General features: G+C 41.0%; 3 protein-coding genes across 11 annotated transcripts in view; 2 read left to right on the top strand and 1 right to left on the bottom strand.

Annotated features, from left to right (window-relative positions):
* Positions 1-6,894, top strand: part of LOC311002219 (heterogeneous nuclear ribonucleoprotein C) — a 9,042-nt gene extending 2,148 nt beyond the window's left edge. For 2 of the 9 annotated variants that reach the window (XM_083993499.1, XM_083993497.1), the window contains 8 exons: positions 1-458; positions 2,551-2,833; positions 3,489-3,757; positions 4,501-4,708; positions 4,932-5,095; positions 5,207-5,320; positions 5,698-5,849; positions 5,958-6,894. The exon at positions 1-458 is cut by the window's left edge. In XM_083993499.1, the coding sequence (XP_083849625.1) occupies positions 2,718-2,833; positions 3,489-3,757; positions 4,501-4,708; positions 4,932-5,095; positions 5,207-5,320; positions 5,698-5,849; positions 5,958-6,053 (1,119 nt within the window). In that variant the 5' untranslated portion in view covers positions 1-458; positions 2,551-2,717 and the 3' untranslated portion in view covers positions 6,054-6,894. Of the gene's footprint in view, positions 1,737-2,550; positions 2,834-3,488; positions 3,758-4,500; positions 4,709-4,931; positions 5,096-5,206; positions 5,321-5,697; positions 5,850-5,957 lie in introns of those variants that run through there. The other 7 variants (XM_083993502.1, XM_083993503.1, XM_083993498.1 and 4 more) reach the window with 5 other exon arrangements.
* Positions 6,895-23,318: 16,424 nt separating this feature from the next.
* ndrg2 (NDRG family member 2) lies at positions 23,319-56,364 on the top strand. The gene is made up of 16 exons (XM_083993506.1): positions 23,319-23,840; positions 45,372-45,457; positions 47,544-47,585; positions 48,052-48,157; positions 48,256-48,376; positions 48,877-48,939; positions 49,483-49,543; positions 49,797-49,883; positions 50,636-50,692; positions 50,833-50,936; positions 51,035-51,073; positions 51,180-51,231; positions 51,321-51,368; positions 51,446-51,481; positions 53,375-53,426; positions 54,004-56,364. Exons 2-16 carry the CDS (start codon positions 45,383-45,385, stop codon positions 54,165-54,167), a joined length of 1,107 nt encoding a protein of 368 aa, XP_083849632.1. The 5' UTR covers positions 23,319-23,840; positions 45,372-45,382; the 3' UTR covers positions 54,168-56,364.
* A 1,090-nt stretch (positions 56,365-57,454) lies between these two features.
* LOC311001898 (protein translocase subunit SecA-like) lies at positions 57,455-63,238 on the bottom strand (the record flags this gene model as incomplete). Its single annotated transcript, XM_083993077.1, has 3 exons — positions 57,455-57,466; positions 60,398-62,355; positions 63,211-63,238. The coding sequence occupies 3 exons, from the start codon at positions 63,236-63,238 to the stop codon at positions 57,455-57,457; spliced, it is 1,998 nt and encodes a 665-aa protein (XP_083849203.1).
* Positions 63,239-72,089: the final 8,851 nt, after the last annotated feature.

Genomic DNA, 72,089 nt, shown 5'->3' with positions numbered 1-72,089 from the left:
CCCCTTTGTGATTTTAGCCCATTTCTCCCCCTTTGGATTTCATAGAGCAAGTAGCATGTAGTGTTTTTTTTTTTTTGTGTTGTTTTTCACATTTTTATTCATTTATTGATTGTGCTATGAAACTAGAAAATCAACTTCATTTCATAGTATTTGACACTAGTGGCCTCTTATATGAATTTCCAAATTGTTCCCAGTTTCTAATTGATAACAGTATTGATTATTAGAGGCCTGATTTGAAGCTAATTGTTGAATAAGACTCTATTATGCACCGGCAAAGGCAGAATGAGCTTGGATTTTTATTTTTTTTCCTGCCTTTGCAATGTTTTTTTTTTTTTTTTGTGAGTGTGCATGTCTTTTGATGGAGTCAGATCTGGTCCATTACTTACATGAAAACAAAGTTACCTCCTCTTGAAGAGGCATTGCTCTCAACTGTGATGTCACCATTATTAAAACCTATAGTAAGTTTGTGCCCATTAAATCAGCATGTCTACCATTCATTACTAACTTGTTTAGTGATCACTAATATAAAATCTATGATTTTGACCAATGATTTGTTTACCCTTTTATCACATGCCGATATTGTCAATAGTAAGAAGTGTTTTTTTTTTTTGCTTTTGCTTTTCATCCATCTTTAGTTACACTGGGCTCATTTATTTTATGAACCACATCAAACCTCTGAGGTTAAGATCATATTCCTATTTGCACCTGTCTCTTAATATTTACTCATAAAATCCCTCTCTCTATGTATGTATAGAAGTGAAAAATCGCAATCTGCAAACAGCTGCATACATGTGCCACATCTGTTCCCACTGCAAAACCACTCTTACAGTCATTTTATCTTGTCTGTCTTCAAGCATGAAGCTGCAGTGGCAGTGTCTTTCTCACAGTTCAATCACAGACATTAAACCAACAACATTAAAAGGATGATAAGGCCCAGATGAGGCAAAAATATAGGTTATCACTGGTTTAAAATGTAAATATCAATTTCTCACCACAGTGGAAATGGATATTTTTAATATGAATACCTGGACTTACAGTTCAAATTTATCCAAAGCAATACTACCACAATAAACACCACCTCTGTGAAGCATAGCAAACTCTTACTGAAGGTAATGTATAGTAGTCAAAGTGCTACTTAAACTTAATTGTGTCTATCTGTGCAAAATCATGTTAAATTGAATAGACAAGTGGATGGTACATGTCAAACACAGAAACGTGACATTAGCTACGTGTTTACAAGTTGATGATAAGCACTTGTTAAGGGCTAACATAGTGTTAACTGAACAACACTAACATGATCACTGAGTTCAGTTACCACCACTATACAAAATACAAACATCATAAGCTTGCCCACAACTACACATTACAGTAGCCTACATGTGTATAAACTTTGTACTGTATGTTCCCCCACTTTCCATAAAGAGTTAGAAACATTTTGCTAAGCTGCCTGTGAGCCTCCCCCGCCACCACCCCACCACCCTCCTGAGCACACTCAGCGTTGTAGACACCCTGTCAGCCTGCCAAGCAACAGAAACATCCCGGCCAAAATCATGTAGAGGAGAGCCGAGTATTAAGCTTTTGGCCAGGCATTCTGCTACAAGCCATGTAATCCCCTGCTAGTTGTTACTGGCCAGAGAGGGACAGGCTGCTGCCGGGCTACAGTTTATGTTGCGATTTTTTGGCAGCCGAGACGTGGCTTCGTAATGACTGAGAGGGAATTAGTGACAACACACGAGGTAGACACACAAAAGGTCAACGAGAAAAGCCAGTGTTTACCTGTGGCGGGGTTTACTTTATGTTTCCTTACACTTCCAATCCACACAGAGACTTCCAACAAGAGGACCCTAAAGGAAACTGTCACAATCATAGTTTCAAATTGATAGTACAGTAGCCTAATTTATTTTTATTGCCATAGTTATTGGCTGAATTAAGTTTGATTAGTTTATGACCCGGGCAAAGGTCCCCTGTGTTTGGCACATGCCATTTTAATGTTGTGAGACTGCAACGTTACATAACTTTGCAGCATTGAGACTTGACACAACAGCAATTCAGCGACAGTCTGGCCCCCATGTGCTCTCTAAAAACTGACACATTTTATAATGCTAACTGTGTGCCAAACTAATATGCTGCCTTTGTGATTGTGTTTTACAACATTCGAGTGTTGCCTGGTTTTGCTGTTGTGTCACTCAGAGCTGATGAAGAGCGACGGGGAAGAAATAAAACATGATAATTTGACAAAACTAAAACTTGCATTAGCACAAGATCCAACAGAAACAATCTAGAAAGACTTGAGCTCAAGTTCCAGACAGATCTCCAGGTGTGTAATGATATCAGCACCTTTTGATTTTACAAAGTAAATCTTGATATTTACAACAAAACAAAACCCAACATTATAGGCTTCATCCAAGTGGTGCTCCAACTAGGACGTTGTTGGTTTTTACTGTTTTAATTATCACATTTACAAATGCTCATGAGTGAATCATTTAAAAGTAAAACAAAGTCTAAATGCATTATTTGTTTTGTCATAACAATCCACAATTTATTCCACAGGTTTTTCTTTCTTTTTTTTAATGGCCACCTCCAGTTTTTTAAACATTTTATCCACCACCTCCTGACCAGCCGCCACTCCCCCCCAGCTTTTAAGCATCTCTTGGGTTCTCCAGAAACCCCAAAAGGGTGGGGGGAAAAGAAAGAACACACTTTTGGAGGTGTAGTAGATGTCTTCCCCACAGTCACTGACTCCATCTCTCATAGTTCCTCGACGACCCTCTTCTCTCCAACAGAGTCAGACAGGCAGGCAGACCTCCACCGACCTGAGCACAGACACAATGGAGTGAGTGCTGGCAGCTTCACGACCCGATCACACTGTCTATTCTGCTGTCTCATATCTACTCTTAGAGGTTCCTGTCACCCTTTAGACATAGAAACCCACACGTAGTGTGTGTAGCACCCCAGAATCAATGAGTTACTCTACCTTTGTGCACATCAATAGTATTTATTTAGTTGATTAATCAGTAATTGATCAATTAATAATGCAAGTAAAAGGACCCAGAATTTACTGGTTCCAGTTATTTCAATGGGAGATTTACTGCCCTTTTCTTGACATCCATATTTTGGGCTGCGAATTGACATTATTTGCAGCCATCTTCTCTTGGATACACCATCAAATCGTAGGGCTATTACACTCATACTCATAGTATTTGGCGAGGAAAAGGATTTATTTATCTTGGTGCTTAACTGACTTATTAGACAAATGCACAAGAGGTGCAAAAAGTGCACAAGAAGCCCTTACATGCAATGCAAGAAGCAATAATTTAGATATCCCTATATGTTTGTAATCTCCTTGTTTTATTTCTGCCACTTCTTGTCTCCTAAACATGAATATCCTCCATCCTTTTGTGCCCAATGTCATGTCTATCTTCTCCTCTTTCTTCTTCCATTGTCTCCTACCCGCCTCTCTACACCTTCCCCTTCTCCCACCTGTTTAGTTGGTCGTCGTCCTCCTCCTCCAGCCTGATGGCCAGCAACGTGACCAACAAGACCGACCCCCGTTCCCTCAATTCCCGAGTTTTCATCGGCAACCTCAACACCCTGCTGGTCACCAAGGCTGATGTGGAGGCCATCTTCTCCAAGTACGGCAAGATCGTGGGCTGCTCTGTGCACAAGGGCTACGCCTTTGTCCAGTACGCCAATGAAAGGAACGCCCGGGCTGCCGTGGCCAGTGAGGATGGACGCATAATTGTGGGACAAGTCCTAGGTGAGCTGACTTACACACTGCTTTTCTACCATACATGCATATTTTTGCATGGGGGACAATTTTGGTGTATCTTGCCGGGAATCAAACCACCACCGACCATCTGATAAGTGAATGACCTGCTCTACCTCTTACATGAAACATTGTTTCTGTCCTACATGGCGATGTCATGGCAATCAAGGCTGATCCTATAGTCAAGAAATAGTCCTGTTCAGAACCACATATAAAAACTACAACAATTCATTTATTTTGTTTATTTATTAAACAAAAATGTTAATTAGTGAACATTAGAAGTGCTTGGCATCACCACAGGTTTTCTCTGCTCACCTGAACTTTCTGAAAATTGAGGGCACTCCAATGTCTGTACAGAAAAAAAACTTAAAGCAGTGAAAAAGGTTGGGGTTAGGTTTATAATGTGCTGCCCTCTAGTGCTAAAAACAAGAACTTAACAACAGCATTGATGGGAACATTCTGAATGCCTATTTTAAATAGGTGACATTTAAAAAAAAACATTTCAGAAAACAAACAGCTGTTTCTGAATCTAAATATGTTTAATGCTCTGAGCAGATTGAAAATAAACATGAGCATTTATTCGCAATGTCTGTCGTCCTCCAAAATAACATACCATCAGGCGGTGGGGGTGGAGTGACAGAATGTGTTAATTTGAGATTTCACACTTCCTATCCATAACATGTTTCAGGTTCGTTCTCCCACTCCCTGACAGCTCTGACTCCTTCCTCCCGCAGACATCAACCTGGCAGGCGAACCAAAGCCTCACAGATCGAAGACGGTGAAGCGTTCAGCAGGAGACATGTACAGGTGTGTGTGCAGACGTGTACAGGTTTGTGACAGATTGAAGTGTGTTTTGCTGAAGTTAATCTGTCCCCACTCATGCTCTCTCCACAGTTCATCTTTTGATCTGGACTATGACTTTCAAAGAGATTACTATGATAGGTAAGGCATCTTCAGAATGGCTGCTCATGTTTTAATCAGTGTCTCTATTACCTATCAACTTACTGTTATAAAGTCTACTTCACAATTTGGTTCCCACAAATGTAACGCAAAAAGAATATGCAAGTTGAAACCAGATAAAGAGGTTAATACAATAAAGTTTGAGGTCTCAAGGTTTAAATTAACATGTTATCAATCCAAAAATGACTTTGTGGTTCTACCTTAGGATGTACTCCTACCAGTCCCGGGTGCCTCCTCCCCCTCCACCCCTGTCCCGCGCTGTCATCCCCTCAAAGCGTCCCAGGGTCAGTCTGAGTGGAGGAGGGAGCCGACGAACCAAGACCAGCTTCTCCTCCTCCTCAAAGACCAGCCAGAGGACCTCACGTACAAGTAAGTCCCTTATTGTCCTGTATGTAATGTAAAGAATATCTATCTCCAACTGCCCATATTGAGTTATCTTCTAGCGTTATCATTGCTTTTCCTCTGTTCCTGTGTCCACAGTGAAGGTTGATGATCTGCAGACCATTAAGAGAGAGCTCACACAGATCAAACACAAGGTGGACTACCTGCTGGAGAGCTTAGAGCGCATGGAGAAGGACCACAGCAAGAAGTCTGGTGAGCATGAGATCATAGTGACACAAAGTTTATACCAGAAAATAATATAAAAACAACAATTTTTGGAATTTATATCAAGTGCAGAGAGGAGATAAATCAGGAAAACCATCTGTGAAGAAACTTCGTGGTCACCTTTTTATCTAAAGAAGCAAAATCCATCACGACAAATGCCAAATGTAAAACAGAAGTTTCATTTTTGGTTCTTTTTCTCACCCTCTTCGCAAGATCTTCTCTGTGACTCACATTGCACTGGGATGAGTCATGAGGTGGCATATGCAAATTCCAAATATATGAATGTTATTCAATAAAATGTATACTAATTTTAGATAGGAGAAGTATTCAGTTTCTTCCTCTGTTTGTTGTCTTCATCCACTCAGAGATGAAGAGCTCCAAACCAGAGCCCGGTGAGGTGTCTCCCCTCCACTCATCGACCTCCAGCAAAAAGGAGGACAGCCTGAAACGGGACAGAGAGAGCCAGGAGCTGAACGACTCGGATGAAGAGGGAGATCTGCTGGAGGATGAAGATGAGGTGAGGATTGAGGATGAGGAGAGAGAGAGAGGGAGGGGGGGAAGCAAAGCGAGAGCTAAGAAGTCAGTGACCTGTGTTTGATGCTTTTCCACCTTTTCCCGTGTGCAGATGAAAAGCAGAGGGAGAGAGGATGAGGAGGAGGAGGAAGGCGAGCAGGAGGAAGGGGAGGACGACGGCGATAGCGCCAATGGAGACGAGTCCTAAACACGACACAGGCAGACACACACACATGCACAAACGTGTTGTGCATGGTTGTGTTTTCACATCAGACTTGTACACAGTGATCATGTGCTCACATCTGCTGAACTGACTGGACATTTATACTGTACACAGTGTATTGCAGACATTTCTCTCTGTCACACAGACACACAAATTCATGAATATGTCAAGTATTTGTTTCTGGATTTGAAATTTTGACCTTCTTTACTCTTTTCCTATGTTTTATTATTATTATTATTATTATTATTATTATTATTTCTTATTGAATTTTAACAGACATTTTCTGACACTGGATAAAAACAAGCTCTGATGATTAAAGCTGAGACAAAATGTCCTTTCTTTCAAGTACTAAAATAATGGTCTATATTGTTTACTGATGTTTGCAAAAACTGACATTGATATAAAAACTGGAAAAAGCTCAGGTGCGACAGTGTGATCAAAGCTCACTGAGAAAAAAAATGTAATTTATATCCCTGATCCAGCTGCTGTACAGCTGCCTCCTAGCCAGCAGAGGGCAGTGTGTCATTACAACTCCCAAAACAAAAGACCAGAATAACTTATTTCTGTGCATTGCAGAAAATCTTCACCTTGTGCTTGTCATATAACACAGGCATGTTCAAAATGTCATGTCTGATATTCTCATAATGCTCAGACAAAAACCCTCATCACTCCGACAACAGATTTGTTGCAGAGGTGTTTTGACCTTAATCGACCTTGACTTGTGTAATGCAGTGCAACTCCATGTTTGTCTGTTTCTGTTGATGTTATGTTTGTCATTCAACTGCACTGGTGAAAGTGAATAAACATATTTTCCAAGTTGAATCTTATTATGGTTGTGGCGCATCTCTCATAGATGCAGGTGTTGTTCAGATGGAGAGAGAAAGGTGGATGAACTGAGAAATTGTTGGTTGTGCAATAGGATCAGAGTGCGAATGAAGCTGTATTTTAGTCTGTGAAGCTTAATGCAGAAAAAGGTTGTGACAGCACTCACTATTAAGTTAAATACTTTTTAATTCATAAAAACTGCTCGGCAGCGAGAAACGGACGCGTTTCGGCAATCAGCCGTCCTCAGCGTGGCTTAATGCAGAGCAGACAGGATCAGGCTGGAGGAGTGTGAATATATTTATTGCCTTTTTAAAAAACTCCAAGCAGTGAACGTAGCCTAATTAATTAAAATTTCCCCAGGTTTTCAAACATCTCTAATAGCTAATATTTGTGGAATTAATAGTTCCCTTCTATAGCCTACTGTCTAAAAAGGTCAAACATCTCAATGTTATTTAGCCTATTTATTTCAATTTCTTTTGGGGTAACCTTTTTTAAAAGTTCCCATAATGCACTGGGCTCGGTCGGTTTGTTTACACCTCTATCTATATTTACACCGCCATGTTGACAGGAAAAACTCGAGCAAAAAACGAATGGCGCCAGTGCTGGTTTCCAGCCGTCAAGCCGAGTTCACTGAGGAAATTGAGCGGGATATCGCAATACTTTGCAAATAAGTCCTACAGACTGGTCCCGACGACAACTAGCTAGATAAACTTTCTCGTGTCCTACTCAGGAGAGTCTGAAAGCCTAGAGCATGGAGGGATAGCCTACAAGTGGACACAGTCTGGCTTCGGGATAAATATTCAGCATTGGAGTCTACCGTGTAAAGGCAGGGCTGTCGTCCTTGGGAGGGTAAGTGTCACTAATTTATTCATAAGTTAGCATAACGTTAGCATTAGCTACGGGCAGTACTGTAGCTATATGGTAAGTAGGCTAATTGTTGTGCTAACTTGTATGTCTAGTCCGTGCATGCTACAATTAACCACAGTATTTTCTATGGTTCACCTCAGTGGTCGTTTTTGGACCCGGCGGAGAAATTAGTTAGCTGTTATGCTTCGCCTTCTTTTGAAAAGCACACTCTTTCTACCATTAGCGTTGTTTCGATTTCTTCCTTTCTTTTTTACTTTTTACTACTACACACACCCAAAGAAACCAAAAAAGAACAACCAAAACCAAAAACCAAACAAAATAGCCTATATCCATTTGCACAATTGAATTGAAAATAAGGGTTATCTTTTGAAATAGGAGGTTTTTAGTGATTTGTAATGTCTAATGTTTTTATAGCTTTTCCGACTTTCATAGGCTACCACATAGTGTTTGAATGTAGTGGCGGATTTCTATTTTAAATTCCTGAATCCTTGGTCTTGAGTAGCCTACCATTGACATTTGTGAATAACCTATTAACTGTTTCTGGGTTTCCTGTACAAAATGTATTAATTTATTTCCTTGCTTCGATTTCGACCATCGAATGCCGGAATTGCGTGACGTCAGCCACCGGTGTTCCACAGTTTTAAACTTGACAATCATCTGGCAAGTCATTGAGGAAGACGGAGAGCCTTTTTTCTGTGATTTCTATGTGGATTTATGGACGTTTATTCACAATGGACATCAGATTTATTGATAGTCTCAGAAAGGGTGAGTCACATTTTTTAAGTGTTTATAAAGTGTTTCTGTAGTGTTTGAATCTTCAAAGTTTCAGTATGCTGCACACCTTTCCACCCTGTTCAATCTCCTCATCATTTCAAATCAATCAAAACATAGGCAAATACTACATTTATCTGCATAGCTAAACACCTGAGTAGAGTGACTTCTTAAACATAATCAGCACTGCATTCTTGAAAAGTTTGGGACTCAGGCTACAATCAATACAATGGAAAGGAAGAATGACAACACAAATCTATTGCAGGGAACTAGCTTATTAGATCACAATTTCATTACCAGTGACCAAACAACATCAATACACAGCTTCCTTATTAATATACATTATCCATGCAGAGGTCTGCTGAGGCCTGGGAGCTCAGTAATGAGTGCAAGAACAGAGAGTTGGCAGGAATAAAGAGGAATGCAAAGAGGAAAGAGGGATAACTAATCAATAACCGGTGGCCTTCATGGTGAACTGTGATTAAGGAGGGGGACGACAGACAGGCAGAAGGGGCCTGGATGATAATGAGAGCATGGATGGATGGCTGAACAGGCCGCAAAAGACTGGAGACAGATGGAAGGAAAGCTGACAGATGGAGAGAGGACAGGAAGAGCGGAAAAGATTTTGTGGAGTGCACTGGAGGGGATGAAGAATGTGTAGCAGTTAAAGTGAGTGATTGCAGCACAGTACCTTTGGTTACAACACTGTATGAGCGCCGGTGGCTCTTATGCAACGGGTCACTTGAAGAACATGTTTTATTGCCTTCCTAGAAAACACTGGAAATATTAGCATCACATTAGACATGATTTGATGGATTTCAAATGATACCGTACACTCGATAAACTGTGGATAGGATGTGGATAGGCATAGTTTTTGATTATCAATTGAAGAGATTATATCATCGAGGCACATTCCACGATGGGCCAGAAACACTGACGCTCTTATTCTTTGCAATGAATGACAGCATTTTCAAGGGAGCCTGAAAACTCCCTGCGGAAGTCGGGACAATGAGTCGCTTTTTCATCTATGACATTGATCATATAAGTGTCTTTGAATGTTAACTATTCGCTCACATAGTTGTGTAATGCATTAGTGTATATGCACCGACTTCAGATCAATTAAAAGCTTTAGTTAAAGCATGAACCCTCATGACTCGGTCAGGAGTAAGTTAGAGAGGTCATTGCACTGAACCCATCTGACATGGTCTCATGTTAGCAATCGTATATTCAACCACTTATCGGCTAACTGCTCAGAAGCAAACAAAACAACAAGTGGTCCTTGCCCCGGTTGGTCATTTGTCTTATTACAGCAGGAAAAGGTTTTTAATAACATCAACAATGGCTGCAGCCCATTTAAGTGCGCCAGCTGAGCCCACTGTGTGCCGTGCTGGCTCAGCTGGCGCAAGTAAGTGTGTCCAATTATGCCATTAATAATGTTATTAATTACACCTGAGTGGCTGATAACAATAACAAAGGTTGGCGATGGATTGCTGTTGTGAAAATTCTTAATGCGAGAGCAGTTTGTAATAATAAAGTAAAATATTTATGGCTCCACACAGCTTTTCTTTTTTACTAATGTAAAGCATGTGCCATGTTAAAAAAAAAAAAAAAAATGACTCATCGCTTTAGCATCTCTTTGTTACCCTGAAATTATTTGATAAGGCTGTATAGGACATTGTGCATGAGAAGTCTAACGTAACAGGCTCATAATGGACCAATTAGCCCTCACTATGGCCTTGCTCAAAACTTACAACAGCAGCTGGTATCAGTTTTGCTATTGTTATATCGCCAATGTTATCATTATTATGGCTTTTGGACTGTCTTATCACTTTATAATACCAAGTCACCATAGCGTTCCGTCCGCTCTGAAGAAGAAACACAGCTCAAAGGACGTTTTATTACATCTGATGGTTGAAGCTCTTTGAATGATTGTTGAGTTAAATAGCTACTTATGCTGACCCTGGCTATGTGATAATAGCAAACGTTACAATCATCTGATTTATTTATTAAGTGTTATGACTAAAACAGAGTTAAAATAAATATGTTTATTCACTTTCTAGCTGTGAGTCATTGTCTGTACAGCTGGTAGACTGTTAGAATAGCCTAACTAAAATACAGTACCAGGGATAGACTCACAGCTATAGTAAAACTAAATTTCAACATGAAACATGACCTAATCACGGTAAATAATAAAGTATAAGCATAAAACAATGCTGAGATGACAAGGGAGTTTATATACAGTTAGCCTGCTTTTCAAAGTTCAAGCTCTGTATCAAAGGTCTTAAGCGTTTTATAACAATGTTATTTTGAACTAAAACTATAGGCTACTTAACATAAATGGAAGGATGGAGAATGTTGGTTTCTGCAACAGCCCAAACATCAGATGTAAAAATAAGAAATACTTAAAACAGATGATGATGAACACATGAACCATGCAGCCTTGGAGGTGGGTGAAGCCTGAGGTGAAGGTGGTGGGGGAATAAAAGCACCGCGATAATCTGAGAGAGGAAGAAGAGAGCGAGGGATGAGAGAGAGGGGAGGAGGGAGATGAAAGCAAAGGAGTATAGCAGGGCTGCGAGGAGGTCGAGAGGAGGGGAGAGGTGACGAGGAGAGATAGAGGGATGGAGCTGTAAGCCTCGGGGGTGATCAGTGCCACTGGGAGCTCATTGTGTAAATGTGTGTGTGTGAGCAAGAGAGAGAGAGACTGTGAAACAAAGACATGATAAAAGGGACCTATGGAAGGAGCTGAGCCTATGTGTGAGTCTGTGTGTGTATAAATGTGTGTGCATGTGAAACAAAGAGAGGGAAAGAGAGAGTTGGGTAAACACAGAGTGAAATAAGAGTTAAACATAGGAAGCGGAAAGTTGGCTGCCTGCAGATGTGTTTCAAACAAAGTGTATGAGTGTGTACGTGGAGGCCTGTGTGTGTGTGTATGAGAGAGACAAGCAACAAGCAGCAAAAATAAGAAATCTTTAAATGTCAATTTACACTTAATTCCCCTGTCTGTTAACTACAGTAATGACTGGTGCACTGTCTGCTGACACCATGTCATGGAGGCTGCACTGACAAGTTTTGGATCCTATAGTAACAGGCTTGTTCTGGTTTTGAGGAGCTTCTGTTCACAGTATTTTAAACAAAGAAAAACACCCACAAACTGACCTGCTTCTCTTCTGGAGAACAACGTTGACAGTCACTAGTTTGGTTGCAGGTCTTGTGAAGTGAATTATGAATTTAAAGAACAGATAAGTAAGCATCGAATTATTAAGTTAACACAAAATACTGTTTTGGTCACACCTGTTGATTTACTGGCCAGTTTCCAAGCGTAGTTGGGGTGGTTGTGGCTAAATGTTGGCACAGACCACATGTGTGACAGTGGTGCTGGATTTGGTTTGGTGATGCACACTTGAAATTCAGCAGCGGTTCGCTGCACTTGAGCTACAGTAGCTTTGGGACAGAGCTGGTCTCTGTAGGCAGCAGAGCTCCAGCTGATTGTGGTCAGCTGTGGTTTGGCAGATTCAACAACCACACGTGTCAGCCAGGCGAGGCCGGAGGCGGTGTGTTTTCAAGTTGTCTCTCTCCGTGCAATGTCCGAGTCGTGCCTTGTGGGAACTTTCTTCAAATTTGGTACCAATGTTGACCTGGACTCAAGGATGAACTAATTAGAATTTCATGGTCATAGGTCAAAGGTCAAGATCATGGTAACCTCACAAAATGCATTTCTAGCCATGCAAAAGCCAATATCACTGTAACGCCTTGAGAAACCCTAAATTGGATTCAAGAATGAGATGATTAGATTTTTGGTGGTCAAAGGTGAGGATCACAAAACATGGTTCTGACCTTGTGAAATGTGATATATCTATATTGAGGGAATTTCTTCAAACATTGGTACAAATGTGGTACTGAAGAACAGACAGTTCATACTGTCCTCTTCGACAGACCCAGGAAAGGCTCCATGATTGTTTTTTCTTCCTTTTTATTTTTCGTGTCTGAGCAAAAGACCACTATCACTCACAGCGCTTTAATAACGATGATTGACAGTTTGTTGTGACGCCTCCCCGCACAGGGTCGTGATCGATGGTTGGTCGGGGTGATATTTGTAGTGTTGCCACTTGCTAGTCTCCTGAGTCCCGACTAAGACACGGCAAGAATGTATGCCACTGTGATTGTTTAATCTGACATGGTGACCACCGTAAAAGACAAAAAAAAATAGTGTAGTCTGAACCTGGCCTCAACTGGACTCAAGGATAAGATGATTAGGTTGATGGTGGTCAAAGGTCGAAACACTCGAAGGTTTCACAAAACTTTTACAAAAATAGTGTTTTATATGATTCTGGATAAACAGGGACGTTACCTGAGACTAGTTGAGTGGTGGTTGGAAACTTTAAGAGAGTAAAATGTGATCTAATTTACAGTAATGAAAAACAAAACTAGAAAGGTTTTCCAATATTGAAAACGAGGCAAATAATGATTAAATTAATACATTTTTCTTGTTGATCAGCCGTCTGGTCACTGAATAACTCTGGAAGCTGAACACACAACAGAACCGGCCCCTCACAGCTTTAACACAGACCTGACGGAGACAATAGAAAGTCCTTCTTCTCTGGGTTCAGCCTGTCGTGGCTGCACTTGGCTGCACTTAATTTGGCCTCACAAAGAGGAGGCCGACTGTACCAGTGTGTGTGTGTGTGTGTGTGTGTGTGTGTGTGTTTTGAATAGTATTGTGCAGCGGTTGCCCTGTGACTAGCCCCATAGCTGGTGTGAATATAAATGAGACAGACAGAGGGTTTTCCACTGCCCATAGAGGGAAAAGAAGAAGTGGAGGAATAGAGGAAATATTACTTGAGGGTTTTTCCTGCTGTTTCTCTTTCTGCCTTTGCTCCTGTTCAGCAGTAAAAGTTGGATAATCTCCCTCCCTCTCTCTCCTTTCTCTTTCACTTCATCCCTCTCTCTGTTTTCTTTTATCTTCTTAATCTGTGCTACCTTTGAACGTCTCCTCTCTATTTACTACTATCCCTCTCCTTTTCATGCTCCTGCCTGCCCTCCATCCCTCCATCCTTCTCTACCCTCCCTCCTTGTGTCCCACCATCATTGCATTTCCCCCCACTTTTAATTGCATCGCTCTTATCTTTTTCCATCTCTGTCCTCTCCTGTCTCCCGTCTTAATCATTAAACACTATTCCTCTCTTTTCCCTCCATCCCTTCATCTTTTTTTCTCGCTGCAGTGGGATTGTTGTCTGATGCGGTTAAAGCGACCCTGCGGTGATCAGTCCTCGGCGTCACTGTTTCTCCACATAATAATCTGCTTGTGTTCAGGAAAGTGTAAATGTTTTTCACCGAAACACATGTACGTGACACTGCTGCTGCTGTCTGAGAACACACACACACACACACAAATACAAACATAGCATATTTTGGGGAAAGACTTCATTCTTAGAGAGAGATGAGATGGTACTCATTATGCAGATATGATGCTTTTATATCATATTTACTTACTGTAACAGTATCAGAAGAGCTCAGCCACCTTTGAACGTCAGTCAATGTGTTGATTTACAGGTCAATAACTCGTTCTCCAGGTTAAAGCTTCAGAGTCAGGATTACAGATGTTAAAGCCTCATTATTTAACGTTTTTAATGACTTGTAATTGTTTTAATTAGCTCAATTTCCCCGATCGTTTGCTGTCTGTCTGTCTGCTGATTTGCAAGACTAACTTGACTGTACAGTCATTGTTTATGTCTTCTGACTCTCTCTCAGACACGTTGATTACCTAAAGAAGATAAAAATGTAGTTTCTAAATATAAATATTGTTTGAAAAGCATTTATAAGACCAACATGTTGTTTGTTTACAGCAAGGGCATTTGTGTTTTGTTGATCAGCTGGTGAGGTTTAGAGTTACCTATCTGTTAGCAAAGTTTTAACATTGACTTTTGTCCTGCTAGTCATATTTTCAGGCCTGAAGAAAAGATCTAAAATCCTCTTTTATACAATCAACAGCGGAAGTACAACTATGCATCATGAATTTATTATGTAAACTCATTAGACACAACACTAGAATATACTACAGTCACTTTGTGCTAGTTGTGTTTGATTATGTCTTAAATGTACAGTCTGTCACCTATACCCGCTATTTAATCATATAGATGCTGCACATGTATCGTCAGTTCATCAGATAGACTCACAATCACTAATGTGCATCTGCAAATATAAATTGTGCTAAAAATAACAGAAAATAACAATAACATCAGATCAGCACTAAATCCTCCAGTTCCCTGGTCCCACAGAGCTTTTGTGTCCATATGGTGGAAGGCTGTTGTCGCATTTTGTCATGTCATCAGGGCCAGAGCTGCTTTCCAACACATTAATATTCATCAATATTGCTTTAATCTCTAGAAATTGGGTTATTGGCGATGGTAGATTCTGCCTCCTAACTTTCTCTCATTCTCTCTCTCACTCGCCTGTTTGACTCTATTCCTATGTGTTGGCCGAGGGGGGAAAATGAGATGATGAATGTTAAAAAAAAAAAAAACGGGGGTGGGGAGATTGGAAAGAAGGGAGTAAAAAAACCAAGATGGAAAGAGACGGGGAGAAAGGAGTTGTATAAGAAGAGGGGGCAGAGAGACAAGGGAGACGGAGCCAAAGAGACAGCTGTGACGTCACGGCCACTTTAAGTAGGTCAGGCACGAAGTTGTGATGTCACTTACACTGGAATCGGCCCACCAGGCCAATCGCATGCAGGGACACGCCCCCTTTTTTCCACCGCTACAGGAAAACAAACTGCACCCCCTCCTCCACCAACCCCTCCCTCTCTGTAGCTGTCTCACCCCCCCCCCCCCCCCCCCCCCAACACACGTATACAGTACATGCACCCACCCAGCCATCATCATCACACACACTGCTGTAATCACTGGGATTGACAGTCAACAGTGGTGTACTATAATCCCAGAGGAGATGCAGTAACTTTTACTGGTTTCCCTCCTTCTCTCCTCTCCGTGCCCCCTCCTCCTCTCCTCCTCTCAATCAACTCTCACCAAAGCCTCTTTACTCGCTCACACGCCGCTAAAGAGGAAAGTCTGTGCTGTATGTGCTACGCTGGAGATATTTCTGATCTTCTTTTGATTTTGGAGCATCAAACAAATCCACTTGTCCTTCATCAAGACTTCATAGCGGTGCATTCAAGTCTGGGTTTGTGTGTAAGATAGTGTGTGTGCGTGTGTGTGTGTGTGTGTGTGTGTGTGTGTGTGTTTCAGCCAGTGGAAGGCAGATTTATACACACCCTGAGGCTGAGGCGAGGGGGTTGTAACATGAGAATGATGTGCCAGAATAGAAACCTTGTCAGTGCAGACACTTTATGTGACAATAACTCTATGAAACATAAAAATTACACGAACCAGACGACAGTTAGTTCCACCTGAGGTCCGATCAGCACGAACACATCCTCTCAGATGACAGAGGAAATGATGAGACGGCAGAGACATAACTGTGAACTTGGTTATCGCTCCAAATGCAGTGTTCTTGGTAAACAACTGAAAACTAGGCATCCTCACATTTTCACCTCAAGCACTCACAATGATAATTAATGAGAATAATGAACCAAAACATAAAGGTGGGACAATCAGAGAGCCACTGTGAAATTAATTGCACGGTCTTGGAACAAGAAATGTAAATAAATGTGACAGTGTTTATGAAAATGAACTGTGTGAAAATGAAAACCACATTCTTAACAAACCTCCTTGTTTCCAGTCTCAAAGAGCATGCTCTTAGTTCTTGTTACAGTATGGGATATTTAACTTGGCAAACTGATTTGCAAAACTTGGACTAATTTAGTTTTTCCAGAAAAAAGAGAGTGATAGAAAACACACGGAGGAGAGCGGAGAGGTAATGTTTCTGGTTTCCGGTGATGTCGACAAGTTGAAGAGCTGGGGGGAAAAAGCTGATGAAGACCAGATGCAGATTATCAAATACACTTTACAGCAAGTTGTAAAAGAATCATTGAGGTTGTAAAACTATTTTAATAGTTTGCTGACATGACAAATTAGATGAGGCACCTGTCAGTGAAATCAAATGAGGGTGTAAACTAAACTACATGCTATGATGTAAGAGGACTGTGCTGTCTAAAATGTGTGTACATATTTTTGTAGGTGAAAACAAGGTGCACCACAAACAGAAAACAGAAAACTGCAGCTCATAATGATAAGGTCACGTGAGTAATTCTTTGCACATACTTACTGTTTCACAAGAATGCAGTTAAAACATTTGTGGTTTCCTGGTATTTATTGCTAATCATGTTAACACCATTATGTTTTATGTCTACATATGTCTTTCTAATACTTCCTTCTCTATTTAACCTTTCCCAGTGTTGTTGGCATGAGCAGTTCACCGTGTCAATATCAAGTAACAGGATCAATCAGAGGACGGAACAAGGTGTCCATCAGCGGAGGACGTGCCAAGTCAAAGTGTCCTTCAGGAACACAATGATTATCTCCCATCTCAGTGGCTGCTTCTCTGTCTATTTCTGGCTCACTTATAAACCTAGTACACACCACAATGGTGAAAGAGGAACATATATCTTCAATTTCACTGAAAGACCCCAAAAGGTCATGCATTCTAATGCTACTTTAGCAAATGTAAAAGTGTGTGTTTTTCTACCACAGGGTCCCGACTTTAGTGGATTCTACCAGGAACTTGTTTTCCTCTTCACCGCAAATTCCAATACATACATTATAATGCATTTTTTGTATATTTTTGGGGTCCCTTTTGCCTTCAATTTATAGGACTGCAGTTGAAAAAGACAGGAAATGAGGAGGCAGAGAGAGTGGGAATGACATGCAGCAAAGGGACACCAACAAGGGCTGTAGCCTCTGCATATGGGGCGCCTGCTCAATCCACTGAGCCATACGGCGCCCCTCCACAGCAATATTGTTACTATAGCAATGATGCATAAAGCAATCCTAATGATATCTTTAATGCAACATATACATGAACAATTGAGGATAATGAAGGAATGAAGAACAGAGACACATCTACTAGGGATGCAACGATTAATCGACGCACTTGACAAAAATTTGCTAACAAAATTAGTCGAGTCGATTAGTCGATTAGTTCAATGGTCAATTAGTTGGTTAATTTTTTCATACCCTGACACTGAACTGAATCTAGCTCCTTTCAGTCTCTGCTGGGAGTTGCACAATAGTGACTGGGATGTGTGTGTGTATGGGGGGCCATTCAGATGTAGCGTCTTTTGCATGCACAAACCCATTTCTTTGTGGTATGCACGTTCACAACCCAAAGAAGCGCACATTCGGTTCAATGCGCTTTTTTTTGCATGCCTGTGCAAAAAAAAGCACATCTAACGGTGCACAGCTCCACGGATCTGCTTCTCCTGCTGGTGTTGTGTCAGATCCTGATTTCCAAACTGTTTAACAAATAGAGAAAAGAAGAAACTAGAGTAGTTTTTTTCTGGAGTTCTTCTTAAAGGAAACCATAAAGAATGGTTTGAAGGTAAATGGGATGTCATGAAATTATCTTTACATTATAGATGTTAAAAACTTATAGTTCTGCCTTTTTTACTCAACTGTTGTGAATGTATTTTCTCTGGTGCTTTTTAAGCAGTTTTGCACCTCTGAACAGTGGCCCATTTCTTTTTTAGCAGCAATGCCAGAGATAGACAGAGAAGAGAGTTACAAGTTTTTCATCAGATAGTGACAATATGCCGCTGGAATTACCCACTCTCTGGCTAAGAGCATAATCTCACCAATATAATCAGAGTGTGCTGAGTGTGGGCTTGCTTAAATGTGGGTCTGTAAATGTGGACACTGGTAATCACTGTGGATAAGTGTGTCAGCTCAGCCCCTGAAAAGCAAAGGTTATTGGGCAGGAAAGTCTCTATTGGACGGTGTCATTGGTGGAGAAAATGAGCATGTACATGAGACAATAAAAAAACATAAATGAATGTAAAGGAAGCTTTTCCAGAAATATCAATACTTGATTTATCATCACAGCTACTTCACTTGGAAATCATAAAGTAATCCAGAATTGCTTTGGACCCTAATTATTGAGATTTTTCTTCCACTTTTTCTTCTCAGCCATCAGCATTAACCCTAGTAGACTGCTGCCAGCAGGGGGTCAGCAAAAAGAGGGGAGGGGGACCTGGGTGTGTGATTGTACATGTGCATATAAAGGGCATTGGGTCATAGGGTCAACTGGAGTGATTAAAAGGAGCCTGGTTTAGCCGATGAGGACCACACAGTGACCAACCGGAGCTGTTATCCAGTCTGTATTGAACTCCTCGAGAGACGGAGGAAGAGAAGGCTGAATCAAAGCAACTACTTACAAAGAGCTTTTTCATGAAACAAGGGCGGATGGAGGACAAAAGCAAGAGACCACTGCCCAAGAGGAGCTATGGTGATGGAGGAGATGGGAAGTTTGGTGTGGTTCAAGTTCTTCACGACGGACAAGATGGAGGGGAGACCTTCCCACATCTGGCTACATTTTGTGACCTGATGATACAGACGTTTGACTGGACAATTTCTCTTAACGCTCCCAAAAAGAAATATGTAAGCATTCTTGATGATGATGATGATGAAGATGATCGTCACCCTCAGGCTGAGGGTAGCCTGATCGTGGTGTGGAGCAGGAACACTGAGTTCACAGATTTTGAGTTTGCGGTGATCATGTGAAGACTAAGAAATTGTTGCATGTGTCGTCATGGCATCTTGGCACAAAATACAACAGAGCATGTTCCTTTTAAATAACGATACAGCTCCACATTTGGAAATGCCTGTGCTTCAGTTTTTTGGGTGATGATATCCTGGGAGTGCACATGCAGGGTTAATCGAAATCAATCTGTCTAAGCACCAAGGAAGAAACATCTTTGCAACAGCTGTTGTTTGATGAAGATGGACATAAAGGACACATGGTTATTTCAATAGAGATCATACTCTTAGGAACGTTGTGCTTACCATGGGTGCACATAACATTCTACTGTTTTCTCCTACAATTCAAGCTGCTATCGTCAGTGTTTTTATGCTAACAATAGGTTAAATAGCTACGTGTAAAAATGTTCTCTAAGCACGTCCTTAGTGTTTTTAAGCTATTTGTTTTGATTTTCTGGTGTTCAGCTTTTCAGTTTTGATCCATTTCCAGTGATTTTTTTAGTGCTGTGTTTTTGGATTTAGCCATTTTTAGCAAAAGCTGCATTGTGCACTACCAGCTCATAGCCTAATGAACAAAAAAAACTGTGAGCATAGACAGAGTAGAGCATTTAACAGCTACAGAGGCAGATCACTCCCTCTAGACTTGGTAGAGATTTAAAACTGAGTTGAAAGGGGAGTGAATATGATTCCAAATTAATGCTAATGTTGCCTTTGTTGGGTAAATTCAGCGATGCTATGTTAACTGATTGTTTCTGCTGCCCCCAAGTGGCCAAACACTGGTGCAATGGGTTGTATTAATACATAGGGTATAAAAAAGTGAAGCGTTAAGTTTTCTTTTTGGTCGAATTGTCTTACAGTAAGTGGATGGATTGCTGGATGAGACAGACTGAGCAGAAAATGTCTAGACCCACTGCTGGATGTGTTGCTGAAACTAAACATGTGACAGATACTCTTCCCTGCCTCATGACTGATTACGTGGCTGGCTACCTGAACCTCCCACGGCTCTGTCCCTCCTGACATGCAATTATGATTAAGCTTAAATTTCATCATCTTAACGGCACTATAGTGAATTGCACCACGCAGGCGAGTATTTGATTGACACAGTGGGTGAAGTTGATTATAATGGAAGGGTGAGTGAAAGCAGCACCCAGCGCACTAACAGTCTGAATGAGGAGGAAACTGTTTCAAAATGGGGGAAGTCACCCTCTGTCACTTTAAATATTATAATATATAAAACCCCAGTAAAGTTATGTCCTGTTTGACTTGTTGGCTTGTTTTTGTAGCTCTGCTGCCAGAATTTGATCAGAAAACAAACCAAAGCATTTCCAGGTTGATTGTTCCCTGCGTGTCATGTGATTTACTGCACGTCACACAGTTTGTTTTTATATGGAACTACAGTAGATTGGCATCATTTCTTCCTCTCCATAACCTTTTTACTAGCAGAACAAAACAAAGTCCTGTGCTCCACTAACTGACATGTTTACACACTGTTGACCCCATAGCCCACCCAAAACTGGTAAATGTGATAGATTGCAGCAGAAAAGTTTTCATCAACCATTCAAAATGCCATGACCTCACCGACAGACATATTGTTTGGTAGAGCGGTGGAGCTCCATCACAGCCTCTTGCTGTGTAAACGTGATCACATAGTGAACTTGGCCCAGGACATATTTAAAATCCAAATATCACGCAGAGGTCAGGACGGATGGGGGTAAACTTTCCCATACTCTTATATCATGTCAAGTGATGATGGCGCAGCCTGTTGTGGTTTTGAGAAATGTGTCTTAACACTAACAGACATGCACTAGAGGCGACATCAGCGTCATTACAAATCACCATAGGCTCAACAGTCCCAACCAGTTTCTGTAGATGTATAGATAACAATGCAACACGTTTGAATACCTCCGTTTAGCAAAGTGACAACAAAATCAGCTGAGGATGCTGAATCGTGGTGTCCACAGCAGCAATCTGATTTTCCAGCATGGCCGCCAGAGGGTGCGTTACGTCACCTGAAAGCCCTTTAATCCAGCCAGGCTGCACAGCTGGTGGGCCGAGATAAGCGGTGACCACTGATATATAAATGTAGCCACTGTGACAGTGGCCGCAGAGCATGTCAACATCTCTGACCACACACACTGGTTTCACCCTTTTAATGGTGCGGATAATGTAAGAAATCACTTTGAATGGAGGCAGCTGAACAGAAAGACCAGAGAGATGGGCTTTCAACATATGTTTTAATCCAATGGGGTTTGATGGCATTCGCACTGACTGTGTTTATTTAGACTGGATTCACAGTGACACGGTAACTTGTTTGAAAATGTGCGTCAGTGTGCTCTAGTGGAGGAGATATCTGGCTCACCACAGCATGACGGGAGCACGGTCTGGAGGATCATTATGTAAGGTGGTTAATTTAGAGCCGCAGAGAGATGTTAAACCGCCAGCTATGATGAAGATAACATATTGAGTGCGTTTATATTCCAAATCCAGCCACTACACACACACAAAAAAAGAAAGAAAGGAAAAAATGGAGCCTTTTCCACAGGAAATAGTTTGCTGGCTCTGAAAATTTGGAAAGCCGTTGTGATTTGTAGCATTTAGACAACTTGACAACAAAATCCTCATATTGCAAATGTGGAAACAGCATGATATTTTCTGGTAGGATTAGAAAAAAAATTAATGCAGCCACAAAAGCTAAAAGCAAGAAATCCTTAACAACAACAAAAAAGAGCATTTGCAGTCTAAAAATAAGGCTGCAGTAATCACAGTTTGGAACCACAGATTCTTTATAAATCCCTAAAGCAATATTTCAATCATATTTTTGTCTTTTCCCATTCTACATGAAGCTGGGAAGCACATACAGGAAAATGTGTGGTCATTCAATTTGCAGTACAGATGTACAGTATGCGTAGGCTATATGCGTGTCACTTGGGGAAACTATGACCTGACTTACATAACCACAGAGCTGATGAGTGATCTTCTGGTTCTCAGCTGGGTTTGGTGGGACATTGCTTTACAGTTTCGGCTTGGATTATATGTGTTGTGTTTGTGTTTCCCCTTTTGCTCTTGTATGAAAGAGCTCATTATGTATTCCAGCACAGGAAACAAACTTATGCAAGTTCCTTGTGCTTTCATGGTTGATGTGGAAGAAAGCGTGTCATCCAAGCTCTGTCTATTAATTCTTAACCTTATACATTAAGTTTAACGTAACATTAACATTCCTCCAAGTCTGTAAAAGTAAACGTTAATACTTAAGGAAAGTCTAAATCATGCTCAAGCTTCTTTTAACTTTAAAATAGAGGAGCAAGCAAAATATATCAACAAGCTTAACTACAGATTTCTCAATGTGTATTAAACACATCAAAATACCATTATGTTCACTGGTCTAAGATGAGGGCTGCCATAGGCGTCGGTGGTCGGCTATTAATGCTGAACTTAAAGGGGGTAGGAGACAGTGAACATTGCTGTTGCACATTGAGTGGAGGTTTTCTTTCTACATCCCATGGCATCTTCACAGGTCACAGCCCTACTAAATATATGCTAATTTATTCTTTCGCATACTGTACTATGTTTATGTTAAAAATGTGGATTCATGGGGCGTTGTGTGGGACCGTGGGTAGAGCAGGCGCCCCATACTGTATGCAGAGGCTACAGTCCTTGCTGCAGTTGGCCCCAGTTCGGATCCCACATTTACTGCATGTCATTCCCCCTCTCTCTGTCTCTCTCAGCTGTAAATAAAGGCAAAAAAAAAATGCCCCAAAGATGTATACCAAAAAAAAAAGTGGATTCATAATTCACATTGTCTTTTTATTCAAAGTAGGCAATTTCAATGTCTTATTTAATGTTTACCTGTTTCCTTCATGTAGACCTAACTCATCCAACAAGAAGAGCTGTTTCACGTGCACTGTGTGATGAAGTTAGTGGACGTGAAGTCAAACTCGTGCGGAGGTCGCGGTGTCCAGCTCCACCAGCCTCCACCAGCCTTCTTCCTCAACTCCAGGTATGTTTATTTACCTGCTGGCTCGAGCCCAGGCGGGAAAAGCTCGCGCGTTGGGCTCAGCTCTGCAAGCTCAACCCGTGTGGACTGTACCACCGTGAGCTGGTTATGGGGGCGGGGGCGGGAGCTGGAACAAGAGCGAGAAACGCGCTACTTTCTCCCGATTTGGCGTCAGGATTTAGTCTGGTTCAAACATTGGCTGTGTGACAAGGTGAGTCCCAGACAACCTGTCACCTGTCTGGATTAAAATATTTCTGTTACTATTATTTTGACCGTTCGTTGGTCGATAACTTTTATTTTGTTTTTTAATTACCCCTACAAACTCCATCGCTCCATCTCGCCTTTTTTGATTGACCGCTCCGTGTTCTTCCTCACTGTGCAGAATTTTCCTCCTGCTGGAGAAAGGAGAAAAAACAACTCAGGAAAGAGAGAGCGACAGCGAGAGAGAGAGAGAGGGAGAGACAAGAAGAAGAAGGGAAGAAGGAGCAGCGGAAAATAAAGGCGGTGGAGGAAAAAAGTGAAATAACAGGAGATTAGCGGGAAGACTGGAGGGACAGACTGAGGAGACGTTGCGCAAGTGGAGACCCAGACTTGTGTATTTGTAGAGGTCCCTGTTTTTTTGTGTGAAGATTTTTTTTGTGTGTCTGATTCTTCAGACTGAAAAAGGTGAGTTTACATCGCTGTTATCATCTCAGAACAGGCACAATTGACCCGGTCGTGTGTTACTGTGACTGTTATAACGCTGTGTGTGCGCTGGAGAAAGTCTGAAGCGGTGTGTGTGTATTTGTCATTGCTCATTCAACAACAGTCGTGAACGTGTTTTTCTCGGTGGAGTTGTGCATGTGCAGGGATGTAAGGTGGACCCCTCCTCTTAAATAATGCATAATAGAAAACCAGTGTCAAAGTAATCAGTGACGCTCCACTACTGTCCACAAGGAATAGATGATTTAAAAAAAATCCATAATACACCTAGGCCTAATGACAATAGTGATCGAGGTATTTGTATTTAGATCTGCTTGCAAAATAGTTTTTATTTTTTTATTTTTGGCGTGCACGTGTGCCTGTTTAGAGAGCGAGAGACTGTGTGTGTGTGTGTGTGTGTGTGTGATTTGAGGGGGAGTGCGTTGTTATTGACGCGCACATGTGGCATCGCCAACGGGTCTTTGTTCCGCTCCCTCCCCCCTCTTCCTCCCCCACTCCTCCTCCTCCCTTGCGACCCAGGCATGACAGCTCAATGGCACGGCTCAGATCTCCCGCAGACAGAATGTAGGCCAGTATTGACATCCGCCCCCCCCCCAAACCCCCCACCCCCAACCCGTGCTGCATGGACCTGAACCAGGCTGTACGAACCTGACCTCCCTCTTCCTCCCTCCTCCCCCCCCCCCATCCGTGTCTCGTCTCAGAGAGGAGAGGCGCATCTTTGCTCTTCCTTTGTGCTGTTTAAAACTGTTCAGGAGGCTTATTCATGGTTTTATTTTTCATTTTATTTTAGGATTTTACATGTTTTTGTTTAGTCTCTTCCTGAATGGAAGACAGAGTTAGATTTAGGCTGTTGGGTGGGGGGAGGTAGAGGTGGTGTTGGGGGGTAGTTTGGCTCTCGGCGCGCCAGAGGAGGGTAGACAGTGTTTGTCAATGTCAAATGGAGGTGTGTCCCCCCAGTGTGTGTGTGTGTGTGTGTGTGTATTCACTGACCCTGTGCTGACTCGAATAAAACAGCAGCAGTACCATGAAAAGACACTTCCCTATAACACTTACTTCCAAAACGGAATAGCTTGTAGCCTGGCGCGCAAGGGGAATGTTTTGCTTCAGTGTGTCGTGCCAGACCAAGGACACACACACACACCTCCCCACTCTACACACACACAGCTCCACAGAGAGGTTTTCACTACTGCTGCAAGCTGCACGCATGCATGCAAGCACACACTCACGCACTCGATCCAGCAAGCTCGCGCGCAGATTCAGTGAGTCATACCGCATTTGGAGACTCGTGGCCTCTCTGCTCTTTGATTGAAGTGGACCCCCCGCTGATAACTTGCGCGCACAAACACGCACGAGCAGACTCAATCGTGCATTGAGAAGTAGCTACGAATACATGCGCGCACACGGGCTAAATTACAGATGGTAGACTGTAGAAATGTAGGCACCCGCACGCACACACACACAGTGTATTGTTTGTCCTTCTTGAATTGTGGGAGTATTGTAAGTCCTGCATCTATATTTATTTTTGGATGTTTATTTTAGATATATTTTAAGCATTATAGCAATAACTGACAACACAAAGAAGTATTTGTGCTTGTGGCTTTTAAAGGGTCACTTCATCCAGTCTTCTTGTGTGCACATCGTTTTGGTTTTATCAGCTGAGGTTTTCAGATATCTGCCCCTGAGATTTACACATTTACCTCCCACCCCCAATACAGTGTAGCTGCTGCTCAAAGCAATGAAAAGTCATATTTGGAAATTTCACAAGCACAGTATCTTACCTCAAAGTGTCACGTTTGCTCGCTGTGGACTGTTTCCTGTGGGACAGTTTCTTGGGAGGACTATTCTCTAATCTCACAATGTCATTTTTTGCACAAACAAAACTGCAGTGGCCTCCATTGTATTGGAGCAAGCAGACGGATATCTCAAAACCTCAGCAGATAAAAGCTCGACAGTGTGCAGGGCTACAGCACTGTGTCCAAGTACACGCTCTCTCTTATTGAAGAGGGCCTCAAAGGGAAACTCTGGTATATTCATAATTGTCACCATTCTGGCCGCGAGTGATCTCTTTCTGTTGTAGAGATTTCAGGAACACATCTCTGAGGGAATAAGACGTATTACTGTAAAAGCGTCCTTAATCTGCTCATTCCCATCTACATCTCTAGAACAGGCCAAACATAGCTACACCTTCTGTTGTCTGACTGTTAGTGAGGAGATACATCTGTGGACTTGAAAGGCTGTCTGTTCCTCTAATCTGCTCCACCGTGAGAAATTATAAATTATGAGGTATTTATAGTGGTCACAAGAACAAATTCTTCCGCTGCAGATTTTAATTTGATTAGGTTATGTAGATGTTGAGCTATAGAGCCAATCTAAGCCAATGTAAGACTGATTCACCACTAAAGCATATTCTTCATGTTGACTTAGTGATGTTGTGTCCAGAAATACAAAATTATAATATATAATATAAAACTCCTTTAAAGTGGTGCCTGAGCTGCGACCTGGTGTGAAGACAATAAGAAAACTGTTAATGTATCTCTTTGCTTCTTTGAAGATCTAAATACGCTCAACATGCTCACAGTGCCCCCAAGCAATAGAAGGCCTGTCCTATCCCCAGGGTTTCACCGACGTGTATGAAAACTGGAGGGCACATGATACATGGCAAGATCTACAAAAAAAGCCATGGTCTAAACTGAACAGGAAGTCAGCCATTTCAAAATTTTCTTTGCAGTTTGGTCAATCTCATCTAAAGATATTCACGTGTGAAATTATGAAGTGTTTGGAATTTCATTGGAGGACCTGCACAGCAAATTTTGATATTTTGCCATGAAACAGGAAGTTGCTGTAACTCAAACGTAAATCCTCCAATCTTCCCCCAAATTTGATACCAATCTCACACTGAGGACACATCACTATTGAAACTGTAAAAAGACAGATTTGTAATTCTTGTCTTCAAGTCTTGTTGATCAAAGGAATCAAACTGTTTAACAAATATGAAATATGAAATAGATTAGTCAAGATAAGTCAGTGAGACAACAATAGAATATTTTTAAATGCAGTAAAATGTCGATCGGTGAGGTAGGTTTGTACAATTAGACTGTCACACATTTGGAAGTAAAATTGCAAAATTACTTCCCTTTCCTACCACATTTCTTTCCATCAACTCAAGAAAATTGCATTTTAAGTTTTAATAAAACATCCAACATGTCAGTGTCAACAGGAGGCTCACTATGTGTACCTTCTAACTTAACCAAGCCTGTAGTGAAGACAGTGTTAATGTTGAATGAGCCGGGCCGTTGACGTGCCACAGCGTTGATTTGTGGGGTTTATCTGGAGTCGTGTCATACGCGTCTGTCAGGGCCAAAAATAAACTCTTCTACTGGAACAGTCGCACTCTGGTCTGATGCAGCCTCCCCGATTGTTTGTGTCCTGGCCAGACTAATAATCCAAAGAGATCAACTTGTTGACATCACTAAACCATGGCGGATGGGAACAGTTTGGTTCAGTCCTCTCTGATGGGGCTTGCAGACACTTCTGAACCCTCTGACAAAACACCCATAAACGACCTGAAAGCTACATTTTTGTAATTCTGTCCTGCAATCTCGCTCCTTTTGCTGTAAAAACAGTAAATTGTTAGCATGATTGTCAAGCCAAGCAGCCATGTTTCACATTGTCTGCACCACTGAACTTGTTGCTATGGTGGCTATTGACCAACCTGACCTCATTATAGACTAGTTGTACCATCACTGAGTGTGTCCTGTGTTCATTGGATTGTCAGTGACAGGTTGACCTTCTGCACTCCATGCAGAGTCAACTCAAACGAACACAGGGTTCCTAACACCTTTTTTTTTCTCTGACACAAGGCGCCACTTAGAACAGTTTTGATTTTGTTTGCTAAATTTGATCAACTCTCTTGGTGAGGACAAATGTTAAACTGCAACACCCTTAGTTGGTCTGGTATGACATTAGCTCAGAGCGTATAAGCTAGCAAACTGTAGTGTAACTTCCATTTAACCGGGGTGAAATTACATACATTTTCAGCTTTCATCTTTGGTGTTTTATAAAGCATCTCCAGCTGTATTTCATATGCGACAGGTGCCCAATAAATAAAGTTTAATATTTTCTAAGCAATTTCATCACAGGGGGAAAATATGCTTTACATTGGCACGACACACATTTACAAACTTAGGAAGGTGTGAGGGTGAAACCAATGTAAAGAGAGAATATGCCAACTGTTAGGTGATGTAAATTATAGCAGACATGTTGCTGAGCATTAAAATATAACATGCAAAACTGCGATTACATATTTGCTCCAAATATCAAAGCACAAACATACTTGCTTGGCTGTTGGTATTAGAGGGAGACTGACATGAGCACATTCAGACTGTCACCTTGCCTGTTGACTCTACCAATATTAACATTTACTCCCGCCGTGTTTGCTAATCCATCAGCGTGGACTGCAGTGGAAAGACGATGTGTTTGACCTGTTAAAGTGGTCATGGTTGTACAGTGGCGAGGCATTTACAGTCAAATTACAGTTTATTTCCTACCTTGAGTTCTGTAGATTCACATCTGGATGTTTCATTCCAAAACTGACACTCCTTACCTAATGATTACGGATTTAAAACTATGCACATCATTATTTATCGTTATTCATAAATCCATAAACATTTTCACAATAAGGACGTTTATTATTAAAAATGACTGAATGTTCATCTTGGACTTGTGACGTTTGACGAGCTACAATTCTAAACTGTCATATATTCAGTGAGTTGTGTTTTTTGTGTTGCATTTATTTTGCAGGACACTAAGGGTTGATAGCTGCAATGAAATAGGAGACACTGTTAATAGTGTTGAAAGGTAGATGACTGCAGCAAACTAGGCCAGTAAACAGCTATAATTGGACCCCATGTATTGCTTCGGAGGTGGATTCAGGTCCCAGAATATCTGCTGAAGTAAATTCTGCCATCATCTCGACTGCTCGTAAACAGTCTTAGTCCTTATGGAGGTGGTGAAGACATGCCAGCTGCTGGGTGTGTAGCCCTGTGAGTGTCACATTACAGGCACTGCATCATTGTGTTGCTGTGGTGCCAAGCCGCTGATTAAATGTGAAGTATTGCTGTAGTAAGTGGGTTGTGTTAGTGTTTGATTATGCTTCAGGGCTGATGGTGCTATGGAGCTGATGTTCATGTCTGTGGCTGTAGTGGCCTCTTTGTAGGTTGAGCTTTGTTTACCGCTCAGTTGGAGAAGCACTGCTTATTCATAGCAGAGCTAATCAAGGGCTGATGACCACTTTAATTTGTTTACCACTGGGACATTGACACAGACATGAGATAGAGGCAAAATTATTAAATCTGCACATAATAATATTTTTGTATTAACTGTGTAACAATTATCACTTGTCAGTACAGTATATTATGAGTATTGCTCCTAAGCAAAAACCCCCGAGGAGATGCACAGCTGTTTAATGGCTTTTAGTTCATTGTTTTGATTTTTTGACCTGCTTCTTTACTCTCAATAACCTTGTGTCTATAGCAACAGACAACTGGCTAACCATTAGCACGTGAACAATGGTGAGCATTGAGCAGCTTAAGAGCCAGATACTTTCCTCAGGTGATGGTGGAGACCAAAGACGGAACTCAAACAAGTGGGAATATTGGAGTTAAGTTAATGAGGTGAACACAAACGCTACATGTATGCCAGATGTTGTTTCCTTTCAGCTTGTTTGCTGCCAAAAAAAGGTGACAACAGCACTTGACAGCAGCACATATGATCATAAATAATATATCTTAGAATACTGGATGTAATTGAACTTTTTAGCTGCAGTATTTCATCAACAAAAGGATTAATGGAGGAGATAATTGGCTGAAAACAGTTGTGAGTTGAGGCTTGCATTCATTATAGTTTGTAATCTAGGCATATTAACATGGTTTGATGAGTTGTATCCGTGAAGAAAAATCCCTCCTGCCCTTTATTCCCTCGCTCCAGTTCCACGGTGTATGGCCCATCTGAGTGCAGCTACTGTAACTAACGTTGTCTAATGTTGCACTTGTGCCTGCTGAAACCAACAGACACATCGATTCTTCTCTGTTGACAGTAGATTCAGCTCAGTGTGTTAAAAAGCCCGGCCAACACAACACGAGAGAGCTTTGAAAATGCAAAACAAACACTGAGATTTGTGCTCACGGGGGACCGCTAAGGTTGAATCGTTTTGGACAGAAACCGTAGCACACCAAACATTGTGGAAATGTTTTACCATTTCTCTTTTTTTTTGTTTTCTCTGTCTTATATCGATACCTAGAAATTAGTTATGAGGATATAACACCACTTCATATTTAACTGTAGATAGTTAATTTATTTAGATACTAAACCTCATGTTTCTGTTAAACAGTAGAACACACTATCACAGGCTTTTTGTAACATGAGCTCAGATGTATTTTTACAGTCTGTATAGTGAAGAGGAGTACATTAGCTGCTGACTGAGACTGTGGAACAACGCTCACTGCGTGGGTGTTTGAGATCAGTCTGGTCTGAACAAATTCTGACCATGTGCGCGCAGCTTTTTGTGCGTTTCTCATCTGAATTGCTAGCATCAGAGTCTGGGCCAGTGCATGTGTCTAGTGCATATTAGTCTAGGTTTGTGTAAGGATATGGATTTTTTTATTTTTTGTATCCTGTGTAGGTGTTAGTGAGCATCTGGGTCAGTGCGTATGGATTTTATGCTGTGTAGGTGTATGAGATAACAGCAGTCTTCGTATGCTGGCATCTAGGCCAGTGTGTTGAAGTGTGTGTGTGTGTGTGTGTGTGATTGTGTGTTTGTTGGGGGGACTGCTCAGTCCTTTGCCTGATGGATAGAGGCCAGGTACAGATAGGCCAGGCTGCACAATGCCCTGTCTGTTCCCACGAGTCCAAACAGCCCTCCACAACACCCTATTTATAGACAAACGCTCTGCCCAAACTCCATTCACATTTCTCAGGTTGGATGTGCAGAGTGGAGTGGGTGGATGTACCTTTTTTTTTTTTTTTCCTGCTCATCTTGTGTGTTGCAAAACTGACACAGTGTCTCTGTGATTTTTGAACAGAAGTGATCTAAATGTGTCCAAATGTGCATCCAGTCTGGTGTTGTCAGTAGTGATTGTTAGCAATGTGTGTGTGTGTGTGTGTGGTTAGCATTCCCCAGCACACGGTTACATAATCAGGAGTGTTTGTCAATAGATCCACAGGCAGAGGAAGAGGATGAGCGGTGTCAGAAAATAAATGGCAAAAACCATGTTTAGCAGATGGGACGCTCCTCCTGCTGCTGCTGCTGCTGCTGCTGCTGCTGAGCACAATCTCCATGTGAAGTGTGTTCATATGGAGTAGATAGTCGGCAGTTGTGTGGCAGATCCCCTAGCAACAGGCGCCAGGATGCCATTGTGGACGTCCACTTGACGAATGACTGCAGGACAGGATACGATAAACATGTGGCAATAGAACGACAGTGACCTGAGTAGAGAAGGCAGATAATTAAAAAACTGTTAGATGTCAAATGTCATACTAATACGATACTAATGATTATTAATATACCCAAATTTGGATCATAATTCTCTGGTTCTAGCCTAAAAATGACATTTTGACTGCGGAGAGTTCTGATGATGTTGACCTGTTGCATTACATTCTTACAGGTGTTTTACCCTAGTTTCTAACTGTTTAGAAACCAACTAATTAATCAGTTCATCAAGAAAACAGCAGATGTCCTAGGCTTGAGTTGGACAGACCAATGAACGCCACACGGTTTGAATGGATCAGAAAAGAAAATAATTTCAAAATAAAACAAATAGTACTAGGCCTGCACGATATCAGCAGATGTGCGATATGCAATCACACTGTTCAGTAGCGCGATGATGATATCACTTGCGATAAATAAGCAAGTCTTCAGGTGTGCATACACCTAATACAATTTTTGGACTGGGGCTCATATATGTCTTTGGTGCCGCCTCAAGTGTATTGTACCAATTGTCACCTGCAGCCAAGCTGTGAGAGGAGCTCTGCTGTTCCTCTCTCTTCAGCCCAGTGTTTGGCTGCACTTTGTATAAAAATGTGAAGATCTAACCTCCATCTGAGTGCCGTGTGTTTGTGTTTCATAGAAAGGAAAAAAAAAACATTGTGAACATTCGCTTAACAATCAGGGGAAAAAATTAAAATGTGCGTCCCTAAAACATACTCTATCGCATTTCAGGCGACCTTTTGTGATGTGTTTATTGTGCACGTTGACATCGTGATGACAATGAAAATACAATTAATGCTGCAGCCCTAAATAGTACTCAATTCTCAAAAGATAACATTTAAGTCTAAATGTGTTTAAGTGGAACTCTTAAGGGAGAATTTTTCTCAAAGGAGAAGAGACGTTGACTAATTTCCATGAAAATATTCTGCAGTGTGTCTGCTCTGAGCTCAGAGACGGTTAAACATTGTACCATAGAGGAGGAGACATTTAGTGGCCGAGTGTGGACACCCCAATTCGTATTTCATTCATACATATTTAATTTATCTGCATAATCATCCACCAACATGATAATCCCCCTCATCAAATGTTCATAACAGCAGCTGTTAGTGATGTTTCTGCAATAACGAAGTAACTGTTCTACTAATGTTTTTATAAAGCGCAGTGATATATTTCCTCTCATGACCATCAGTTATTATCAGCTACAGACACTCGGAGCAGTTTTTAGATGAACTTGACCTCAACCTAATCCAGCATTTAGCGCTTCATTCACATTTTCTGCCATTTTATAAACTAAACAAGTTCACAAAAATGACACAATGCCATATTTACACACAAGTCAAGCAAACACAATTGAATGAGCCCTTGAGCAAGGCACTTAATCTACACCCAGCTGCTCCACTGTGGCCACAAGTAGGAGGAGCAGCTGATAAGAGTGTAAACCATGCCTTAATAAGATTATACAGAGGCACAGATATGGTTCTCTAAATGTAACTTTCGCTCTAAATATGCACTAGAAATTATACATAACTATCATGTCATACAGTATTTTATGTGTGATGTAAGGAAAAAAACAGAGCTGTTCTCTGTTTGATTTAGCAGCAACCAGAACATTTATCTCTATCAGCTCCAACATATCAATGTACCCTAGCTTGAAGGTCAATTAGTGTGTGTGTGCAGCAGCATAGGACTATGTGTGTCTGTGATCATGTGCTCGTCTGTTGGCCTATAACCTGAATTGAAACAATTGATTTAGCCGGCTGAGCGTCGCTTTGTTTCTGTGTTTTTAATGGAGCTCACAGTTCAGACCCGAACAAAGTGATCCACGTTCACACATTCAGATGAAAGGTCATTTCGCATGTTCACTAGGGGTGTGTATTGGCAAGGACCTCACGATACGATACGTATCACGATACGTGGGTCACGATACGATATATTGCGATATATTGCGATATCCAAATTGTGCGATATATTGCGATATTTCATAGTTCGCAGAAAAACTAAGAATGTATTATGCATCTTAAAATCCGAGTTGTAGGCCTATATTTACATTAAATGATAGTAGTAATTCATCACCAAATGAAAACTTTGTTAACATCTGTGTTTTCTAATAAGACAAACTTCTCAGTCTGTTTACCTCACTTCAATCTTTTGTATTGATGCAAAATGGGCAAATATATGCATCTGACAAATTGTTTGTATTTCATACTAGTTCAAATTAATTAAATACAAACATGTAGATTGCTGCACTCCTACAAGTAAAAATAAAATTAAATATGTAGTTTTACATTTAAATAAAAATGTTAAATTGAAAATGAAATAACCTTATTATCTGAGACTGACATAACCTGCTGTATATTTACACTCCTGCGCTTCCACGTCCTGTCTGGCAATAAAGGCTGCAGTCACACAGACTGCAGTCACACACAGACACTGGCAGTGAGAGACACTCGTCCGTCACACAAACACAACAAACAGCTGTGGATTTCCCCGTGTGCTGAGCAGTGAGCGGAACCTACCACGGCATCTCGCACCACAACAACACCAGCTCCCGTTAGCTTAGCGGCTAGCGGAGCCTGTCGGCTCTACAGTCTATGGTCAGCTCTGTAGCATTAGCTCCTCCAGCTGGGCTGCAGCGCTCGCGGTGCTCCGGTTCTACCTGGTTTCCGTGACAACGTGAACACAGCGGCTCCTCCGCTACGCTGAGAAGCTGTGAACAGTCTGCAGTAATCCGTGTTGTTGACGAGGGAGCGGACGCTTGGTGGCATGAGTGCAGGCGCTGTTAGCGTGTGTGGATTAGCATGTAGCTCGGCACAGACGCAGCCTGGCTTGCCCCGTTTAGGTGATGTGACAAGCCGCCTGAGGTGACGCCTCAGTGGGGTTGCACCAGGTGCAGCCCCGGTCTCTCCTGGTCCTCCACGGCGTAGGAAGCCGAGCTCATCCAGCACACTGCACTGGGGTTTGCTTTGCTACGGACGAGTATCAGTCGGTGTCGGTCGCACTGCGGCACACTCTACACTTTATAAAACATGTGCATTATGTTTGATTTAAACAATGATGGGGCTTTCCTGATCTCTTCCTCTGATGCCTCCAACAACGCCATCTACTGGGCTGAACAAGCAACTACTACTTTAGTACCAAAAAAAATAAATTCACCTTTTTTTTTCATCTCAATTTATATAATAAAATATCGATACTTGGCGTCCTTGTATCGATACAGTATCGCCGTTCAAAATATCGCGATATTGTGCCGTATCGATATTTTCTTACACCCCTAATGTTCACGTCAGGCTCCGCTCACAAACATCCTCACTGCTGCCGAGCGAACAAACGGACGTTTAATGTGCCAATGTCGCTAAAGGGGAGAGAATGTGAATTTCACAGATAAACAGAGACCAGAGCAGAAAGCAAACACATGCTGTTCTTTATCATCCACACCATTTGTTATTCCCCTCTGTGCGTTGGACTTGTTGGAAGTTCATGTTTGTGCTGCACACGGTTGCCACTGGATTAAGTATAAAGTAAGAGATAGTTGAGTTTCATAAAAGAGAACTACAAATGTCACTGGATCTGACAGTTTTAAGTCTGTAGAAGTCTTATAAACAGTGAAAAGAATAAAAAAGCTGATGTTTTCCTACAGTATTGTTTTGTCTGCAACAGCGGCAACCAACAGTCTAGTCTTCAAGATATTTAGTTATTGATGATTTAAAACAGAAACTTTTCAAACCTTGATCTTGGATATTGTTTTTTTGTTCTTGCTCTAAATCAAACTGATATTTTTTCAATCCTCACTTTATTTTCTTCTTGACACCTCTGCACTTCAAAGTGCGTATTGTGATTGCCACATCATTTTTATGTTTCATTCTTACTGAAGAAAATATATAAAGGGAGATGATGATGGTGTTTTTTTCCTTTTTGTTTTTGTTGTTGAGGCTTTTACCAGACCAGAACATGTGAACAGCGTCTGTAGCACCACATATTTAGAGATACCTAATCAATAAAACTGTGATTCGGATGTCATACAGGTGTATTGTTCAGCCCTAGAATAAACCAGTTTTTTGGGTCTGTCCAAAAACTGTTTTCAAAGCTGATATAACATGTGCTTTTTCCTTTTTTAACAACCCCACATGGCACTTGTTACGTAGTGGTAGTGATTATAATTATGAAACGTTTAAGTGGACTAGGAGTGATCTGATCAGAGGAAAATACAGTGGATTATCTGCTCTTCAAGTCAATAACCTTTGTCACAGAGGGTTCTCACCTTTCTAGACAGACAAACAGACAGACGGGGAGAGAGAGAGAGACTGGGTGTCTGAGTGGAGGTGAGCTCATGATGGAGGGAATAATAGCCTTTCTGAAAATGAAAGGAAAGAGCTGAGCTGAGCTGTTGAGTGATGCCCAAAGTGATGTACTGAGAGACGGAGAGAGAAAACAGGCTTTTCTAAGCTGCTCTTTTATTTGTCCGTGTGTGTGTGTGTGTGTGTGTGTGTCATTTGGAGAGCCAAGGTGATCAACATGTGCCCATCCAACACCGTGGGAAGCAGCACGGGAGATTTAAAGTGTGTGTGACGGGGCGGGGGGCGAGCGCAGCGAGTTTGAGGAGGCAAGGGGAGCTTTGGCTCCTCTCTGGGTCTCCATGGCGGCTGCTGTTGTTCTCGTTCTCTCTCAACACGCTTGTCGCTCATTTTTCTCTCTCACTTTCTGCTCTGGGACCTCTGTGTTTTCTCCAGCAGACCTAGCAACAAGCACCCCCCCCCCCCTCCAAAAGAGAAAAACACCACATGGCTGTGCTTGGAAATGTACAGGAGCTGTTGTTGATGTGGTTTGAGCTAAAACTGGTCTCCTCTTCCCTTAAAGCCACAGATGGCATCACCCTGAGGTATTGATCAGCTCTACTATCTTATAAGATAAGATGGAGATGACTCCTCATTGATCTCTGCATGGAGATAGCTTGTTGCAGCGTAGGACACTAAAGCATGAAATCTGATTAGAAATGATCAATAAAAAGCATTTAAAATGTCACTATTTGAGAATAACTATAATGAGATATAGAGCGTGTGGCTTTGATCAATGAGGTTTTTGGGAGGTTTGTTTTCATGAACTTTGCAGAAAAGTGGGGGGGGCGTACTAAGTTTTCGCTTTCACCACGCGCTGCTGTTATGCATGCGCGCTTCTCTGTGGTGTGTATGTGTGTGAGAGCATGCGGAGATGAATGAAGGCGAACGTCCGACGAATATCGCTACATTTTTATTTTTTAAAGACGTTAGTTTAGGCGGCAGCTCTTTGTTGTTAAGGCGGCCGCCTTAACAGGAAAGCGCTGCGGGAAACCCTGGGTCTTATCCATGTCGACTGCTTGAAAACAATGCAAATAATGAAATTAAAGTCTTACTGAATGTGTCGTCTTTGTTAACTTTAGCATTTTTCGCAACGCTGGTGTAAGTCTGGGCGCAGATTGTTTCTGATACGGAGCTAAATCGCTCGCTGAATATGGATTGTCTCTGTTAGAAAATACTGGATGAGGCCTTAAACCCAGAATGTGACCTGTGTCTTGATGATTGACACAAGTGTAAGATTTAAAAAAGAAGGAGTGATGTAGTGCTCCCACCTCCCCTGGTTTTCTGCCACCCTCTCATGTTTCGCAGCTTTAAACACCTCGACAACGCCTTTTGGATGTCGAAGCAGCCGCGCATGTCCCCCAAATACCACAGGTTTAACCTTTCGGCGTTTCAGCCTTCAGCCTACATTCTCAATATAGGTGACCTTAATGCTCAGTGCCCTACTTTAGCACTGTTTATTTGTCTGCCTGTGTGTATCTGAGTGTCTGGGCCACGTCTCTTTGTTCTGGGCCGGTGGCAGCATAGTCTGCCAGCTGAACTGTTTGCCCATTTCTCCTTTTCACTTGTTGTTAGGTGGAGGAAAAGAAAGATGGAGGGGAGGGGGTAGCAGAGAGAGGATGGCAAAAATGAGACAAAGACCTGCAGTGAGACAGAGAAAGAGGAGCGGTGACTGGCAGAAAATCGAGAAAGACACGATTGAAAAGTCAGCAGCTGGACAAAAGATGGATGGAGGGGGACGGGAAGGAGTGCAGAGCTGAGAGAGAAAGGGAGAGAGAGATTAAAATAAATAGTTGCAGGGTGGATAGACTGTGAGAAAGCCTTGTTTGACAGAAGCTTGTTGTATCAGCTCTGCCAACAGCAGTCTTGTGGCTGATTAAAGAAAATTACAGGTTCAATTTGAAGTTGAACCCTTTTCATTCCTGTCCCTGATTAGCATTCCTCACAATTTCACGATAGTTGTTCTTCATAATGCAAGAATATTTCAATAGATAACGTCTTCTGATGGCAAAATTACAAGTTCCGTGGGCAACAGAGTCTGTAGCCAAAAGTTAAACTTACTTTTCTTGTCTGTTTCAGCTTGGAGCAGCCTGCTGCTCCTGCTGAGGTTTCTTGTAGCAACACTTTGAACGCTGATATTTCGGTTTTGATTTGTTTTGTTTGCCTATCAGCTCCGGTAACAACATAGCATCAAGCAATCTAAATGTAAAACAGCAGAAGCGACCTGACCTGACCTCGGACCAAACAGCAGCCTCAGTTAACGCCATGGTGCTTTTACTGAGTCCACTCCGAAAGGTCTCGGCCTCGATTCTCCAGTCTGATCATTTCAAAAGCAGCAAGATGATGAAATGTGCTGAAAGAAAGCACATCACTGGAGATATAAGAAAAGGTTTTTTAAGGGTTGGTACTTTTTGTACAAATGTATATTTTAAACAGTCCATTGTTGATATTTATTGTGATTAGGACGTATCAGATTTTCGCCACACAGTTATCCTTGTTAAGATAATTTTCAATGACGACATCTATAGAACATCTGGTGAATAATAATAACATTTCATCAGTCAAATTCATCTTTGACTTTGTTTATTGTGTAAGCAAATTAATTAAGAGGTGGACAGAGAGTATGTGACCATAAATCATTCAAAACCAACAAGTAGCCTAACCCTTAACGTATCTTTTGCAAATTCATCATGGTGTCTTTGATTGTTGCCATATCACCCAAAAATAACAAAGGCCAACTAGACCAGAGAGGCCAGTTAAGGCTGTGGCTTTTCCCTGGAAGCAATACCAAGGGTTACCCACGTAGAGATTCTTTCATTTCCTCTGCCAATGTCATGTTTGTGTGTTGGTAGGATTACAAAAAAAGTACTGAACCAATTTACACCAAACTTGATCGACTAAACCCATTATATTTTGGCATTGATCTGGTTAAAGAAGCAGATTGAGTAATTCTTTTTATGTGTTTTCCTAACATCACCAGGCAAAGGTTAGGGTTAGGGGACTGATCTCACATCTATTGATGTAAAAGCTCTGGCAACAGATTAATTTGTCATTAATGGGTTAAATTATTTTTCTTTTGGGTTAATAACTCCAACGTAGTGTGTTCTTTTATGCCCCAAAGAATAACAGATGAAAATTTGTAATAGAAAAAACAACAGGATGGGTTTAAAGCAAGTTGGAACTCGGGTAAGGTTTTAGGCGTTTGAAAGGGTCAGGGGTTTTTCAGATCTAGGAATTTGATGAATTGTGCCACTTTATTTAGAAAGGGGCATCTACTTCTTCAACGATCGCTAGCTCTCATCTTTACGATACAAGCACGATCACGAGTTTGTATGTTTATCAGCACAGAAACATCATACCAAGTCAGATTTGAGCATTATCCCCCAGCAGCAGTCAATCCCAGCATCAAACATCGGCCGACCTGCAGCTCGTGGTCTTACGCAGCTCTAATCAGCTTCTGGAGAGTCGAGTGTGGCCGTTGGCAGCCTGAACGCAGAGTTACTGTGTGGTGACATCGCGTTGCATCAAAGGATAAAGAGACGGAGTCAGAGTGACGGAGCATGTGGGGGTGGGGGTCGAGAGTCGGGGGGAGGTTGACAGAAAGGATTGACAAAAACAGATTGCGACATATTGGAATGAGGTGGCCCGCTAACAGAGGCCCAGAGAGACACTGCTCTGCTGTGCATGATTATGAATGTGCAGAAAACAGGCGTGGATTAATTTAGTTGGAGCAATTATGCTCCGCGGCCCGATATCTGAGACACGAAACCTGTTCGGTGCAACAGATGAACAGAGCAACTGTTGTCTGACAGCTGAAATGTGGAAGTAGCGTATAGGCAAACAAGAAGCAAAGCCTGCTTTATTTCTCTCTCTCTCGTTTTCACAGCTAGCAGGACGAACTCCCTGCCCGGCTTTCAGTCTCACTCCCTTCTTTGCTCTTCATGCAAATCTGTCTTTTTCTCTCCCATCTCTCTGTTTCTCTTTCCATGGTGACAGACGGTGCCTCCTGTGCAGTTTAACAGTTATTACTCGCTCCAAAACACACTGAGTCAGGAGAGAGAGAGAGAGGGGAAGAGAAGGACGGATGATGGAGGGAGTTAGGCCGATTAAAAACGTTGAAGTGTCAGGAAGCTGTATGTGAAAAAGAGCGAGAGAGTACATTAAATAAGTCATGGCCTTCATCAGCAAATAAAGCTCACCCCCACTCTGCTAATGCAGCATTTTTCAGTTGTCTGACATTTTAATTAATTAGCTAATTGGAAATAGACAGATGCTAGGCTATATTTAGTCATGTGGGGTTTTTTCCTTTCTATTTCATGTATTAATCGTGTTTTGTTTTTGTTAGTTTTTTAAAGTATATTTTTGGGGCTTTTGCCCTTAATCGATAGTGTAGTAGTAGAGAGAGGCAGGAAATGAGGAGGCAAAGAGAGGAGGAACGACATGCAGCAAAGGGCCGCCTGAGTCAGGATTCGATACGGGGCCGGCTGCGGCGAGGACTGTAGCCTCTGCACATGGGGCGCCTGCTCTACCAACTGAGCTAAACGACCCCCTTAATTGTGTTTTTTTTAAGGATTTCATTATGTTTTGTTACTGAGGTCCTGTTGAACCTTCCCCTCCAAACCTTCCAACAGATAGAAAGTAACACCTCACATCTATTAATTAACAGTGAAGAGCTTATAAAGAAATTTACTATGCATTCATATCACATGCCAGATATAAATGTTTAAAAGAATGTGGGTGGAGCTGTGGCAGAGCATCAAAAGTATCAGAGAGACTGACTGTCAAGTGTCTCTGAGCAAGATGGTGAAGCTCCTCAGATTGACTTGGCATTCCTGTGAAGGTGGGATCAACAAACGTAGCAGATTGTCAAGACACAATACGAGCTGAGTAGGGCTGTCCCGATTAATCGACCTAATCGATTACGTCGATGACGTAAATGCGTCGACACGTGCAACATACCGTCGAGTTGTTTCCGATTACGTCGATGACGTAAATACGTCGACGGGTACAACACACCGTCGGGTTGTGAGCCATAAACTGTAACAGTGCAGCAGAAAAACACATGCTGTACCCATAGACTGTTGTACCACAGCAGCACCACGGCGATGAACGAGCACCTGAAGCTGCAATATCGTTCCGTTCATTCATCTCCGCATAGCGCTCTTTCGCCGTTATTGACGCTCTCCCTCTCTCTCTCTCTCTCACTCACACGCACACACACAGAGCGAAGGGTGTGCGGTAAAAACGAAACTCATACGCGCCCCCTCCCTTGTCGGACAATCAAACCACCCGCCACAGTCTCTTTGCTTTATGTATCAATAGATGTAAACACGTCCTTGTGTTGTCTTTTTTTTTTTTTTTTTTTTTTAATCCACTCCGCTGCCGCTCTCTGTGCACCCGGACGCAGCACAGCATGCAGATCGTATGTGAGGGTGATGTCCTGCACCCCTGTTACCTATCAGTAACAAATCTATATCAAATTTCGTTCTACATTAAGTTATACATTTACACTTAAAAAACATCCTAGAGCAAACACTGGTCTGCTCCATGACTATACTAAATAAATGTGCCTATTCAAAGTCATTGTGCTAATATTTCAGTGTGCACTCTGCTTTATCTGTCTATTTTCCAGGTTAAAGCAAACTGATGTGGCATCGTTTTTCCCCTCCAAAAAAAAAGATTATTTAGAGCATTGGTTCCCAACCTTGGGTCGGGGCCCCCTTCAGGGGGTCGTCAGAGATGTCAGGGGGTCCACAGAGCTTGTTTGTTCTGAGGTTGTGAGGTTATCAAAATTAGATTTGTGCATATTGAATTTTTAAAATTCCAATAATACATCCAATTGGATAATCAAAATCAATAGGAACAAAAACCTACATACAACCTACCTGCTTATAGGGACTTGATAACAATTATGACACAACAAAGGAAAATTGACATAAAGACAAAATAAAAATAGAACGAAATAAAAGCGGGGGGGGGGGGGGGGGGGGGCTTTGAGGGAAAAAAGGTTGGGAACCACTGATTTAGAGGAATGCACACCAGAAAGAGTATCTGAAGAATTTAAATAAGAGAAGTGTTTTTTTGTAAATGACTAATCGTCAACCAAAATTTAATAATCGTTAGATTAGTCAAAAAATGAATCGTTAGACTAATCGAAAAATAGTCGATGGATTAATCGGGAGAAAAATAATCGTTTGGGACAGCCCTAGAGCTGAGTCACTTCCAGCTTGTTTGGTGCTGAATCTTTCAGACTTTACTCAACCTGGATGATGAGCTGGAGCTTTCAGATGGCGCTTAAGTTAAAATGAACACACCCACTCCTCATCTTCATGTACTTCAGCTCAGTCACAAAGGTTTTAGTAATACCCAGTGAACCGAATGTATTACACTGTAAGCAGCTGTGTGCACTGGATGTGTGGATGTTTCATGCAAGTGCTTGCTTGCATGTGCATTGGTGCTTGCACCCTGCATTTGCATCACTGCATGTGAATGTGTTCGATGCTCAAGGCCATCACAGTAAAGTCCCTGTCAGTCTGTCAAGGAGCATGTGGCAGGTTAGGGTTGGTGGGTGGGTGGGGCTGTGGACTGTGGGAGAACCAAATGTGGATATGATATAAATATAATAAACCCACTGGCTATATACGTTTTTTTTGTTTGTTTTTTCCCCCAAATGCTGTTAAAACGTTAGCACATTATGAGACAGAGTTGTTTTTGAGGCAAATGCAGAGACTGCTGGCTGAAAAACCGCCCCGACGGGAACGCATATCAGCAGTTTCCCATGAATTTACCTCGAAAACAACTCAGTTGAGATCGTTTTGGAGTTGTTGGATTGTGTAGTTGATGAGTTTGATGAGGGAAACCAAGAAATCCCATGATAACTCTGAGATCGTTTTAATGTAATGGCCAACTTTTATTCACTCTCTGCAGCCTCCGGTTCTGCAGCTTCACCCACAACAACAGCACTTCCGCTCTGAAACGGAAGTTAGATGACAAAAAGATGTAATATGGTGGCACCCTAGTTCCGGCAAAAAATAAGGTGAATATACTGTAGTATAGTGGGTAGATGTACACATGTCACCAGGCAAAGGCTTCCAAGACAGACTCCATTCAACAGATTAACTGATAATGAAATAATAAATGCACTAAACTGGATTTGTATGGATCTTGGTGCAATGATATCTGTTGGTTGCAAAGATCATCATCCCGAATATTACATTTTGGCTGCCGTCTGGCTGTAGGATTTCCGCCAGTAGACTATTAGCTTCATCCTAGTTTGTTATTGTTTGTTTGTTTGTTTTTTGAGCCCAAGAATAACACTAGATAGAGTCACAGAGGATGCAGCTTTTCACAAGGTCGGAAATAAATCATTGTTAGTGAAGGCTTTATATGTCTACTGATTGCTTTCTGATTGAAATAAAGTGAGGGAGAGACACTGGCAAGGAAAAATGAAATGAAAAAAAGACTAATGAATAGATGTATACAGAGAGAGGCCAGGAGAGATGGATGAAAGCTGTGTGTGTGTGTGTTCATGTGTTCATTGGCGGGGGTTGGGGGTCGCTTTGGTGACTAATCATTTCCGTTCGAGACCCAGAGAGACAGAGGCCCCCTAGGGTAGCACTTCATTTTCTGATGAGTGAACACACTCACTCACTCACACACACACACTCAGTTTCCCCCTCTGATGCAATCTGCAGATAAGATACAGTCATCGGTTTATGGGAGCATGAATTGTGCACAGGCGTGGAGGCAACAACAAGTGATGTCAAACGGCCTCATATATTTCAGTTTGACTGTCAGATGGAGCATATGGCTGTCAGATACTGTACAATTCTGTGTTCACTCATTTTCTTTTAATTCTCCATTTTAGCCTTAAGACTAATAAAAAAAAAATTGTGTGAGAACTGGGATTCTTAAAATAACACTTTGATTGGATGCATTCAAATCTGGTGTTTCATTTTTGTGCACAGCCTGCATGAGCAGACAATGAAAACATGACCCAAATACAAAATAACAGCGCTGTAAGAGAGAAAAGCAACATTTAGAAACAGGATTTGATGATAAAGTAGCAGAAGGCTGTGTGCAAAACAGTAGCAAAGAAGATCAGTGACAATAGTGATACAAAGCTGTCTTTTTTTTTGTGCAGCCGCAACCTAGATCAGTTTCTACATGTTCCAGCTTACCAGCTCCACTAGTTTGCTGTTGAGCGTTAATTCAGGTTGAGCTGTCTGTAAGATATTTTCACCTCAGGTTCTGTTTTTCCTTTGGACAAAAGGGATTGCAAAACCTGAAGCAGGTGGCTGAGTGTTTCCCCAGAAAACATTGAAGGTTGAAGGCAGTAATCTTAGTGGGTGCTCGGTGAAAATTAGCAGTTACTAGCGGAACGCACCTGAATTTAACTCGACCACACCTGAAGCGTTGCACAGTCTGTGGGAAATGTAGATTTCAGAGATTTCCAATGAGTGGCTCAGAGCAGAGCTACACTAGCTACTAGCATAACACACCTGAATCTCTAAATTGAACTGTGAAGCAAGGCCAGGCAAGGCAATTTTATTTGTATAGCCCATTTTTACAAACAGTTTGTCTCAAAGGGCTTTACATAGCATCATAACAACATCCTCTGCCCTTAGACCCTCACATCGACTGAGGTAAAACTCCCAGGAAAACCCTTTTAACAGGGAAAATGTTGGAGGAACCTCGGGGTGAGCAACAGAGGAGGGATCCCTCACCCAGGATGGGCGACATGCAATAGATGTTGTATAAAGACAAGAAAACAGTTCATAACACAGAGCAGTCAAGTTGCATTATGGGAATTGTGAGTAAGAGATTTTTAAGAGAGAGAAGATTAGAAAAAAGATAACATTTGAGTGCACAAGAACTACCGCAGCTAAATTAGCTGCTACTAGCACAACACACCTGATTCTCCAGACTGCTGCACTGAGTAACTTCATTGCAAACGCTGGTGCTGTGTAAATTCTCGGACTGCTGTTTTATTTCTGCAGGATATTTTTAGGAGGCACTTGAACATGTAAAGTCTGGCGCATCTGCAAGCCTTCAGTTTGACTTCCCAGACCTGGATAGACATCAGTGCAAGAAAATGAAACAAACTTAGCCACCTTCGTGGTGCCCTGGGGCGCAGCATTTAACTGGCAGCTGCTCCGGTGGACTCACGGTAAAACACCAGAAAGGTGTGAAGGTGGAAAGGAAAATAAATTGAATGCCTGGCTACCAGTCCTTATATAAAGCTAATCTTTTATTTTCTTGTCATGGTCCTCCTCCTTCTCTATTGTCTTTACCCATCTGCCCTTTTTCTTTACTATACATCCAGTAAAATGTACATCAGCCTCTACTACTCCATACCTCCTCTGCTCTCCAAGCTCTTTCTTCCTCTGTCCCACAATCCTTTTCTGCTCAACGCTGCTGCCACTAATCACTAATTAACTTTCATAAGGTCCCACGGCTCAAACAAAGTCCCAGAGGGGAAACAGCTACATACAGTATTTAATCACCGGGTGTGTACACGCATACATCCACAGTTCAGCCTCTGTGTGTGTTTGTGTGACACATCTGTTCCCTCATCACAGGGTCAAGTGTGTCGTATCATAAATAAGACAAACGCAACGGCCGTAAACATCTGCATCCAACAGATTTTTTTTAACGCTGCATTTTCTTTCACCTGCACAGGAAGTGACACCATGACAACAGAGATGCAGGAGATCGCCATCACAGAGGAGAAGCCTTTACTCACGGGTCAGGCCGACAGCACCAAGGTCAGAGTCGCTGCTGCGCACACACACACACACACACACACATGTCAGCTGATTTTCATGAAAGTCAAGGATGGAGAAAGAGACATGCGAATAGAACAGGACATTAATTACATGGTTGTCAATGTGTAACGCACATGATCTGAAGCCATAGAAAAATGACAGGATGTGTGTGTCTGTGTGTCAGTGTGTCTTGTGTCCCAGGAGACAGAAAAACAAGGGCTGGTTTGTGTGTATGTGTATGTGTGTGTGTGTGTGTGTGTGTGTTTGTTGTTGCGCATTAAAATGTGAGTGTGTGCGCTTTTGAGTCTGACCAAATCCTACATGTGACAACATGTGTTTCAAACACATGTGTGCACAACTATGCTTGTAAATCCACGTCTGTACATATGTGAGTGTGTGTGTCTGTGTGTGTGCACAGCTGCAGCGCTGGCTCACATCAGCCGGGCTGACGTCAAAGCCCTGAGGGAGCGCGAGCAGCTCTGCTCTGCTGCGCTGATGTTGCCGTGCAGATGCAGCGGTGCAGAACAGAGGAATCTGTTTTGTCAACACTGACACCTGGTGGCCAAAGAGGAAACTACAGCTCTGAGAGAAAAACACTCTCATTTTACAAAAAAGGGTGGAACTGAATTAGGATTCAATGTGTTTGACTCAGTACATTTACATGACACTTGAAAAAAAGTAATTATTGCCTTAATCCGACTATAACTGGACAACTGAAGTGCATGTAAACGCATTAGTCCGACTAATATCGGAGTTCTCCAACTCCGATTAAGACACCCAGATAATACGATTGGAAATCGATTTTCTTCAGCATGTACACGCCTTAACCCCAACAGTAGAGACGGCACAAAGTGGAGCAGAGAAGCTGCCTGTACCTGGCCAAGTAAAGAGAAAAAAATGGTGTCATTTCATACAGTGCAACCAGCGAGAGGATGCGTTTTATGAATAAAAAGAGAGAGAGAGAAAGGAAGCCTGTGGACCGTCATTTGTATCCTATTCTGAGCCCGAACCCGGCCCTGGTCGAAAAGTCAACAGGACAGGGGGCCGTATTAACCCGGTGAAAAGACGCATATATGTTTGCAGAACATTTGAATGACAGTCAGTTCTTTATCCTCCTGTGGTGAAAAGTTGCTAATTTCTGCCACATGTTGTTCTTCAGTCGTAGTTAAAAATGTGAAGATGCTGGAAGTAAGTAAGTTAAGAATGAAAGAGGTGAGAACAATCAATCTGGCCTGCGACTGTGATAAATCGATGACTGTTGTGCGGCGTGACTCATGACGGCGTGCAGAGTCATTTTGGGAAGGAAATTTAATGAAGATTGGGAGATTCTAGGTTACATCCGACCCTCCGGTGTTCCTGCCTCCACCCACGTGTGTTACCATCCATCCTGAGCCGGTGAACACATGCTCCGCTCTGTGATCGAGCTTAAACATGATTTCTATGGATTGAACTAGTGACCTTTATAATCCAGCCACGGAGCGTCTCACCAATCACTGAGCATGAAGGACTCTCCATTTTCTCCTCAGCGGTGTCGCCCATCTCCACTTCAACCTTGCAAAACTGCTAATTTTTCGAGGCGCTTGTGATGTTAGTAATTCATTAGCGGGGTAAATGGATCTAAGGTTGCAAATGAAGAGCCCCATTTAAAGCCTCCCACTGACAGATTTCCTCCGTATAATCTCCGACACCCAATAACCACCTGCTCCTCTGAAGAGCTTCTCTGCAGCGTTATCAGGAGTGTAAAGCCGCCCCTCCTGCCAGCGTGGGTGTTAATTAGGAAAAAAGAAAGCTCTTCTATATCCTATTTCTGTTTTCATTTGTTCTCTTCACATTCAGTGTTTCACTGCACAGTCTTTGAGAAGCAACATGAATGGTCTCCGATCCCAAATTGTGATTTTATTTTGGGAGGGGAGTGAATGTATTAAGTCCTAAAGACATCTCCATCCACCCGTGATCCAAAACTACCACATGGTCACATCTGTTGTCAGGGACTAATCCACAAGAGTCTGAAGTGAAATGACTACAAAAAAGAAAATATAAAGTAAAAGTCACATGAGATGCTTCAAATCTGACTTCTCTGTTACAGGATGCTGAACTGGCAGCAAGGATTCTCCTGGACCAAGGACAAGTGAGTTCACTTTTCTTTCACATCCATATTTCAGATTTATTGGTTTGAAAACAGTAGCACGGCATATGTTTAGGAGAAACTATGACACTGGGTGGAGGTAGAATAGAAAATCCATTAGAGAGGGATTGGAGATGTTTCTAATACTCAACACCACAGGCTCCGTTTTTTTTTTTTTTTTTAAAGGAAAAAAGACTTTTCACTCTGTACATTGCAGCTTTACAGATTTTATGCATTAGTGTGTTTTTATCTTGAGAACCAGAGCCGGAAACTAAATTCAAATACAAGCCTCAATAAAAAAAAAGAGGATAAAAGTAACATAGAAAGCTGTTTCGGATTTTCTAAAGGGGGATAAAATTGAATAAAAGGAATAAAATGTCCTGTTCCCTTCATTCATTTCACTAGATAGAGACACATTCATCGCAAAAATATCACGTATCAGGCTTCAACCTATTTGTCTGGTCTGCAGGAACACAGTGTGGATACTCCACACGGTGTTCTGCACGTGACCCTCCACGGCACACGGACCACCCGTCGGCCGGCCATCCTCACCTTCCACGACGTGGGTCTGGACAGTGAGTGGCATCTTTGTTTCTCAGCTCTGCGTCAGTTCTGAGTCACGCAGCCTCTCCACTCCTTCACGATTCTCTCTCTCTCTCTCTCTGTCCGACAGGTAAGAGCTGCTTCTCCACTCTGTTCAAATTCGAGGAGATGCAGGAGATCGTCAAGAACTTCACCCTGATTCATATTGATGCCCCGGGGCAAGAAGAGGGGGCTGCTGCCTACCCCGCAGGGTACGACACGCTCAGTGTATTGTCGTGCTCCCTCCCTGTCCTGCACTAACCTTCTTTTTTTTTTAAGTAATCTTCTCAGAAATGGAAACGGTCTTCTGTGCAAAGCTTAGACCTAATCTCTTCCAAAAAATACTTAATATTCCCATCGCTCACATCTCTAGTTTCTAATATACTCGTGTCAAGAGGTTTAAAGAAAATCCGTCCATTTCTCTCTGTCTCTCTGTCTGTCTCCACTCTGTGTCTCTCTCCCCGGCGCTTCTCCATCACCTCTCTTCCCTGGAGAAGAGCCACTTAATTCCTCTTGTTGATTCTAGAAACTGAGGCTCAGTCTCTTTCTGATCCCTGTGGATAAACATTTCAGCTACTGTGTGTGTTTAATAAGTAAAACCTGGCTGATAGTCATCTTGTCCAGTACAATTGCATTATTCAGTTTTGCTCTGACAACAGGACACTGTTGTTGATTGTTTTGTTTTTTTGCTTTCATTGATTTTCTGCTGCAGTTACCAGTATCCACCCATGGAGACCATAGCAGAGATGATCCCAGCCGTACTGCAGTTTTTCAAGTGAGTTCATCTCCTCTTGCATTCCTTTAAATTGTATCAGCAGGATTTCACTTAATGCTTTTTGTTGTTTCATTCGTATTAAATATGGCTGCACTTTTGTAATGGATATAATATTGTAGTTTTAATATTATATATTGATATAATGATAATAATATTACGTTTTCAGCTTTAAACAGTACAAGGTGTAAAACTGATGCCACTGTGCACAGCCATTATACGTTAAGAAAATATAACCAGAAGCACCTAAATACTACAGTACCAATGAGCCTCAGTGGCTGTGGCTGCACAGTGGAGATGCCACCTACAGCTAAAGAACTGGAGTTCAAACTCTGCACCATCTTTTCTAAACTTAGACTGTGTCACAAATCTAAAAGAAAACTAATGTAAATGTAGAAGAAGCATTGAGCTTTTCTATTTATACACACGCTCTTATTTTGAAAGGAAGTGTTTAACATCCAGTCAGCCAATGAAAGTATATACATTTCTACCAACTGCCAAAAAAATGAATTGGGTGTGTTATTAAGTCGGTGTGTCCCTCCTCAGCTTCCGTACTGTAATTGGAGTGGGTGTGGGAGCTGGAGCCTACATCCTGTCCAAGTTCGCAGTGAGTGTCTTTTGTATTCTGCCATCAAGGCTGTTGCTATAGCAACAGGTGGTAGCCAGGTAATATCCATCTGCCCAGGCATCAGTTCTACCTATAAGTCACATTAACTAAAAGAAGACAAAGAGTCTGAGAGTGGAAATAATTCAAATAGTTTGACTCATTTTAAACATCCTTCTTCTTCTTCTTCTTCTTCTTCTTCTTCTTCTTCTTCTTCTTCTTCTTCTTCTTCTTCTTCTTCTTCTTCTTCCTTCAGATCGCAAACCCAGACTCAGTGGAGGGTTTGGTTCTGGTCAACATTGACACCAACGCCCGCGGATGGATGGACTGGGCTGCTCAGAAGGTACAATATGTCTGTCTTTTCTTTCTTTCTTTGTTTTCTTTGTTTTTCTGTCTTTCTTTCCTTTCTTTCATCATTCCTTCTTACTTACTTCCTTTCTGCCTTACCTTCTTTCTCTCCTGTTTTTCTTTCCTTTTTTGTCTTTCATTCCATTGTATCTTTTGTTTTTCTCTTACCTCACTTTAATAGTTCTTTCTTTTCTTTCTTCCATCGTTCTTTCTTACTTCCTTTCTGTCTTCCCTTCTTTCTCACCTCAGTTTTTCTCTTCTTTCCTTTTCTCTGTCTTTTTTTCTCACTTATAGCTTTTTCTTTATTTCTATATTCCTATATTTCCTTCTATCTTTCTTTCTTTTTTTCTGTCTCTTTCTTTCATTGTTTTTTCTTTCTTACTTCCTTTCTGTCTTTCCTTCTATCTCCTCCGATTTTCTTTTCTTTCTTTCCTTTCTGTCTTCTTTTCATTTTCTCATCAGTTTTTTCTTCTGTCCTTTTTTCTAGTGCCTTTCTTTCTGTCTTTCTTACTTTTTTCTTTCTTTCCATACTTCTTTCCCTATCTTTCTTTCCTTTTCGTCTTTGTTTTTTCTTTTCTGTCTTCTCTTCTTTCTCTCATCAGTTGTTCTATTCTTTCCTTTTTTTCTATGTCTTTCTTTCTTTCTTTTTCTTTCTTTCCATATTTCTCGCCCTCTCTCTGTCTTTCATTCCTTCTATCTTTCGATGAAGAGCTCTATTAATTGCTCTCTCTTCCTCTTCCTCTCCAGCTCAGCTCTGTGACATCCTCCCTTACAGAGCAGATCCTGACCCACCTTTTCAGTCAGGTAAGATGACAACATGTTACAGTAATTATATGTGTTTAGAAAATTGATATTGAAGTGATATTCTCGGTGTAAACCTAAAATAAATCTAAATGAAATCTAAATTTTGACATTGTGTGTGTGGTTGGTTGTTTCTGTTGTAGGAGGAGCTGTCGGCAAACACAGATGTGGTGCAGTCTCACAGAGACCGGATCGCCAAAGCTCCTAATCTGGTTAACATAGAGCTGCTGTGGAAGACTTACAACAGGTAAACACACTCACAGATCGGAATAGAAACACATATTAACACTTATTGTCCCATATTAAACAACAACCAATTAATCTTGTCTTTTCTCTCCCATCCAGTCGCAGGGACTTGAACATTGACCGCAACAGCACCTTCAAGTAAAAATCCTCTCAACTTGAATATTTTCAAATCTTATTCTCTACAGATTTAGAACAGGAAACACACACTTTTCCTTCTTCTAATCTCTATGCGTGTCCACCTCAGGTGTCCAGTAATGTTGGTGGTGGGTGATCAGGCTCCGTATGAGGATGCTGCTGTAAGTTTGAGCTGCTCTCTTTACTGTATTAGGTCTGTGACAGTTTGACACTGTTAGGCGTTGACCGTGTTTCCCTGTGTGACCACCAGGTGGAGTGCAACAGCAAAATGGACCCGACGACAACCTCATTCTTAAAGGTAACAGACCTCCTGTCTCTCTGTGCAGTGTCCGTCTCCATCAGTCACTCTCACTCATGTCTCATGTCCCTCCACAGATGGCCGATGCTGGTGGTCTCCCACAGCTGACCCAGGTAACGACATGCTGACCAGCACTTTCTCATACAAAATGTAGAAATCAATAATAATTATGGTGACTACTGTTGACTATTTGCTCAGTTGATCCATGAATACATTTTGAAGTTATTTTCAAATGGCTTTGTTCCCCAAACCAAAAACCTAGAATATACCATAAATTCTCAAATAGCAGCCCGGGCTTTTATTTGCTTCAAATGCCAAACTGACCCGACTTATATTTGAGACAGGTGTCTAGTATAGGACAGGCTTTTATTTAATTTTGAACAACTCTTGTGCTCAGCAAAGATGGAAAAATACTTTCAAATCAATCTATTCTTACTGTTTAAAAGAGTAAGAATAAAAGGAAAGAGTCGGATCTGGAGCACGGATTCATTTAGAACAGGGGTGTCAAACTCATTTTAGTTCCGGGGCCACATAGAGCGCAATGTGATCTCAAGTGGGCCAGACCAGTGAAATAATAGCATAATCACCTATAAATAATGAGAGCTCTAAATATTCCCTTTGTTTTAGTGCAAATGAAGCCTCTGTTTTACAAAACATGTTATGAACAACCTGAAATTTATTGAGAAAAATACAGACATTTCAACAATATTATGTCTCTTCTGGCTTCTATGTGATTTCCACACTTGGCAAATTCATCCGACGGGCCGGACTGGACCATCTGGCGGGCCAGTTTTGGCCCACGGGCCATATGTTTGACATCCCTGATTTAGAAGTTTAATCGGCACCGATTAAAGCAGATATCAGCTTCACGGCCGTTTCGGCTAATGCTGCGTTCAAGGCAGGCTTTTGAAACCGTAAGTTACAGCTTCAAGTCACAACTACGACTTGGTAGCGTTCCAGGTAACCCGTAGCTCGTGTTTTTACCATCCTGTTGTCTGTGAAAGTTCCCTATAACGGCCACTCGTAACTTCCGACCCGTGAACTCGTACCAGATCGAACTGGTATGACTTCACAGGAAGGAAAAACACAAAGTACGAGTTTCTTTGAACGCACCATGAGTTAGCAGCCCCCGCCCTTGTCAGGCATCAATTGGTCCTCGTGCTACGTCACCACATTCACGCGCATCCCTTGGCTGCACACACAGCCCTTCATGCCGTTCTCTCTCCTCATTGGATAACACTTGTATCCCACAAGGAAAATTTTCTCCTCGGGTTACAGCAGAGCAGAGTGACGGAGAGACTCGTGTTTAGGCTGAAATACTTCATGTAAGTGATTGCTGACGGAAAATAGGACTATTTAGGACTTATATTAACAAAAACATTCCACTGATATCTGCTTTAACACCAGGTTGCATTTTAATTTTCAGGTCCGTTGAGAACGCATGCACGAATTAAGCAGAAACTGGATATCGTGGGCTTTGAGAGGTTTTCTACATTCACAAGAACCTGCAGATAATAAAAATAGACCCAGCTTCTAATTAAGACCGGCTTTTATTTGCTAAAACCAGTATAGGATAACAGTGTCTATTTGAGACTTGGCTATTATTTGTGAATTTACGTAATATCTCAGAAAATGAATAATAAAAACTTGATGTTTTTAAGTCCGAAAGCTTCGGGGCTGGCCATCTGTGCTTAAAAAATTACTAATAGTTTTTAATAACTTATTTTAATCTGTTGATAATCTCCTGAATTCAGTTCCCCCTGTACCAACCGGCGGTTCACTGAGCACTCTCAAGGTCGGGCCTCAACAGAGAAAAATATCTCTCGCTCAAACTTTTGCACCCAAATAAACAATTAAAACATACTGAACTAATGTATTTATATATGAAAAAGACATTTCCAGTGCCTATCGTTAAAAACTGCAACGAAGACAGGTTTTTATACTAAACTAAAAAAGTTACAATAGAAGAAATGGTAAAACACTGTGTCTTTTCTTTGTGTTTGCAGCCTGCTAAACTGACTGAGGCTTTCAAGTATTTCATCCAAGGCATGGGCTACAGTAAGTTATTTTCTCTTAATTTACACATACTGTGGTGATACATAAGGTAGTAATAGATTAGATTTGTTCATGAAGTAATTTTTTTTTTGCTTGCATCACCAACCTGAACAGGCAAGAGCTGGTGATTTTCTGTATTTTTTCTCACTGTCAACAAATCCCATACAAAGACCAAACCCAACAATGAATAGATGCTACTAAGAATGACACTTGGTGTAGCCAAAGCCTGATGCACCTTATTTCCCTCCATTACCAAAAGCATCTCACTGCACTGGATGACAGAATGTAGTTTATTTTCAGTCAATCCCACATAAACTGGCCTGCAGCCAAAAACATTCACTGTGTATGTGTATTCTTCCACAGCTGAAAATAGTCCCTCTCGGTCTGCTTAGCTCTAGCCGAGCTGTGACAATGGAGTGAAAGTACTGGAATGTACTGATTGATAAACTAATGCATTGTTGTTCAATCAGGATTTGTCAACAATAGGTAGAAAAGACTAGTAACCCCAGCTTCATTCTGAGCTTGATGTTGCCTGTTATTAACTCTTAGTGTCCACTTCTTTCTACCTGTCTCTCTGCAGTGGCTTCGTCTTGCATGACTCGCCTGTCCCGCAGCCGCACCACCTCGCTCTCCTCCTCCTACTCCATGGATGGGTCCCGCTCTCGCTCCCGCACCCTGTCCCAGGGCTCGCAGGGCGGCCAGATGCCGCCGAGCCCCTCCCAAACGATGGAGGTGTCTTGCTGAACGAGAGCAAGCAACAGAGAGAGAGAGAGAGTGTGTGTGAGTGAGTGAGAGTGAGAAAGAGAAGAGGCAGGAGGCAGAAAGAAGGAGGGAAAGAAGGAAGGGAAGGGAAGGGTGGCAGCATGACAATAATGCAGGAAAAAGACGAATTTTGTCACTAAACAACTCCCATCATTCCCCAGAAGAGCAGAATAAGAACAGAACAGGGGTGAGGGAGAGAGGGAGGAAGGGAGGGAGAAAGCAGAAACCTATCCTCCACATTTTGCACCTCATAGAAGCCCAATCCCCCCCGCCTCCCAGTTCAAATCAAAGTGGATTGATTTATTGTCCTATAGTGAATAAAAGAAGTACAGGCAAGAAGAAATGTTTTTTTTTTTTAAAAAAGGGGGGGAGGTCGGGAAAGAATGGAAACTAATCCTCTCTCCCTCCCTCTATTGGAGCCTCTGTCAGCCAATAGAGCCCTTTAATTTAGACAAGGGGTGTGGCCTATAGAGACGACACCTCTTTGCATTAACCAATAGTAATAATTCTGAAAGTGGTATTGTTGTTGATGCTGATGATTATGTTGTTGATGATATTGAAGCTAATGATGATGATAATGTAATAGAAAAAAAAACAGTTAACACCTTTCTCTTTATTACGCAATGAGTTAAAAAAAAAATGACATAGTTAAAAAAAAAAATACAATAGCAGAAATAATTATAACAATGTGTGTCTACTACTTTTTAAGATAGTTTTTATTGTGTTCTTTTTTTTTTCTTTAATCGGATTTTATTTTCTTACCTGTAACCTGCCTCGGCGAGGGGCTGAAGCTACTGGTTGGTTGACCCGTCACGTGGTAACAGCTAATGATGAGAGCTATTATAGTGACTACTTCCTCCTAAATATCGCCAGGTTGTTTATGTCTTCCATTTGCCCTGTCTATAAGTGACTGTTTTGTTTTCCCCATTGGATTTGAGGAGGTGGATGAGAAGGTTTTACTGTTTTTCTTTTGTTTCACTTTGTTTTTTCTTCCTCTGGACTGTTTTGGAAGTTGCATGCCTGCTATCAGCCCATGTGAATACTGACAGGATTATATTTTTCTTTTATATTCTGCTAATGAGTTGCATGTGTACGTGTATGTGTGTGTGCGTGCGTGTGGGTTACTTGCTTGGAGTGTTTAGCGAACATGATGTTTGGTAAGGAGGCGCAGGCGAGATTGAGGGTGTTTGTGCGCTTTAGCTAGCTAGCTGCTAACAGTAGTCGCAAACAAAATCGTGCTTCCAACATTGCTGGCAGTCTTCCACTGCATGTCCGGATATCTACATTCATGTGCTACTCACCAGGGTGCATCACATCGCTGAGTAGCATGCTAAGTGTGGATAATGCATTTCAGTGTTAGGCGCAGCCAGAAAGGGATCACTGTGCTCATCATCTGGGTGGTAAATCTCTTAGCCTTGCCTGCGCATGGATACCTCCTAACAAACCCAGCTAGCATACTTGAGTTCATGTGTGAGTTCAAACGAACATCAAATACCCTCCTTTTCCAGCAACAACCAGTTGTATTCAACTAATGGGGGTCAAGAGAAGTGTGATTGTTGCTATACTGTATGTGAGTGTGTGTGTGTGTGTCCAAGAAAGTGTGGGGTGTTTGGAAGCGTCCTGTAAGCACAATTAACACAGCGAAGAAACAGGCCAGGGTTCCCATAGAAAAAATCTACATTTTGTGACCAACAACAAAAAAAAAAAAAACGTGTGACTTATTGAAGACAATGAACCAGCCTCGTCACTGCCACAGAGGAACAGTTACTGTACAGGAATGTTGCCACTGAGGTTTCACCTTTGTGGTGCAGCACAGTCATTAGAGGCAAAAGATTCAGCCAATATCTACAACCAGTCTTAAACTCCAGTAAGCAATCCTACTGCCAAAACAAAGAGCCCCAAAAAATACTGGAGAAGTGCTGTGAGCTAAATTTGCGCCTTATTGAATCTGCTTCTCTATAACTGAATCTGAATTGTTAACATTTCCACAGCACATGAACACAAAGCGTACCACTGCCCTGTGATGTGTAGCCATTGGACTGACTGTATTTTTAAAAGACCCATATTTGGACCCAATCCAATGATAGCATCCTTGGAGCACATGTGCATTTTTAACTGTGTCACCCCCCTGTGCACACATTTTGTTCTCTGATGCAACTTTGGCATTTGTTTTTGTTAGTTTTTTCGTTGTTTTGGATTTTTTTTTTTTTTTTAATAAGCAGCATAATTTTTATGAGTCAGTTTGAAGGATGTCTGGATTTTTTCACATGCTGTCCGGTGCTCCTGTCCCAAACCTGTTTAATGAAGTGGGAAATGATGGAGCAGTGATTTTGATGACAGGTGACGATGAAGTCATAGGAAGGTCTTAGATTTGAGCTTTGACTAGACTGGTATTCGGTAGATATTAATCATGGTTGCCAAGGATGTGGTGTCGGTGGCGAGATGCCACCATGTTTAAAGTGCTGTCCAGAGGACTGGAGTGAAGAATGTAAATGTTTGGCTCCTCCCAGACTGATATTAAAACAAAAACAATCGGCCTTGGGAACCTCTACCAAATAATGGAGAAAGGGGTGGAGCCTAGGAAACAAAACTGCCAAATAAGGAAAAAGGAGGTACTTCTTTATGGAGAGTTGAGCAGGGCTGTGTGATTGTAAATGCTTGTCCATCTTGTCTTTGTTAGTCTATTGATTTTTACTACAATTATATTTTTTCCCCTCTGCATTTTGAGAGCTTTTTTTTTTTTTTTTTTTGGTTTTATCTCTGTGAAGTGTTAGTTTACCGTCCCGATGTGCTCACAAGTTAGTTAACTGTGTGATAGTTCTTGTGTAACTTTTTTAGCATTAGTGCTGATAAGGGAGAATAATATAATTAACAATAATAATAATGATAATAATAAAGATAAAAAGAATACAATCAAATTTACTTGTGTGGCTAATTTCTCTGTGTAACACAATGAACATCCTTAAAAGCAAACTTAAATATTATTAAAAGCTCAAGAAAAATATCCTGTCTCCAGTCTTTTCATTTTAATGTGTTAAATACATGTCGCTTCTGCTGTATTTAGTGACTAAAAGAGAGAAGGAAGGTAAGATTGGTGCTGACTCGCCATGTGTCCAGGCTGAGTTTCCTTCACTGTTCTGTATGTAATATGTATAAAATGTAAAAAATAGAATGAATGCTCCCATGTAAATTCATCAGCATTTAATCTGTTTGTTTGTTTTTCAGGATTTTTACTTTTGGTCTTGATGCGTTGACCCTCCCCACACCCTTCAGTTTAAATACTGACACAGGGTAAACAGGTGTCACACCTTAACCTGGAATCCTCTGATCGTCATCACATCAACCAGAACAGATTCTAGCGGTCAACCTGAAAACCACACCTGAGGATGGAATACACAGAATAGCCCTTCCTTGGTTTGAGTCATCCAGTCTCTTTGTTCTTTTGAACTGAGGCAATCTACGGGTAGGAACAATAGTCACAGAATACATTTTAAAGTAACCAACAAATGTGTCGCTGATTCAGAAACACCGTTGGTTCGCAGTCAATAATTCCTTTTTAGTTTTAATTTTTGGTATACATAAAATGTACCTTATAAGAATTGAATAGCTATAGATCCAGGGATGCATCAGACCTATTTAAACAACTATTTCTCAAACACAACCTTTCCAAGCTCTCCCTGCAGTCAAAAAACTCTTCTTTATAGGTGGTGGATGATCTTGTCCAGGATGCTCAAGGAAAGGATTTACTCCACAGCAATGGTAAGGAGGTGGACCTCTTTGATAAATCTCCTTACAGCACAGCTATACGTTTAAAAAATATTTTTGTATGATTTGCTTACACTGACACCACTGTTATAAATTGTGCAGTTCTTCCCAGATAGTGTTGTCTAAACAAGTAACCACTAGAGGTCCCAACACAGCAGCAAGGATAAATCTAAGCTGCAGCGTGTGTGGAAGTATTTAGGGTCTTACACTTTATGTAGCAATATTTGGTTATGGGTGTGTATTGGGATCTCACAACCACTCAATTCTTAAAGAAAGTGTTTTTTATTATAAGTAGTAGTAGTACAGTTAAGAGCCCAAACAGACCAGTCAGTTTCAGCTATAGAGTAGTGCCTCTTTTTCTGCACCCTTTTCATACAAATTCTTAACAGTCACACAACATATTGCTGGTATAAAACAAATGAAAACAATGGTAATATGTGTTTTTTTGTCATTAATTTTCACTTGGCACAGAAAGCCACTAATAAACTGTACAGTTCTTCCTTAATTAACTAATAGAACACAATAAACATGTAAGCACTCAGAAAATAAAAACAAAATAACTTTCTTTGGCAGTATTAATCAACATTTCAAATTCAAAATACATTTTGCCCAGTGTTATTCTGTGTTACAGAAAGTAAATATCAAATACACCTAACATCTGGTGACAGTTCTGACAAAGGCGGAAGACTCACGCTGAAAGTGTTAACAAGGTAAAGACAACTTCCTTTTGTCTAAAAAAAAAAAATCTGAAGTTAATAGACATAATAAACTTTCACATCATTAATACATCAGTGTGGTGTTAATATCTCAACGTCACATTACTATAGACCTGAAAACATTTTTTTAACAAGTTAATACATCCAGATATTGTATCTTTTAAAAAAAAAGTAAAGATTATAAAAAAGATCACAGTGTGTGTATGCATGTGCAAAAATACATATACAAGATAAAAGTTCAAAAATATATCTTTTCTGTTAAGCCTTACTTAGTCTGTAAAAATGAATAACATGATAATATCATATGTCCTGTAAAAGTGGACGAGGAACCTGCACTGACAAACAACTTTTTTCTTTCCTCTTCCTTAAAGCCCTTACTTCACTTATAATCACATAGTTTTACACATAATAAGGAACTCATGCAGCAGTGAAGGCATGTCAAAACTTGAGAAATCAACCTTAACCTCAGTAGCAACCTGCACTCTAGCTGTACAGCTTACTTCTGTGAATTTTCTCTCCTGCAGCATAGTGTTTGACTGCTCACTAAGCAGTTCTGTTCACATCCCAGTCACCTGCCATCTAATTAAAGGCTTGATGTATGGTTCTATGTATCTTTGAGAAAAAGCCACCCAGAGAGAATAGTGTGTCTAAGGTATACACATGAGACAGGCCTAGAGATTCAAGACACCTGACCTCACAGATCATATCAAAGAAGGGATGGCTGATGAGCCGGTGGATCCCCAGTGGATCTCTTGAGCGAATTAGCTCAAGAGATCGTGGCGAAAGGACTAACAAAGGCAGATGATGCTCCAGTGGAATCAGGAACAGGGCAAGGCTCTCCTCTACTTTAACATTCCCACCAATCTCTCTGGCCCTGTCTATCTTCTTAATGGCCTCATTGATGTTTCCCTTGAGAAACAGTAGTACTTTGTATCTGGCTATCATGTGTTTGTTAAATCTATCATTGCCTGAAATAATTTGTTGTGTGGCATATTGAAGTGTGATCTCAATTTGTTCACAGTAGAGTTCCACTGATCTGAGTGCATTTTGCAGATCCTCTAGAGCTTGATCTAGACAATTTGGATCCTGATGCCTGCCTTGCAGGGTTAAAGATGCAAAAGCACGGTTGTAAAATGCAATTGCTGCCCAGCAGTCATCCCTCTGTATGGCTTTAGTGTACATCTCTATACTCTTGGCAAGATGTCCTGCTTTCTGAAGCTCATTGCCAAAGGCAGTGTAGTAGTGCAGGTTTGGCAACGGACATTCTTGTTGTTTAAGTTTTTGCCTTGCTTCATCCAGGTCTGTACTCAGTCTGTTTTTCAGGTCTGTGATAGAACTTTTCTTATCAAGGTTGGTGAGTAGCCACATACCCCAGAATTCATTTAGTGCAGACAAATCTGAATCTGCTGGCTTGTTGTTACTGCTTTTGTACACATCATCTAGTACATCTAGATACTGACAGAAGAGTTCTTGCTTGTTCTTTATCATTGGAATGTCATGCTCCAAGTAGCTAGCCAGTTGTTGATCAACTAAGTTGTCTCTGACTCCTTTAGCTATCTTCATTCCAGACTTGGATATTTTACTCAAAATGTGCAAAAGGAGCACAGACATGTCTTTGGATCTTTCAGTTCTAGGGCATGTTTGATATGATATCAGTTCCGTTCTGAAAAGATCTTGAAATAGTGAAGTTACATCTATTATATTTCCCATTAAATATATAAATTTATTTACCAAAACCTGTAACTGAAGTGGTCCTGGCAGATGACTGGAGCAGACAATGAGCTGAGCAGACCCAGGAGATCCTTGTCTTGCAGTGCGACCAAATGCCTGCACCTCCACACGAGCATTCTTGGGCAGGAAGGTCTGCACAACGAACAAACCTCCAGCTGCATCCACATGGTCAGAAACCTTAAGGTCTGCTCCACGACCTGCAAGGTTTGTTGCTACAATAACATCTCCTGCGTTAAGCTTGTTTTTAAAAATCACTGTATTGTCCATGTTGTTGTTAATGTAAAGTTTTTTGTTGGAGACTTTATCTGCAAGAGCATCATGGAGAACCCTGGCTTGATTGATGGTCTCACAGATGATCAAAACAGCTCTGCCCTCCCTATATGGTGTTGGGTTGGCTTGTGTCATGACAACATTGCAGATTTTTTCAATCCATTTTTCTTCATCATCAACAATCATTCCTCCAACCTCAAACAGTTTTCTGCGTTTGAATGAAGGTATCTGACAGGTTGTTATACCTTCATATATTTTCTGCAAAGTCTCAGTCTCTACTTGTTGGCCAAGAGTCCCAGAGATTCCAAAGATCTGGTCTTTATACTTCTGAAGCAAGCCAACATTAGACATATAGTTTGTGATCACTGTCATGTCACTCAGTTTGGATCCATGTTTCATTTCAAGGAACTGCTGTAGTCCATCTGACCATTTCATGAAGTTTTCAACAACACCTGTGCAGCTGTAGTCTACAGGGACTATTCCATGGGTCTCCATGATGTATTCGTGACCATTTTCCATTGATTTAGCATGGAATGCATTTTCAATCCAAACCCTTAGATTACAGTAGACCAGTTTTACCAGGAAGTCTGGGATGTAGATGTTACGTTTGTCTTTGCACAGTTTACATGGTGTAAAATGCAGATGATGTGCAACTGCTTTTTCTGCAGCTTTGAGTACACTCTCATCATCAGAATACATGTACTGACAGAAGCCTCCATTGAATAAAAGCAGTGGTATTCTTTGGCTTTCCTCACTTTCTCTTTGCTGCTCTTTGCTCAGTTCCTCTATTGTGCCATCATTGTTTTTGCGGTGCAGAGAAAAACGGCAAGCTGGGAAACTCCTCTCTGCTGTCTTAAAAAACTCAACCAGCTGGTGGACAGTTATGCTTTCTGTTTTCTCAGTTGAAAGGTTTAAATTCCCTCTGAGAGACCTGGCTGAGCCTTTTGACAGAATACCAACATCCTCAGCCATTTGAAGGATGGTGAACTTGTTAATATCTTTGGCTTCTGTTATGTTATCAAGCACAACTTGATGAAATTGGTATTTTTGTCCCACAGTCGTCTCTTTGTTAATCTTGCTGTATTGATTAGCAGTGGCCCATATGAATGCGAAGAGTGGGTTGAGATGCTGCAGAGCAGGCATATCAGTACTTAAATAGACCACATGATGACCCTTATCCAGCATCAGCGAGTCCACTTCATCCACAATTGCACATTGGAACTTCCTTTCCCCAAATATGTCCTGTCTTTGGAAGTGTTGTTTGAGCCAGTCTCCAGCAAACTGTTCCACTGTGCCATACACGACTTGGCTCTGATAGACCTTTTTTGACTCTTCTTGGCCTAGTTTGTTGATGTTGCAGTCAACACTGATTTTTAAAACATTATAAAATTTTTCCCATTCTTTCATATCTCTCTGTGCCAGAATTGGGGAGCTGGACATGATGTCTACTTTTTCTCCTCTCATGGCTCTAAGTGCTGCAAACATTGCCACAATACATGACTTTCCCTCTCCAGTCCCAACCTGAAGTAATCGCCCTGTTTTGGACAGAGCCATAAGACACAAGCTCACGATCTGTGTCAGCCTTGGTGTGAAGCGAGCTTTTTTTGCTGCTTGACAGATGATCAGCAAGTCTTTCTTCAAGCCACTCCTCAGTGATGAATTACTGTCCGATGTAAGATCTTTGTTAACTGATAATACAATGTCTTTCACATCAGCCAAAAGCTTTTCATCAATTTTGTTTAATTTGTGTTGATGGATTTCCTCCAATATTTTGTCCAGTGTCTTCTCTGTGTCATCATTTAAATGTTTCTTTAGGTCATCATCTGTTACTTTCTTGTCTTGGACAAGCTCAACAAGTGTCTCTCCTTTTTGAGAAGTCCAACTAGGAGTGATATAATTAATCTCTATATGGTGCAATATCCTCAACATCCACAACAGGAAATTTGATCTGTCATTTGTTGAAGTTGACTCAAAACGTTTCATAAGGGCACTGAACAATTCAACAGCATCTTCTGGGCTCCATTTGATATTTGCAACCAGTCCTTTAAGCTTGTCTAAGAGGTGGTTTTCATTGTCATTCTGAGAAAACCCACAAGCAATGAGGTGACTTGTGAATCTGTCAAACGACCATTCATGAATGCTGGGATCTGTGTCAGATTCATCCATTTCTTCAAAGAGAATAACTGTGCAAAAATAGATATACTATGTATTAATATAATATAATGTACATATAGATGTACACAAATATAGGATGTTGATGTGGGAAATAAAATACAGGTTTTACTAGAATTCATTCAATTATGAATGTCAACAGTTTTAATCACCATTGATTATATTGTGATAGTAGTCTAGTACTCACCTGTTAAGTTGAACGATGAACGATGTCTAGGAGAGCTGAAATGATCTGCAGCCTGAGCATTTGATTCTTTTATTTGCTTTGTTTCTGTTTCGTTTTCACCAACCTTGCCCGAGCACGCCCAGATGGAATTTTTCTCCATTCCTTTCGATTCATATTTGGACTTATAATAAACCAGTTTACTTACAGTAACCGCTGAAGGCAGTGCGAAACATCCAGCTAAAGGGCATTCATTCCATGTTTTCCCCAAAACACTTGTCCTTCAGTTCTGCTACATTTACACAGGTGTGACAAAAAAAATATTTATTAAACAGGTCAAGTTAGTATGGGGTATCCGTGCATACAGCCTAAACGTATTATACTACCTTAAAACTATAAACACGTATACTTTCTTTTATTTATTTCATCATAAATATTATTATTCTTACTATATGAACACAGTTAACATAATATCCTTGTGTAAATATGTATGGGCCAGCCTAAAAACGGCCTTAACACTATTTCTGTCTGTATACTGATCTGTGTGATATGTGCAACGCAGCAATAACTGAAAAATGTCATGTGGCAGGATGTTTGGCAAAAGTCACACAATGTCCTGGAAAATGTCTGGCTTTTTGTTTACCGAAAAAAAATCCCCTACATGCACCAGTGGTTCCATTGTGGTTTTTCTTTCACTTCTTGAATCACATTGGTGCCGTGGTATTAAATTATACTGTGAAAATCATAACATCATAAAATGTGTTTTTTTCTGATTATATATCTGCGCACTGTGCCTAAACATTAAATATTAAATTACATGTAAGATTATATTTACATGTAAATAATTTTAAATGATTGTGGCTCAAGCTTGTTTTATACAGAGCAGCTTTTGTGGAGCTTCTGCCACCTCCTGGACAATCATGTTACAGCACTACAGTATTTGCCACCAACTGTGAAGAAAATAGAAGACATTTCATGTATTAGTATGCATAAAATGTACAATAACTTATAAGATAATAACTTTATACCTACAGTTGCTGCTAAAAAATAAACCCATGTTTCCCTGTGGTCACTATTTCAAGAACTCTTTAAAAAAAAATCATAGGAGTTTCACTAACTGACAGTCCAACTAATGTCCTTGCATTATTTACTTGTCACTTGTGTTATTGTTTTGCATGTGTGTTCAAGGTGCAGTTCAGTTCAGTGAGGAGTGACTGAGGGCACCTGCATGAAGCTGTGGGCTGCCTGGGTCTACAGTAAGTGGCTCCTTCATCTGCCCTCACTCTCTCTCTCAACTCCCTGGCACAAGATCCCAGACTCTGTTTGTGTTCTTGCTTTGCCCTTCGTTTTGTAAATAAATGTTATTCGTTTAGCATTTAACTGGGTGTTTTGTGTTGCGGCTATGACACTTGACATGATAGCCTAATATATAATATAAGAGTAAAAGAGACTTGTGAGAATGCTTCTCTTTTCCTTGGCATCTCATTTCTGAATAGCACAGTGATTCAGCAAATTCATGTTGATGTATTTGTTTGGTTTCGTGCATCACAGTTCATTCATGTTTCTCCATCTGTCAGCACAGAGCTTCTTCACGTTGACGCACTGGACCGCTCCACCCGGTCGGGGAGGGCGAGGACAACCGGTCGGTTCGCATTGACATAGTTGTAGTAGTTGGGGGAAAGGTAAACTAAAGGAAGACGGGAAGTGGTGAAGCTTTCAAAATAACGGCGAAAATGTCTCACTTTTAACGATTTCGGAGGGATTTTGGAAGGATGTTGATGATGTGGTTACAACACATCCCAGGTAATACTCCATGGTGACTGATTTTAGTCACACCAAAGTCATTCAGGGCAAGGACAGACCGATCGAACCGAGCATGCGCAAAACTGGATTTTATTTTGAAAACTGCCGTTCCGGATGTTCAAGCAATCACCGCTGCAGACTTAACAAGGATGCGTCAAGCTGGGAGATAATTAGCCTACCTGTTGATCCCGGAGACAAATCGGTGCATTTCAGTGCAAAAGAAACGTCATATTCTACCGGATAAATCTCACCTGAGGACAAGGATAAACTGTTTTTGATGAATGAGTGATTTTTAAACCAACGTAACATCATGAGAGGAGATACAACTACGGTGAGTCTTGGAAAGTTTATGAATGTTAATGTTATATAGGGTGTTCAGATGAAGAGAGGGACGTTTTTTTTGTTTTTTTTAATTGAATTGTTTGTGTGAGCGTTTGAAACATGATTTATTATTTTCTTTTCTGATACCAATGTTTATTAGGAGGATGGTATGGAGGATGGCGAGCATGGATCGCGTGCGGCAGCAGCAGAGAGTGCTGAGGAAAGACGACCTGTGAGTAGGCTACGTTTAAATTGAGTCAGTGGAAGAGAATAATGGAGTTTTAATGGTGTTTGTATTGTATTTGATTCTTAACGCCACTGCAATCACTGCCTAAATTCCTCCTTCCCCTTTTACGTACTGCATATTTGACATGCTGTCCATACAATCTAGTAAACAATCTAATCAGTGCAGGACATGTGGGACAGTGTGTTGTCTGTACTGTTTATTGGCACACTAATTATTTACATCTATGCTTTGTTTCAAATTTGTCAAGGCAAAGAGAGCTGGGCAGCCAAAGCAAAGTGCCATGATGTCAACTGTTCTGAATGTGTTTGCACTGTCATGTCATTGATTGATGGATGTCCTTTGCACAAGTATAGAACAGAAAGAATCTGGTGTTGTCACATAAAACAGTTTGACTTCATCGTATGGATTTCCTTACATTTCCTTCCTTAGATGTTATATTGAATTACCTCTAGTAATGTTGGGGAGATTCAGCATGTTTTCAATATGGATCCATAACCTGCTACATTTAGTTATTGATCACAGCCTTCAGAGAAATGTCTGAAAAATATCAGACACCAACCAATATCTACTTGGAAGGCTCATTGGCAACAAAGAAAGGTTGACAGTTTATGATTTCCCATGTGTCTTCTTCAGAGTATCACAACACTACAAAATATGCTGAAAAAGGTTTCACAGAGTCCCTTCCATAATCAATACAAGGTGAGAGGCTACACGCACACGCACACACACACACCCACTTGTGGTATGGAGTTACACACTCGCATATAGTACGCAACATACACACATAAACAATTTTTTCCATCTTTCTCTTCCTCAGACTCTTGTTTCATCACCCTCTGATTCCAGTTGGATATCTGTGAATGAATCTCAAAATAAACAGGTTAGAAAGCGCTGATGGCAACCGCTTTAAATTCTGTATCTGTATATAAATATATGTATAAATTCTATATATGTTTTGGAAATTTGATGAATAACAATTAAACTTTCACCCACGTATTATTTACTGTATTTGTAAGACACTCCCAGTAAAATCAGCTTCTTTGAGCACAGTAGTAACAGCAAATGTGTACATTCTGGTTGGCTCTCAAACAAACAGCAAGTCTTAACATTTTTTTTAAGGCTTCAACAATCGGGAGCATTTTCACATTTGTGTTTACATTTTTAACAAGTGGCACATGACGTTCATATCTGACTAACAATGCGTGAAAAGCGTGATGCGTGACTTCCCACGCTTCACTCCATAAATAGGTTTTTAACAACACTGACTTTTGTTCCACAGGATGTTGAGTTCCTCAGTAATCTCTCAGCTGCTGCGACAGACAAGACGGATAACTACCAGTCACACTTGGGACAGGTGAGGTTCAGGGTTGGTGCAGCACTTAAATTAATTACATAATGGTATAGCTAAGAGAAGCTGCACCCAAGATTTAGCTGAATTGCCTCGAAATATGTTAAGTCTTATCAACACAGATCTTCTTTGTCCTCAGAATGGATTTAAGACAGAGGATAATCATCTTCATTCTACAGCACAGGTTAAATCCACACCCTTCCTCTCATTTTGCTCTTTGATCAATCACACTGAATGTTATCGTGACATCTTTGTAAGTGTGTTTGTGTATGAGCAGATTGCCTGGGGAGACTTTTCTATTAATAAGTTAATTTATTATCAGTGAGAAATCATTCTTGTGTTGCGTTTAGATTGAACCTGAATCAACTGTACCAAAAGTACCTCCTAAACCAGTTTTCAGATCACTCCCAAAGCCGGTTCACCACATACCAAAAGATCCATGTTTATAGAGATGACTGTGATTACTTAATCAGAAATTGATGAGTCATCATGTGAGACTTTTCGATTGATTAATTAAAGTAAATTTATTATCAGCATAAGAAATGGCATTAAAAAGCTTTTGGTTGTGCTGGCTCAAACCTGATATGAATATATAGTTGTAGGTCTTCTACAGGGATGTGTGAATAAAAATTAAATGAAATATTCAAGCTCTCTTGAAACAGTTTTACCATATTGTTATGAAAAACAACTACATGATTATTCTGCTCTCATCCTTGCGGACAAAACTTAGATTTAAACTTCCCCATGTAATAGGCTGCCACTTCTCCAAAGATCTCCATTGTATAACATTTCTTGTGTGTCACTGTCCGATTCTTCAGAATGAAGAACAGGCTCAACTGCATTTAAGCCTTCACATGTTTTTAGATGCTCAAGTAACTGAGTTTGAGAAATCTGTCAGTGGTCTTAGTGAAATCTGACACTCAGCATCTAACACTTTCTTCCTTTCCATTTACCTTTCTTTCTTTATCAGAATGGAGTCAATGGCAGTTCGGCCAGGGTGAACCCATTTTATGCGCATCATTTGGTAAGGGATTTTACAACATCACCTCATCCGAACAATAACTTTTTGTTTTTTTATTAGGTTGTCCCTGATGACCTTTTGCTTTTTTATCAGGAGTCAAATGGCAAAGATTTCATAATGGAGGCCATAGGAGTGGAATCTTCAGAAGGAGCCAATCTCTGCACTATCCTTGCCCCACCACCTGAATTTCAGAGTACACCTCTGGATGTTCAGCCAGAAGTTAAGACTCTTGAAAATGGATACAAGTTTTCTGAGCCTCAGAAGGACCTATTCCAGAGCTTCACCCACAACCATGTGCAGGACCTCTTTCATACATCGACTTTGACCACAAACACATCTGCCAATGGTCATTTTGATGATGAAACTCTGAATCCGCCAGATTTATTTATGAAAAATCTCCCTCAAACACAGAGCCTCTCCAACTTCTCCTTGCACTCGAAAAACTCTGAACTCTTTGAAGGTAAAGTGGATGATCTTCTCCAGGCTGCCCAAGGAGAGGATTTTACCCACACAGCACATGCTAACCCCTTTGATAAAACTCCCAGCAGTCTTGAGAACCCATTCATATCTTCTTCAAACAAGGTGGAGGATCTGTTCCAACCTTCACAGTTTACGGCAGTGAACCCATTTCACACTTCTTCCACCAATGAAACAGATTTGTTTCAAGCTGTTTCAACCAATACTGAGGAACTCTTCCATGTTAAGAAGAATGAACAAGATCCCACTACAAAAGAGAATGGACGTTCTGGCTTGTCTTTTCAGGAAAGTCAAGATTTACTTTCATCTCCATTCGAAGTCGATCCATTCGCAAGCCCAATTTCAAGGGATTTATTCCAAGACGTCTCCAGTTTAGAGGACCCATTTGGTACAACTCCCTCAAAACCATATGACCCTTTCCAAGATGGGTCAAGTGGGACTATAGACATCTTCCAACCATTTGCCTTGAAGAATAGCAACAAGGATATATTTGAGATAACTCCCAAAACACCATCTCTTAACAGTACACCAGAACTGAAGCTGGATATGCTATCATCACCAGATCTCTCTGAAGCAAAGCCACTAAAATCTCCTCCAGCTGTCAAACCAAAACCTTCCCACAGGCCATGGGACATCATGTTGACCACTCCCCAGGGAACCAAGCATGATATTCTTCAGCCAACACCCTTCAGTCAGGCCAACAATCTACCAGTGTCACCCAGTCCGTCACCAACTGAGATGACTCATGTACGTGAGAGTTAACATTCCATGTATGCAATATTATGCAATATCTTACTTTAATGTGTTTGCCTTGGAGGGTTCAACTGAAGTGTAAGATGCATCTGAATGACAAATGGCTTCCGAACTTTCCCATTAATACAGCATGCACTTTATACCTTTTTTTTCATAATCTAATTTGCAGGTTCCAACCTTCAAACGTCCACCAAAGCCACTTCCTCGAATTAGACCACCCAGGACAGAAAAGCCAGCAAGACCAGAAAAGCCTCCCACCCCGGTCAAACCTGTATGCAACAAACACAGTTTAACATAATCTTATTAATTACCTGCTTTTTTTTCCCAATGCACTTTTTCTAACTCATTCTTGTGTTGTGTTTAGATTGAACCTGAATCAACTGTACCAAAAGTACCTCCTAAACCAGCTTTCAGATCACTCCCAAAGCCAGCTATTCGCCACAAACCAAAAACTCCAGTACGTATGCTGTTCAAGTTTGACCTGTGCAACAGTATGTTTAGAGAGATGACTGCAATTACTTTAAGAAACTGATGAATATTCATGTGTGGTGGTGAGTATGTGTACAGTAGTTATCAAGATGTACTGTGACAAAAAGTAATTTTAGTTTGCATATATCTCTTTTACAGGAAAGTGAACCGGTGGACGCTGAGAACTACATGGTTTTTGAGGACGTCCTGCTTACTGGACAGGTCTGAGTTGACATTGGGGGCAAAAAGTAACCATGAACAAAAGTTAATAAAGAGGGAAAATCAATTTTCAAATATTATGGCATCAATGCTTATTTGTCCAACCAAAACTTAAATTGCCCTGAGGACAAATAACCCTTCTTGAATTAAACGATACAGGTATGTTGGATGAAATAAACAACATAAAGGCAGTTTTGCTATCGCTTCCTTACTATTAAAGCTACGAATGTAAAGTGTGTAGGTAATACAGGAAAAAAAACATATCACATGATACAATACAACTGTCTGTATATAACTTTGTATTACTGAAATCCCAAAACAGGAAAGGTGTGTGGAAGACTGGCCTGAAGACAGTCCTCAGCTTAACCCTGACTTCAAACCAGTAAGAAAAGATTTAAAACAAATTTAAGTATTTATTTAACACTTGCTCATTACTTATTAGTTTCTCACTAATAGGTTGGCATCATTGGTCAAACTCTCAACAATGTTCTCTATGCAGTAATCAAAGACATTTCAGCTGATGAATGTTTTTTCTTTCTTTCTTTAAGTCTGGAAAATATAGACTACGGCGAGAGTCACTGAGGGTAAAAGGCAGTTCAATTTTCTAGTTGTTCCTTCATCTAACTGTTAATTGTTAGTAGAGAAGAAGAAATAAATGAACACTTTATTCTCTCAGGTGAAGACAGACTCTGACGGTGGAAGCGCTGATGATCAGGATCCCTCTGAATGTCGGAGCAAGGTACAGTTGCCTAATAGACATTTCGTGAATGCCATTTAATTTATTCTTCCAGAAAATGGTTTCATTTTGGGTAAACATTTATTGCAGAAAAAGGACAAGAAATTCAGAATGTCACTTGTATCCACAAGAGGATCAAAGGTAAGCAAAATATTGCAAACTGACAGCTTATCTGCTTTGATTGTTTGATTGTGTCTTTATACATTTAGCAATACAATGGTAATGGTTTTTAATATGTAGAAGTTTCCTGATGAAACAAAGGAGGGGAAGAGCAGGACACTACCTCGTAAATCATCACAGGTAAAAAAAAAAAAAAAATCATTACCAAGCAAAGTCTTAACACATTTCTACACATGTGATATGATACATATCAGTGTTTTTAAAAGTGCATTTGTTTTTCAGGAGTATTTTTCAGAGTTGCACATGAGTGCAGGAGAGATTAAAGATGCAGAGCAGAATGGGATAGAGTACAAAGTACGTAGTAGATTTTTTTTTTTTTTTTTTTTAAGTAGTGTGCTTTCTGTATTTAAGATTATGTTGTGTTTTTTATATGTATAATATATATATGATTAGTAACCCTGTGGTGGTCTTTTTTTGAAACCAGAAGAAACATCTGAAGACCAAAGTGAGCCAGGTACTTCGTAGAGCATCCACATCTTCTTTCATACTAGAGAGAAAGCACATGAAAGAACATTTACCAGAAGAATCAAAGGTAATGTATGTCATGTACAAATGCATGGCTTCAAGGATATTAAATATCTTCTACTTAAAGAGGAACTATGTAAGTCCGGTGGCTTTTCCGCTGTTTTGCTAACCCTCCTCCTGGCCATGTGCATTTGTTTACAACAAATCTGGCCAGAAATCAATCAATAGATCAGTAGATAACGTTATATATCATAAACAATGTTACGGGGAGTATATTTGTGTAGTTTAATCTGTCATAAACAAGAGATTACGGGTTACGGGTTTGTCTCGCAGTGCGCAGAAACGAGAGGTAGGACACCAGCGGCCCCGATCATGCAAGGTTGACACATGGAAGGCAGAGAGCCTCCATTCTCCCTGTAACAAGTTAGCCATTTATTAATCACAATTACTCAGAAGCTGTTACATTAAGGTAAAAATGAAGCATATTAAACTACAATGCTGCATAGTTCCTCTTTAAATCCCCCATGTGTAAGTTTTCATGCTGTGTATTAACAAAAATCGATTATTTCATTCAAAAGCTGTTAGATTTTGTGGATGTGCATGCAGTTTCTATAGTTTTTCATAGACATGACTACTGTCTTCTCTTTAATTCCACTACAGGATGATGAGGCCAATAAGAAAAGCAGCCGCAAGAAGAACTCACTCATTCGACGATGGTCAGAGGTAAAGCATCTGCAGTCTGCCAAACTGTAGAAAGCACATGTATCCAATTCATACTGCCGCCAAAGCTTTAAAAACAGCAGTATGTTGTTATGTAATAGTTCTTAATGCAGTGTCTTTTTCAACAGGATACAATGTATAATGATAGTGCTGATAAAGGTGAAGAGAAAGAGGAGGATGAAGCCCATCATGGAGAGGTAACACACTCGCTCGATTTGTATACTTTTGTTATGCTGATGTTAGATAACCGAGCCAACAGTGGTGATTTACAGCCTTGCAAAATGCATGACACTTGAACCCAAAGAAGTGGAGTTACATACTTTAAATTC

This window comes from Trachurus trachurus (genome assembly GCF_905171665.1).
Source record: "Trachurus trachurus genome assembly, chromosome: 18".
NCBI lineage: Eukaryota > Metazoa > Chordata > Actinopteri > Carangiformes > Carangidae > Trachurus > Trachurus trachurus.
This window is presented reverse-complemented; position numbering and strand designations above follow the sequence as displayed.

Bases quoted from the DNA above. Each gene is read 5' to 3' on its own strand.
- ndrg2 (XM_083993506.1), top strand. From the start codon at position 45,383: ATGACAACAGAGATGCAGGAGATCGCCATCACAGAGGAGAAGCCTTTA. The intron at 48,940-49,482 runs GTGAGTTCATCT...GTCCCTCCTCAG, and splicing joins GCCGTACTGCAGTTTTTCAA to CTTCCGTACTGTAATTGGAG. The intron at 49,884-50,635 runs GTACAATATGTC...CTTCCTCTCCAG, and splicing joins TGGACTGGGCTGCTCAGAAG to CTCAGCTCTGTGACATCCTC.